At 39.9% G+C, this 60948-nt stretch overlaps 1 protein-coding gene and 1 long non-coding RNA gene across 7 annotated transcripts in view; both read left to right on the forward strand.

Annotated features, from left to right (window-relative positions):
* Positions 1–8274, forward strand: part of LOC148874359 (uncharacterized) — an 18524-nt gene extending 10250 nt beyond the window's left edge. The window contains exons 2-3 of the long non-coding RNA XR_016105828.1: positions 6020–6035; positions 7540–8274. This is a non-coding gene — a long non-coding RNA (uncharacterized LOC148874359). The remainder of the gene's footprint in view (positions 1–6019; positions 6036–7539) is intronic.
* Positions 8275–26741: 18467 nt separating this feature from the next.
* Positions 26742–60582, forward strand: LOC148874360 (myb family transcription factor PHL7-like). 6 transcript variants are annotated; one of them, XM_088952233.1, is made up of 8 exons: positions 26747–27263; positions 43941–44018; positions 44167–44349; positions 44836–44912; positions 45004–45046; positions 45228–45285; positions 45999–46068; positions 59752–60582. In XM_088952233.1, the coding sequence occupies exons 3-8, from the start codon at positions 44178–44180 to the stop codon at positions 60271–60273; spliced, it is 942 nt and encodes a 313-aa protein (XP_088808359.1). In that variant the 5' UTR covers positions 26747–27263; positions 43941–44018; positions 44167–44177; the 3' UTR covers positions 60274–60582. The 6 variants fall into 6 exon arrangements, with proteins under 6 accessions (XP_088808350.1, XP_088808374.1, XP_088808359.1 ...); XM_088952256.1 differs by having other exon boundaries at positions 45007–45046; XM_088952240.1 differs by having other exon boundaries at positions 26962–27263; positions 43950–44018.
* Positions 60583–60948: the final 366 nt, after the last annotated feature.

The raw sequence follows: 60948 nt of genomic DNA on the forward strand, positions 1-60948 counted from the left end.
TTGGTCCCCACCAAGGGGGATAATCAACAACAAGTCCCCATCGGCCAAGGGGACAAGGGAAAGAGGTTGGATGAGGGAGCCCAGAAGCTGGTCGAGGCGACCAAGAAGCACACCAAGGTGGCCGAGGCGGGTAAGAAGAGGCCTACCGAGGAGGCCCTAAGAGAGCAACTGCCAAGAAGGTGGCCTACGATTAGCGTCCTGCTGAGGGCACCATAATAAAGAAGCCTCCTACCAAGGGGCATCCGGAGGGGACTTCATCTGACCACGCTTCTATACAGGAGCCGGTCAAGGGGGTCGGGCAGCTTGCCAAGGTCTTTCACCCCTGATGGAAGATCCATGAAGGGGATTCCATCACCAAGGAGGGAGTCGGCAAGGCCCTAGTGAGTGGGGTGATCCTGCCGAGGGATCACTTTGAAATGATGCAAAGTGACCCCCATAGCATCCGCAACAAGGATCTTTATCACTTGGCTGAGGTAATCTTTTAGTCTTCATCTTTTCTTCTATACTTCCCTTTCTTCTTTGTTTTGGTTCTTACCGGTGGTGCTTGATGCAGGTCTGTTGCCACTTCGTCGGCTGAGGAGACCAGATGGGCCTCACCCTAGAGCGCTTGGACTGAATTAAGAAGATCAACAAGCTTCAGGAGGCAATTTCCACTACTAAGATTAAGCGGGACAGGTTTAGGGCTGCCCATAAAGACGAGCAGCAACTCTAGAAGACTCTAGAGGATGACCTGAAGACCGTGAAGGCCCCCCTCGACTAGGTGTAGGTGGCATTGAGGAAGTCTGAGGTGGACCGGGCTAGCCTTGACAGCATTGCCACGGAGGCTCAGTGGTGGGCAGCGCAGACCGAGCAGGTAGTCAAGGCCGAAAGGCGGGCGACTGAAGCAGAGAAGCGGGCGGTAGAGACGAGGGGCCCCTTCAACCAGTCGTTCGATTACTAGAACGCCCTGGCGGAGTATGTGTCTTCGTCGTATCTGGATGGCATTGAGGACACAAAGAAAGTCATCCTACAAGTGATGCCCGACTTCGAAGTTGAGGGGTTGATGGTGATTCTAGACTCCCCCGAAGGGTCTATCGTGGTTGTTGATGTTGCTGAAGGCGCCGAGGACTCTGCCCTCTCCCCGACTGGTGGCAAAGCTTAGTGGGGTTCTTCCTATTTTTTGTTACTTTTTTGCTTTTTGTTAGTCTGTTTTTCTTCTCTGATGTAAATGTTCTCTGCCACTAAGGCCATAGAATTTTTTTTTTTGTAAATGCTTTACAAGATAAATGAATTAATTCAGACTCATTTTTTGTACAATGTTCTCTTTTCTTCTTTCTCTTCTCTTTTCTCTCTCTTTTTTTTTACCAAAAGGTCCCTGCCCCTCCCAATGAAGAGATCACAGTTCAAAAAATGGCTCATAATGGCTCGCTTTAGTTACACACTCGCCTTAGATTGTTGAGGGGCTGAGACCGAGGCAAAGGTATGCAACCAAGATGCAACTTGCCTGGCTCATTTTTCTCAAGTGTTTACTTAGGCTAAGTTCAGGTGGTCTGCCAAAGTATGGGAGAGAATCCGAGGTTGAAATGTAGCTCACTTGGCTAGTCTCTTTCCCAAGTGGTTACTTCGACGAGGCTGAGTTGGCGCTCTAGGGAGGTCGGGGTCTCGGGCAGAGGTGAACCGCTGAGTTTGTCAGGGTTGTCGTCCATTTAATCATGCTAAGTATATACCAAGAAAGGCCATCTGCCGCTGAGACAGGTAACGAGGCGTGTGATGCCTCGGCCATCCTAATGTATTTTCATTTTGTGAGACATTAAGTTAGTCACGGCTAGTCATGAAGCCGAGGTGTCTTAGGGACTTGGTGAGAACACACGCTAAACATTGAGCCGAAGGGGAACTTTGCATTATTCATTCATCATTTGGCCATCAAAATATACAATCACTAGTAGTACATCTGGAGATTCTCCGAGTTCCATGTTCGAGGGATGTGTCTTCCGTTTAAGTGTTCCAAGCAGAAGGTGCCAAGGCCGAGGACTTGCTTGATGTTGTAGGGGCCTTCCCAGTTAGGGCCTAGCTTTCCTACTCTGGGCTCAGGGACCATGAATTTCTTGAGGATGAGGTCTCCCTCTCGGTAGTGTCTTTCTTTCACCTTCGAATTGTAGTAGTGGGACACTCGTTGCTAGTAGGCGGCCACCCTAACTTTTGCCTGATCCCAAGCTTCTTCCAGCAAATCGAGGTTTTTTGTAATTGTTTCGCTGTTCTCGGCCTCATCGTATGCTTCAATTTGGAGCATTGGTTGGCCGATTTCGGTGGGATAAATGCTTATGTACGGTAGATCAGGCCTAACAGGGTAGGGTTCGGTATGCCCAAAGGACACTACTAAGCTCATCAGCACATAACCTTTGGCTCAATCTAATCTAGTCTTTAGTCCATCTAAGATGGTTCTATTGGTGACCTCGGCTAGGCCATTTGTTTGGGGATAGCCTACCGAGGTGTACTGCTACTTGATGCCGAGGGAGGCACACCACTCCCAGAACTTGGCATTGTCAAATTGCTTTCTGTTATTAGTAACCAATATATAGGGGAGACCGAAGCAGCAAATGATGTTCTTCCAAAAGAAGCTTTGGATTTCTCAAGCTGTAATGGTAGCCAGGGGTTCGGCTTCTACCCACTTGGTGAAATAGTCCATGGTGACAATGAGATATTTCCTACCTCCCATTACCTGAGGAAAGGGGCCGAGGTGGTCCATTCCCCATTTGATGAAGGGCCGAGGGCCGGTGAGAGCTGAGAGGGTTGTGGTTGGCAAATGGCAAAGGTTGGCATGTCTCTGGCATTTGTCGCATCTGCGTGCTAGCTCGGTTGCATCCTTCTGAAGAGTTGGCTAAAAGTACCCCTGTCTCAGTGCCTTTTGGCATAGGATTCGGCCACCAACGTGATTACCGCAGATGCCTTCACAAATTTCCCGGAGCATGTAGTCGCCCTCCTCCTGACGGTGGCATCGGAGGCAAGGCAAGGTGAAGGACCTTTTGTACAACTTTCCTTCCAAAAAGGTGTAGTGAGTTGCCTGAGGTTGGAGTCGCCTTGCTTCGTTCTTGTCGTTGGGCAGTCTCTCTGTCAGTAAGAAGTTGATGATGGGGTCCATCCATGACGGTTTGGCCTCTATTGGAAGTACTTGGACTTCTTTTATAGAGGGTCAAGGTAGCTTCTCCACATGGACCGTGCAGCCGAGGGCTACATCCGAGGTGCTTGCCAACTTAGAAAGGGCATCGGCTCTTGTATTCTCAGCTCATGGGACTTGTTGTAGAGAGAAGCATTGGAAGTGACAGGCTAGGTCCTGAACTTTGGCAAGGTAATTGGGCATGCTTTGTTTTGTAGCCTCGTACTCATCATTGACTTGGTTCACCACCAGTTGTGAGTCGCTGAAGGCTTCGATGTGTAGGGAGCTGAGGTCCTTGGCCAGCTGCAAGCCAACAAAGAGGGCCTCGTACTCGGCTTCATTATTGGATGCCAAAAAGTCGAACCTTAGCGTATACTCTATGATAGCAGTATCTGGGGTGAGGAAGATGAGGCCCACTCCACTTCCTTTGGTGATGGATGAGCCATCAACAACAAGTTTCCATTTGGGGTGAGCCTCCTTAGCCAAGTGGTCCCCTTCAACATCTCCAGGGGCTTGGTGGAAGGCCTGGCTGAAGGTGCATTCTACTACAAAGTCTGTTAGGGCTTCTGCTTTGATGGCGAGCCTCAATTGGTACTGTATGTCAAATTCAGAGAGCTTGATGGCCCACTTTGGTGAGGACAGCCCTAAGGGGCTGGTTGGTCAGGACCTTTAGGTGTGAGCTTAAAAATACGGCCTGAGCTTTCTAGCCGAGACCACGAGGGTGAAGGCCAGTTTCTCCACCTCGGGATACCTAGTTTTGGCATCGCAGAGGACCTTGCTAATGTAATATATTGGTTTCTACATTCTGTCTTCTTTTATTAGAACTAAGCTGACTGCCTCATCCCCAGCCGATAGGTACAGATAAGGGTTTCTCCTGGAGTTGATCGAGCGAGGAGGGGAGGTGAGGCAAGGTAGACCTTTGGCTCGTCAAAGGCGCGCCAGCTCTGTCGACTGAAAATCCTTCAACTTTTTGATGGCATGGAAGAAGGGAAGGCAGCGGTCAGCCGACTTGGACATGAAGTGGTTGAGAGCAGCTATTCGGTAGGTGAGTCTCTGAGTCTCCTTCACCGATCAAGGGGGTGTCATGTCCAGTATGGCATGTATCTTGTTCGAGCCAAAGGGCATCACTTTGTAGCAGTAAGTGTCATGCTCGGTGATGAACGAGGTCTTCTCCTTGTCCTCTGGGTGCATCTTTATTTGATTGTATCCAGAGAAAGCATCCATAAAACTAAGTAGTCTGTACCCTGTAGTGGCATCAATGAGGTGGTCTATCCTTGGCAAAGGAAAATTGTCCTTAGGGCAGGTGATAACTTTGTATTTTGATGCCTTAAGGGCATCATTTTAGGGGTATTTTGGACCTTAGACTGACTAATATGTACCCTTTTTTTAGTTCAATTCAATATTGTAACCTCTGAGGGTCCCTGTGCAAATTCTAGTAACAACTGAGAAAATTACAGAGTTTCCTATAGATTTTGGGAGGTTTGTGCGAATTCCAGCTGAGAGAGGGGTGTTTTTGTAAAAAACTGAGTACAGGAGGACGCCTCCTATCTGCTAAACCCAGATAGGCACCTTTCCTATGAAATAACTCTCTCTTTGAATCCCTAGGCGCCTCCCCCTCATCTCTTTATCTCCTAACTACCCCCAAATTTTCAAATCCCCACCTTTCACTACAACCTCTCTCTAATCTTAACCATCTAAGCCTTAGCAGCCCCTCATACCCTTATATCTCTCCCTAGAGAGCATCCTAGCCTTACACCTCACTCCTTAAACCTCAACCAATTACTTTAGAGTGCCACATCACACCAACCAATCACATTTCTCCAGCTCTAGGCGCCCAAATCTACTCCCTCCATTATGGGCACCCAAATCTTATCCCTACATAATATTGGGCGCGCCATCTCCTTCTCTTCTCAGCCTTAGGATCATCTTAGAACAATCCTAACCCTCCATTATCAACCCTAGGGTGCCCATATTTCTGCAAAAGCCCAGTTGTCGCCCCTCTCTTTCTCTGTAATCCCAAACCTTTCCTTCCTTCTCTATAAAAAGGACCCAAGGGGTCTTCAAAAGGGGTTGGATTCTGCCCCCAAGTAAGACGAAAGGTTGTTCTTGAGAAGTTCAAGGGTAGAGGAAAAGGAGAACGCCCAGGCAAGAGGTGGGGTTACTGCTTGCACTTCGCCTAGCCACTACTGCCACCTTTCGATCCAGATCTCAACTAGTTTCCCATAGTTTTAGATTTATGTTTTACACATGTTTTTATTTTCTATGCTTTAATTTCCAGCTTTTATTTTATTTCTACAATTTATTGTTATCAAATTTAATTTTTGTCTTCCTTTCTACAAATCTAAAATTCAGAAAAGTAAGACGAAAGGCCCAACTCGAGGAGTTCGAGGGTCAAAGGATAGATTCGGAGACTGCTATCTCTGATTGAGTTGCAGATTTTTTATTTAGTTTTTTTTATTTCTGTTATTTATTTATTTTTATGCAATTTTTACTTTTAGCATTGTTAGAATTTTATTTTAAGGGATTCCAGTTCAATTAATTAAATTTTGTGTTTCTGCAATCCCAAATCTTGGTATTTTGTCTAGATTGAAGTACGTGACAATTTTTCCCTCGCTTCCCTATGCATACTACCCCTTTCTCACCACTAACCGTGTTTTGTAGTCATTTTGATAATCAAAAAATTTATAAATATTGAACTTGGTGTACCGAAGTGGTTAATGACACACTTTCGGACACACCAAGTTTTTGGCATCGTTGCCAGGGAAGCAATGGAGAAAAAAATTTTATTTGCTTTGTTCGGATCTGTTTCACTATTTTTTTTTTATTTTCGTTTGATTACTTGATCTGTAATCTCTTTTTAATTCTTGTTTCTCTTTGATTTTGCAGGACGTAATAGCAAAAGGTGGGGTACCAGAGCATTACCGAACTACTAAAGAAAAGAGAAGAGGAGAAATTAGGATTGTGATTCGGGTCTAGTCGTCCCAATTTAATTCTGTTTTTTTTTTCGAATTCTTTTTGGTAAAGTAGTGTTTTTGAATTCTTAATTAATTATTTTTATTTCTTAATAGATCCGATTTATTTTTTTATGATTATTTTCTGTTTCATTCTTAGATCTATTTCTTTTTTCTATTTATTTCTGGGTTCGAATTGGGTTTTTCATTTTTTGTTTCTAAAATCAATCACTCTTGTAACTTTTCCTCTCTTTGATATTTTTCTTTTGGTAATAGGTGTGTTATTTCCATAGTTGTCATTTTCTTAATTTCTTTTGTTTTTATTGATTTCTGTGTTCTTTTAAGTTCTGAATTAGTAGATGTGAGTTATTTTTTTCTTAGGTCTAGTTTTTATCTTTGTTTAAATTTCTTGAGCGAACTAGATTTCAGTTTAGGATTGTTAGGTTTTGTTTTTTTCTTTATTTTCATATTAGAAACTCATTTCATTTCAAGGATTTTTATTGCTACATACTCTTTTTTTTTCAGTTTAATCTTTAAAGTAGCAAAATCCCTTCTTCATCTTCATTTCTGTAGTATTAATTTTTTGCAAAAGTAGTTCCTTTATTTGTTTTCTATGATTAATTGTTGCTATAATTAATTGCTCCCTTAATTAGTGGTTTAATTGAATAATTGATTGTTAATTAGGAAATTATTCAAAATTTTGAATTTGAGTTTAAATTTCAAATTTTCAATTTTAATTTAAATCTAAATTTGAATTTGAATTTAAATTTCAAATTAAAAAAAAAAGATAAAAAAATAAAAATATTTTAAAATTATGCATTTGCATTCCAACATTTAGGGTTTGATATGTTCTAGAGCATGCATCACATAGGATTATTTAATTGCTGAAATCATCTTGTTATTTGTTAATGTATTAGGGTTTTTCATCCCTTTACTGAATTAGTTTATTTTATTATTTTATGTTAAATTGCTGAATTGCATATTAGAGATGTTGTTAATGCATTGTAATTAGTTACATTTATTTTGTTTACTATGTTTTATCGTTAATCCATTTAAGGGCAATCCAATTTAAATACGATAAGGTGGGCATTTCATCACCCTTCCTTGGCCCAAAAACCACCACCGTTTCACGTGTGGTTCACCCTAAACCTTAATTTAAAATTTGGATAGAAAGATCCTTTAGGGTGCCCCACACATATGGTTCAAAAGTGTGCTGAAATTTAGGGAAGCTTGTGATTGCTTTCCATAACCGGCGGTTGGTGTCTAAGGAAAGAGGTTAACTGGCTAAGCCTAAACAGGTTTTGTGGTTACTTAATTACGTCATTGTGAGTGCAAGGGGAGCCTCCCACATCCCCATGATGAGACGGAAAAGAACCCTATTTTGTCCCCTAATTTTCATCTTTTTTCATTATTTTAACACTTAAATGCACTCATTACTCTTGTATTTCGATTCAGGGCAATAAAGAAGGCAATTGGAAGGAAACATGCCAATTCGGGTGATTTTGCACAGTTTCGGCGATAGTCAGTGATCTGGGCCTAACTCACAATTCCGGACTCCGAATTGGGAAATTCAAGAAGTATTAGAAAGAAGAAATAAAGGCCCACAACTTTTATGTTTTGGGCATTGACTAGTTCAGTCCACATCGAGTACAAAACCGGGCCCAAAGTCGGAGCAAATTCGTAGCCAGGCCCATTTAACAGCTGAAGCCCAACTCGCAGAAGAACCTGGAAGCAGCCCAAGTAGTAGAGAAGCCCAACTCGGATACAAGAGTCTAGAGTCCTAATTCGAATGTAATCTCTCAAGAGGGAGAGAGTCTTATTAGATCTAAACTTTGAATGTAATCCTATAAGGATAAGAAGGTTGGGGATTAGATAAGAGATAGGATAGGATTAGTTCAAAGAAGATCAAGACTCCCTAAAGATAAGATGATCTCCTAGAAGGAGTTGGAAACCAGCCCTCTCCTTTGGCTATATAAAGAGGGGGGTGAACCAGTTCTAGCATCACTCATTCCAAGATCCAAGAGATCATCAAGAGGCCAAGCAGCTCAAGGAAGCAGTTCGGCTATGGAGAAGAAAGGCTTGGAGATTGCACAGATCATGAGTAGCTAAGCTTCTTTTTCTGGTTCAAGGGGAGAGGTTCGATTGTGTCAATGTGAGGTTCTGTAGTTACATTATTTTCTTGCTTTCTAATTCAAGTATTCATTGATTCTTGTGCATATTTTTATTGGATGTTGATGTTAATTAGTTTGACAAACTGAATTAATGTTGATTTTCCTATTGTTATCCATGATTTTGGTGATCCGTAATTGTCACGAATAATGGTACAAGTAGCAATTAGATTGATATCTTTTTGGGTCAATTGTTCATGACAGCCTTTGACCAACGTTTTATCATGGTTCAACCTAAAGGAATCGATGGAACAAAATTCAATAATTGCAGCTATCTCAATTATTGTTATTTTGGTTTAACTGTTTTCACAAATCTTAATGCTATCATTGTTTAACATGGAATGCTATCGTACCTAGTTGAGTGGTGATAAGTGTTGATCGAATGCTGGGTTTGGTCAACTGAATTAGGAAAACACAAGGTTTATTATGGCTATCCTAGTAAATCTAAGGTTAAATGCTTGAATTGCAAGAATGCTGAATTGTACCTAGGATCGATGGCCAATAGATTCAACCCAAACCCTTGAACCAGAATTCGGTAAGATTGATTTTTCTCTTGTTCGTTTAAGTGCTTTCTTATTCTTTTAATTCTAGTTATTAAATTTCCCCACTCAATTATAGTATCCATTCGGCTAAGAGGTTACTAATTTGCTCCTTGAGGGCTTCGACAAACCCTCCACCCCACCTCTTACCTGGCTAACCAAAGGAAATGGCATAATTCCAAGTGAACCTAAGAGGATTCACATTGGTTGAACCACTAGTTAGGAAACCTTTGGTTAGCCCCTAGGCCGTGTGTGAAATGCTTGCATTTTTTAAAATTTAAAAATTTCAAATTTGAATTTAAATTTTAGGAATTTAAATTTCAAAATCAAAATTTGAATTTAAATTTCAAATTTCAAATAAAAAAAGAAAATTTTCAAAATTCAAAAATTAAAATTTGATTTTAAATTTCAAAATCTAAATTTGAAATTAAAATTCAAAATTTCAATTTCAATTTTCAAATTTCAAAAAAAGAAGAAAAATGAACTTCTGAGTTGTATGTTGGGAAGGAAATCTCTGAGGAGAGAAATAGTAGAACCTATATTGAGATAGAGAGATACCTCCATCACCAGCAATGCAACCAAATGGCCGGGATCAATGATGAACAGCCTAGAAAGTTGAAGGAATATTTCACTCCAACCTAGTATAACCCTTCATCCTGCATATAGTTGCCAGATACCCAAGTCTTGTACTATGAGATTAAATCAAGCATAATCCAGATGCTCCCCTCTTTCTACGGGAACCCGATTGAGGACCCATACAAACAATAGATGAGTTTCTGGAAATCTATTCCACTGTAAGGATCCAAAACTTTAATGACGATGCCCTTAGATTAACTCTTTTCCCCTTCTCCTTGAAAGAGAAGGCCAAGCACTAGTTGGGAACTATAGGGAGACCTATTAGAACTTGAGCAGAAATGCAACAAGAATTCCTTAGAAAGTTTTACCCTATAGGACGAACCAACACCATGAGAAGAGCCATCACTGGATTCACCTAAACACCGGGTGAACAAATTCACGTCTTGGCAAAGAATGAAAGAGTTGTTGAGAAAAGTACCCACACCATGGCCTGTCCAAGTGGCAAATTGTCCAAGCCTTCTGTGAAGGTTTGACTGATCAATACAAGCAAAAGGTACTGCATCCTGTGGGGGGTATTTATGAGTAAAAGTGAGGATGAAGCATATGCTCTTTTCGAAACATTGAGTGAAAATTCCATCAATGATGCATCATTAAATTCCTATGAGAGGTCGGTGGGAACCTCAAAAAGGGCAGAGCTCTACAAAGTCAAGAACAGTATAGAGCCTGAGGCAACAATGAACCTGAATGCAATCTCTAGAAAATTGGACAAGGTAAATCTTCTAGCCCAAAAGCTTGATCAATTCTTCACCTATAACTAGCAATCGGGCCCATCTACACCTTATCCTGAAGTTTGTTCCATTTGTGCCAGCCCGGCTCACCAAGTTGATGATTGTCCAACGGCGGCCCAGTTTCCGCCGTTTATCCAAGAACATGTTTAGGCGGCCCAGAGTTTCTCGAGGCCTAATAATGACCCATTTTCAAATACTTATAACCCCAAGTGGAGAAATCACCCCAACTTTTCTTGGAGGACACATCAACCTAACACATAGTCCCAGTAGTACCATCCATTTAACTCTATGGCCCAGCAATTTCAGAGGCCACAATTGTAGAACTAATTCCAGCAAACTTATCCTAGGAACCAGTAGGTCCAACCTTATTAGGTTTGCCCACAACCTCCTCAGGCCAGTACAGTTGATGACAAATTCATGCAACTTCAGCAATTGATTCTAATTCATTAGTAGTCCATCGCTAGATTAGAGAGCCAAATAGGATAGCAAGTCAAAGCCAATGCAAGGAGAGAAGTAGGGCAACTACCAAGTCAACCGGTTGCAAATCCTAGAAATCAGCCACCGAGTTTTCCTCAATGGTATATTCAACCACCTCCTAAGAACCCTCAGTTTGAAAATGCCAAGGCTATTACGACCTTAAGGAGTGGAAGGATTTTAGAGGACCCGTATGAGAAAAAGAAATTTGAAAACATCAATGAAGAAGAAAATGAGCAAGAAGACCATAAGTTGGGAGGAAGAAAAAGGAAAAGAAAATTTAGAAGAAGAACCTATTGTGAACCAACCTGTAGTTCTCTTTCCAACTGCACTCACAGCCAGGCCGTTGCGAAAGACGAAAGAGAATCATAACGAGGAGATCAGGCCTACGCCAAGTTCTAGAAAGAGTTGCATACTCAAAAGGGGGAGCCACGATCGGCCCCACAAAAAGTGACGTTCTTGGCAGATGTTAGTGCGGTTCTCCTAAGCCAACTCCCTAGAAAATGAAAGACCCTGGTGCTCCTCTAATAAGGTGTGTCATCTCTATAATCACTTTTGATCAGGCCCTATTGGATCTTGGGGCTAGTGCAAATCTGCTCCCCTCTATTATTTCTAAAAGGTTCAAGATCGACAAGTTAAAACCTATCCCAGTAATTCTAAAACTCACAGATCGGTCAGTCAAGACTCCTCAAGGTGTTATTGAGGATGTCATTGTCAGAGTAGAGGATTGTTACTTCCCAATGGATTTTATCATCCTAGACATGACCCGAACCGAGGAACTGAACCATAACCCGATAATCTTAGGACATTTGTTTCTAACAACTGCCAATCCAAACATCAACTGTAAATCGGGAGAAATGGAAATTTCATTTGGGGAGCAGAAAGTCCGATGAAATGTATTTAGTTCCACTAAGTATCCAAACCTAGGGAAAGATGAGTTCAAGGTAAATGTAGTGGATGACCTGTCTACCCTTGGGTTATCCCAATCTGAGCCATGTCTGTGTAAAGAAGAAAGCAAGTCTGGAAGTGTTGATGTGAGAAGTGAGTGAATGTGTCTGGCTGAAGACGTTAAAACTTAGCACTGGTTGGGAGGCAACCCAATGAAGTTTATTTTAGTTGTCTTGTTAGAATTTGTCTTTTCTTTTGAATAAGTTTTAGAATTCAGTTGGCAAATCCTAAACCCCTGTTGAATCCTTACCTATTAATTATTCCCTTTGGCCCAAGTCCCTTTTGCATCATTCTAGTCATGCCATTGGGGACAATGGCATTTAAGTTGGGGGTGAGGAAAGAGAGAAAATTTTGAAAATTTGAGAGAAAAAATAAAAAAAAAATGAGAAGCTAAGCCTTTAAATATGTAGAATTAAAATTTTATTGAAAATTTTAAAATTTTTATCCATTAAAAGAGATTCCAAAACAGAAAAGGTTAAGGAAACTAATAAAAGAATATTGAATTTTGTAGAGATTAGTAGCAAGTAACAGGAGTTAAATTGATCTTGTTTGAATGTTGTCGAAACCGTTTAGAATTTGAAAATACTCTCAAGTTTGCCCCTGTAAAGAAAAGAAGAGAAAGATTGAGAAATCTGACGAAAAATTCTGCAAATTAATAGAGATAGTGGACTACCCCGAACAGTGCTGAATTTTACACACAACAAAAAAAAAGAGAATAAAAGGTCAATGGACACCCTAGACTTAGTAACCAGGTCTCTTCACCAAAGTTAAGTGTCGAGATTCGCGTCAAATGGGAAAGGGAATGCCAACGACACTTACCTAACACTTAGTAACTGGGTCTCTTCACCTAAGTCAAGTGTTGAGATTCGCGTCAAATGGTGGAAGGTAGCAATAAAAATGTGTGTGCATATCAAGTTCAGGGGTAGAAAGAAGAATACCTGCCTGATTTTAAAAATCAATCTCAGCTTATCGAGACAATCTACAAATGGAAGGGTATATAAGATTTTTTAGCCAAGTTTTTGTAATGTTCAAAGCAGGATAGTTTTACCCCTTAAACCCAATAGTGATCTATACAAAGTTTGAGAATTCTAGAATTAGGATACTTGGCTAATTTTGTTAGGGATGATCTTGCACTGGGAATGATCTCTTTACTCAATGTAATTTTAAGGTTGCATTGCTAAGGTACTAGCAATGGTTAAGTTGGGGGTGTGATAACTCTATATTTTGATGCCTCAAGGGCATCATCTTAGGGGTATTTTAGACCTTAGACTGACTAATCAGTACCATTTTTTCAGTTAAATTCAATATTGTGACCTCTGAGGGTCCCTGCACAAATTCTAGGTAAAAACTGGGAAAATTACAGAATTTCCTACAGATTTTGGGAAGCTTGTGCGAATTCCAACTGAGAGAGGGGGTGTTTCTGTAAAAAATTAAGCACAAGAGGGTGCTTCCCATATGCTAAACCCAGATAGGCACCTTTCCTGTCAAAATAACTCTCTTTTTGAAGCCCTAGGCGCCTCCCCCTCATCTCTTTACCTCCTAACCGCCCCTAGCTTTGCAAATCCCCACCTTTCACTACAACCTCTCTCTAATCCCAACCATCCAAACCTTATCAGCCCCTCATGCCCTTAGATCTCTCCATCCTATCCTTACACTTCACTCCTTAAACCTCAACTAATTACCTTAGGGTGCCACATCACACCAACCAATTACATTTCTCCAGCTCTAGGCACCCAAATCTACTCCTTCCATTCTGGGCGCCCAAATCTTAGCCCTACATAATATTGGGCACCCTCTCCTTCTCTTCTTAGCTTTAGGATTACCTTAGAACAATCCTAACCCTCCATTCTCAACCCTAGGGTGTCCATATTTCTGTAAAAACCCAGTTGTCGCCCCTCTCTTTCTCTCTAATCTCAAACCTATCCTTCCTTCTCTATAAAAATGACCCAAGGGGTCCTGAGAAGGGGTTGGATTCTGCCACTACTACCACCTCTGGATCCGGATCCCAACCATTTTCCCATAGTTTTATATTTACGTTTTATGCGTGTTTTTATTTTATGTTCTTTAATTTCCAGTTTTTATTTTATTTCAGCAATTTATTGTTATCAAATTTAATTTTTGTTTTCCTTTCTGCAAATATGAAATTCAGCCAGGTAAGACAGAAGGCCCAGCTCGAGGAGTTCGAGGGTCAAAGGATAGATCCGGAGACTGCTATCTCTGATTGAGTTGTAGATTTTTTATTTAGATTTTTTTTATTTCTATTATTTATTTATTTTTATGCAATTTTTAGTTTCAGCATTGTTAGAATTTTATTTTAACGGATTTCGGTTCAGTTAATTAAATTTTGTGTTTCTGCATTCTCAAATCTTGTTATTTTGTCCGGATTGAATTATGTAACAATTTTCCCTCGCTTCCCTATGGATACGACCACTTTCTCACCACTAACTGCATTTTGTAGTTATTTTGAGAATTGGAAAATTTATAAATATTGAAACTGGTGTTCCGAAGTGGTTAATGACATACTTTCGGACACACTAGCAGGCTCGGTTAAGGTCTGTGAAATCAATACAAATCCGCCATTTCCCATTAGCTTTCTTTACCAAAACCACATTTGACAACCAATTAGTGTAGTATACCTCTCGGATGAAATCGGCATCGAGTAGCTTGCCAACTTCCTCTCTTATGGCCTTCCAACGCTCTGGTGCAAAGTTCCTCTTCTTTTGCCGAACTAGCCTAGAGCATGGGTCCACGCTCAACCTGTGAGTGATGATCGAAGGGTCAATTCCGGGCATGTCAGCGGTAGACCAAACAAAGACGTCAGCATTAGTTTTAAGGAAACTTACCAGTTCGAATAAGCTCTCTAGGGGAAGGTTAGACCCGATGCAGACTGGCTTCTCGGGCTTGAACTCATCTAGGGGAACTGAGATAAGGTCCTCGGCTGGTTGGCCTCAGCTAGCTGGTTCCTCCTTGAGGTTAAAACCCTCTAGTGGCAATGCTTCCTTGTTCTTGCCCTTTAGTGCTAACACATAGCACTGGCGGGCCACTTGTTGGTCCCCCCGAATGACTATGATCCATGTTCAGTGGGGAACTTGAGGGCGAGGTGGTACGAGGAGATGGATGCCCTGAGTGTGTTAATGATCAACCTCCCCATGATTGCATTGTAAGGCAAGTTCATCTTTACGACCAAGAACTCGTTCATCCTTGTCACCTACCGAGGCTCGGTCCCTACTGTGATAGGTAGGGTAATTTTTCCCTCCAGTTTGACCATGTTACTGAAGAAGCCGACTAGTGGGATATCGGCTGGCTGGAGGCGCTCAGGCACTGTCTTCATCTTCTCGTAGGCTTCGTAGAAGAGGATGTCGGCCGAGGAGCCACAATCGACAAGAATTCTCTTAACTACGAAGTTTGTGATGATGACCAAGATCACCAGAGCGTCATCATGGAGGATTGTGACCCCCTTTAGGTCCTCGTCTGTGAAGGAGAGGGTCTTCTGCTACTTCGTCTTCTTGCGGGTAGGCCCTTGGATATTTAGTTGCCTGGCGTAGGCCTTGCTGGACGAGGCCCCACCCGAGCTGTGCCCCCAACGATGATGTTGATGACTCCGGCTATCTGCTGGAAGAACTGCTGCTGTTGGGAGGACGAGGCACCGGGGTCGCCACTAACGTACTGGTTGAGGTGCCCATGGTGTATGAGGGACTCTATCTCATTCCTTAAATCATAGCAGTCCTCCGTATCGTGGCTAGTGTCACTGTGGTACTTGCAATACTTCTTTGGGTTCCCCCTCTTGGGGTTCCTCTTCATCTTCTCAGGCCACTTCATGAACTTCTCCTCTGTGACCTGCATCAAGATCTGGGTCCTAGTGGAGTTGAGTGGCGTGTATTGATTGTAAGCCAGAGTTGAGGTCGGTGGCTTCTTGTTGTCCTTGCTGTTATTGTTGTTGTGGTGTTGGTCTCCGCCCTTTTCTTCTATAGGGGCCCATTGTGGTGCTCGACCTTCTTCTCTTGATTATCCCCAGTCGAAGCCTCTTCAGCCACAATGTACTTTTAGGCCTTCTTGAGGAACTTTAGCTTCGTCTTCGGCGAGGTCTTGGCGATCAAGCACTTCAAGGCTGAACTGGGGCAGAGCCCATTTATGGCAACATGCATAGAGACCATGGTTCGATCACTTCTCGTACACTCGGAATTACCCACATCCTTTTGGGGTTATGCATTAGAGACTGTGATATACGTGCTGAACTGGGTTCCAACCAAATCCATTCCGAAGACTCCCTATGAGCATTGGACCAATAAAAAACCAAGTGTGAGACACTTGAAGATTTGGGGTTGTCCGGCACATGTTAAAAGAACAAGTGCTGGCAAATTGGAATCTAAAACCAGTCGTTGCCTATTTATAGGTTACTCAAAAGGCTCTTTAGGGTATTTATTCTATGACCCAGGAGAATAGAAGGTGTTCTATAGTCGAAATGCCCATTTCTTGGAGGAAAATTACATCCTGAACAATCACCATCAAGAAGTTGTTCTTGATGAGGAGAGCTCAAGAGTAGTGGGAGATGTCCCACAAGCTCTAGTTAATAACCAACCTAGGAGATCTACCCAGGCATCTAGGCCTCCAGTTCATTACGGCTATGACTAAGAAAGTTATTTGGTGGAAACCACGACTAGTGAGGAGGATCTCGTGACTTATACGGAAGCTATGTTGGACATAGATTTGTTGAAGTGGGTAGATTTCATGAGAGTTGAGATGGACTCAATAGAGACCAGTGGAGTCTGGACTCTGGTAGATCCGCCCCTGGGGTAAAAGCAATTGGTTGCAAATGGATCTATGAGAGGAAGAAGGGCCCCGATTGTAAGGTTGAGACCTACAAGGCTCGTCTTATGGCAAAAGGGTACACTTAGAAAGAAGGAATCGATAAGGAAAACTTTTTGCCCGTGGCCATGCTTGAATCCATTAGGATCCTACTAGCTGTAGCTGAAGGGATAGGATATCCATCACATGGACGCCCAAAGATTGTGGAATAAGGGGGTGAATTTCAAAAATTTTTCTCTCCCTTCAATTGGGAATCGGATTCCCTATTTAGAAAATCATATTTTCAATGATCATTCTTGAACCATAAACTGAACCAGATCTGAACCAAAAGGAGTAGGAAGGGATTATACCTGATACAGAGATACAATATCTCCCAATGGAGGTGTTCACGCCCAAGGAATGATCCAAAATCTGCTCCCACTGAAATTGGCGCAGTGCAGGATGGAGCGGAATTAATAATGTTCTTCAAAAGAACTTGACCCTTCGCAAGAATATACTGGATGACTTATGAGTACAACTCCAATCAATCTTTTTTCCAAAAGATTGGTATCAAGATCAAATCTTGATTACTCCTATAGAGAGTAGAAGATCAAACTACTGGAGGCGGCGGCTGCAGGAAGGAGGTGGCAAGAGAGTATTCGCAGAGAGCAGAATTCTCTCTTCTTGTGATTTTAGCTCTAAAGACAGGAGTTGTGTATTTCATGTCTAAAGGTTGCCGCCCCCTCCTCCTTTTATAGACTTAAAGGGATTAACTCCTAATCCCATTAGGAGTTGCTGATCCAAATCTAATTTGGATTAGAAGTCCCTTTAAATGATAAGGGATAACCCCTATCTTATCTGTAGTTTAGATTAGCCATCTCCTAATCTAATTAGGAGGCTTTCAGATCTATATCTTATTTAGATCTTGGACTCTGTAAGTGGAGAGAGTCTGGGCCCAATCCTATTAGCTGATCCATTTCAGAATTCACCCCTTTTAATTGACTGGTCAAACCAGCCCAGTTCGAAATGGGCTTGAGGCACATTTAATGTTATGTACTCACTTAGCCCTCCAAATTGCTACCCAGTTGGGCTTTCTTGTATGGCGTTGAACCCAAACATTGATCTACACATTAGCCACATGGGTTAAGCCCAGCCTTTGTTACAAGGCCTGGCCGAATACATTGTTATGGACAGTGCACCCCCTGAAACCCATCTCATGGGCTCTATGGGCCCAACACTTACCCTAAGTGGTCCCTGGGCCAAGCACCTTGTAACACCCAGGGACTGTGGGCAGATGCAAGATTAGCCCATCAGGTATTATCCTCAATGGTCTTACACTTAACCTCTCAGCCCATAATGATCAGACACTGCCCGACAAGAGAGGACCTCTCCCTCGGCTACAAGGAACAATGTTGCACTCTCTGCTTATATGGATCCCGGGAATTAAAACCTTTTGCAAATCATTTTGAAACCATAATATATATAATTTTACATCTCATATAAAATATATTTTGCAAAACAAATCTCAACGATTGAAATCGACTGCCGGCAATCTTGGTTTCCATCAGTGAGAGTGCATCCCTGATCATTACCTTTGTCCGACAAAGGGGCTGATCCTGTCACTATGATCACCCACTCAGATGAATTCTCAGACTGCCCCAACATACCTAGGTTTTGACCCCCGCTAAGGATCTCACTAATTGGTATATCAAAAACAGACCAATCTGACACCTAGTGTAGTATCATAATCGAGTCTAGGGGTCGAGTGTAACTTTCCAGTTTTGCCCATCAATCTCCAAGGTCCAGGGCAATACTGGAAATCTGGTCCAGTTCATAGATTCAATTAATCTTACACTGTATGTGCCTAAGGTCTCACCCTGGTAGTTGAGACAGGCCACCCCAACCGACTTGGTGGCACCACAGTGTCAGCCTTGTCAGGATAGGTCTCCCAAGACCGACCCACTGGCTGTGAACATTCTAAACTAACACGAGTCTCATTACGTGTCCAATTTAAGGGTATTACACAGAAACATACCAAGGGAACATGAATCAAATATGCACTTGTATTCATTTACAATAAACTCATAAAGTACATCATTTTGATTGAAGCTAAGGGCATACAAAACTGTCTAACAGCTCCCACTTGCACTTAGGTCCAATCAGGTATAAGTTAGAGTCCCATGCTTTCCACATGTTTTTCAAACACTTTCTATGATAGTGGCTTCGTCAATGGGTCTGCTACATTTTCCGCTGACGCTACCATCTGAATCAAGACGTCCCCTCTACCAATAATCTCTCGCAGTACGTGGTACTTCCTCTCGATGTACTTCAACTTCGAGTGGGCTCATGGTTCCTTAGCCTGAGCAATAGCTCCATTGTTGTCACACAACAATGGGATGGGTGATGTGCTGGATGGAACTACTCCCAACTCGTGAAAGAACTTCTTCATCCACATGGCTTCTTTGGTAGCCTCACTTGCGGCAATGTACTCGGCCTCGGTTGTGGAGTTTATAGTGGACCCCTGTTTGCTGCTTTTCTAGCAAACAACACACAATCCTATCGTGAAAACATATCCAAATATAGACTTTCTATCACTTGGATATGTAGTGAGCTACCATCGAATACTAGACAAAACTCTTTTGTCCTCCGAAAGTACTTACATATGTTTTTCACAGCAGTCCAGTGCTCCTGCCCCAGGTTGGCCTGAAATTTGCTTACTACACTCACTGCCTAGGTAATGTCAGGACGAGTGCACAGCATGGCATACATGATGCTTCCTATTGTAGAGGCATAGGGAACGTCTTTCATGCCATCAATCTCCTCAAAAGTCTTGGGAGACATCTTCTTGGAGAGAGTGACTCCGTGCCTGAAAGAAATATTTCATTTCTTGGAGTTCTCCATGCTGTATCTTTTGACTATTTTGTCAATGTAAGCAGATTGGGATAATCCTATTATCCACTTTGATCTATCTCTATAGAGTCGAAGACCTAGTATATAGGAGGCTTTTCCAAGATCTTTCATGGAGAATTGCTGTGAAAGCCATACTTTCACCGTACTTAACGTTCCTACATCATTCCCAATGAGTAAATGTCATCTACATACAGAACCAAAAAGGTAACATTATCTCCACTGTACTTTCTATAGACATAGGGTTCATCCGGATTCTGCTCGAAGTCAAACGATTTGACAGCAAAGTTAAAACGAATGTTCCAACTTCTAGAAGCATGCTTAAGTCCATAAATGGATCTATTAAGTTTACATACCATGTTTTCCTAACCTGCAGCAATGAAGCCTTGCGGCTGCTACATATAGATATTTTTAGTAAGATCTTCATTCAGGAATGCAGTTTTGACATCCATTTACCAAGTCTCATAATCATGGTATGCTGCTACAGGTAGCAGGATCCTAATGGATTTAAGCATGGCCGCAGAAGAAAATGTTTCCTCATGATTGAAGCCCTCTTTCTGAGTGTACCCTTTCGCCACTAGATGAGCTTTGAAGGTCTCAACCCTACCATCGGGGCCCTTCTTCCTCTTGTAAATTCATTTGCAACCGATTGCTTTTACCCTGGAGGGTGGATCTACTAGAGTCCAGACTCCATTGGTCTCCATTGAGTCTATCTCTGCTCTCATGGCCTCCACCCACTTCTGGGAATCTATGTCCAACATACCTTCCGCGTAAGTCATGGGATCCTCCTCACTAGTCAAGGTTTCCACCAGGTAACTATCCTAGTCACAACCATAATGGACTGGTGGCTTGGATACCCGAGTGGATCTTCTAGGTTGGTCACTACCTGGAACTTGTGGGACATCTCCCACTGCTTCTGAGCTCTCCTCATCAAGAACAACTTCCTGACGATGAGTGTCCAGGATGTAATCGATTTCCAAAAATTGTGCATTTCAACTGCAAAACACTTTTTGCTCACTTGGGTCATAAAATAGGTAACCTACAAAGCCTTTTGGGTAGCCTATAAATAGACAACGGCTGGTCTTGGATTCCAACTTGTCTGCACTCGTTCTTTTAACGTGTGCTAGACAACCCCAAATCTTCAAGTGTTTGACACTTGGTTTCTTTTCGGTCCAAAGTTCATATGGAGTATTCGGAACCAATTTGGGGATATTAATCCTACCAAGGCTGACACTGATGTACCACCAAGTTGGTTGGAGTGGCTTGTCTCAGCTGCCAAGGTGAGACCTGAGGTACATGTATGGTGGGTTTTCTTGAAACCCTGAACCAGACCAAAATTCTAGTATTGCCCTAGACCTTGGAGATAGATGGGCAAAAATGGAATGTTACACTTGACCCCTAGACTCGATTATGATAATGCACTAGGTGTTAGATTGGGTTGCCTTTGATATGCCAATCATTGAGATCCTTAGAGAGGGTTAAAACTTGGGTATGTTGGGACAGTCTAAGAATTCATCTGAGTGGGTGATCATAGTGCCCCTTTGTTGGACAAAGTGAATGATCGGGGATGCACTCTCTTTGATGGAAACCTAAACTGTCGGAGTTGATTTCAACCATTGAAATTTCTTTTTGCAAAATATATTTATATAGAGATATACATATATATATTGGTTTCAAAATGTTTACAAAAAGGTTTTAATTCCCAGGATCCATGTGAGTAGAGAGTGCAGCACTACACCTTGCAGTCGAGGGAGAGGTCCTCTCTTGTCGAGTAGTGTTTGATCATTATGGGCTGAGAGGTTAAGTGTAAAACCATTGAGGGTTATACCTGATGGGCTAATCTTGCATCTGCCCACAGTCCTTGGGCCTTCATAAGATGGCTGGACCCAAGGACCATTTAGTGTAAATGTTGGGCCCATTAAGAGCCCATAGTGATGGACTCAGGGGTTCACTATATTTAGTAATGAATTCGACCAGGCCTTGTAACAGAGGCTAGGCTGAACCCATGTGGCTGATGTATAGATCAATGATAGGGTCCTACGTCATACAAAGAGAGCCAAGCTAGCCAGCATTAAAGTGTCAATGAGCTTGAAAGCTTAATGGGCCTAAAAGCCCATTTTGAACTGGGTTAATTAGATTAATTAAATAGGGGTGGATCTGGGATTTGGATCAGTAGATAAGATAAGGGATTATCCTTATCTACTTAAAGAGTCTAGATCCAAATAAAGATTTGGATAGAGGAACTCCTAATTTGATTAGGAAGGTTGATTTTTATCTGTAGATAAGATAAGTAATTATCCTTATCACTTAAAGAGTCCATATCCAAATAAAAGAGTTGGATCAGGAAACTCCTAATGAGATTAGGAAATTGTTTCTTTAATGCTATGAATAAGAGAGTAGGGTGAACCTTGAATACACACTCACTCAATACAGAGAGAAGACAACTCAATTACACTATTCTTGCCTTCTACTCTTCTTATTCCTGCTCTTGCCGCCTTGCCCTGTTCGATCTCCAGTTCTTGAATTTGATTAGGATTAGATCTTGATATTGTTTCAAGCTAGAAGAAAAAATTTAGAAGTTGTGCCCACTGTTCCATTCGATTCTTGTTGAAGAATCACAAGTTCTTGGTGAAGAACTACTTGTTGATCCTACCTCATCCTAAGTTGTGTCATCTTCTGTGGAGGGAGGAGTTGGTACACTCTTTAGGCGTGAACACCTACGTTGTGAGGAGCATTCTTACATGATTCTGTATTAGGTATATTCCTTCCTTAATTTGGTTTCAGATTTGGTCTAGTTTGGTTACAAGAAACGAACCTTGAAAATGCAATTTTCTAAATTGGTAATAGGATTCCCAGATGGGAGTAAAGAAATTTTTGAAATTTTGCCTAACCTTCCTGCAGGGTTTGACCATCCATATGATGGATCTCCCATTCCTTCACGGGAACTCGAGGCGAAGACTCCAACGATCAAGTTAGTACGTGCGCAAGGTAAGCAGTGAATTTGGAGCCGAGGGGTCCAGACGAGGTCTCAGATAGCTCTAAGTCCTTAGAGGAGAGAGCACTAGAGATCACAAAGGTTTTGAATCCCTTGCCTTGTGGGGGGTGCCTTGTATTTATAGTTAAAGTTGCCAGGGGGTAGTTGGGCTCGGATGGTCCAGATGCAAGTCGTACGAGGGCCTAGAAAGATCCTCTGTCAGAGCCATGTGGCACATCGGGTAACTTAGAGCGTCCTCATGGCGAGCCTATGCTGGCGCCCTCTATTTGACACGCATCAACCCTGTACAAGCCAGCCAAATGCGCCTACATCAGTTACCATGTCTTCATACTCTTGAAATCAATCTCTCAAAGCTATGTTGATAAGTTATTATTAAGTTGGTAATTAGGGCATTTAAGGCCAACATAGGAAGGATGAACATCGACACCATTATGTTGTTGTTAAGGAGACCATCACCATGAACCATATAGGCAAAATGAAAGTGTAATTTCTATAGCAATCAATGCAACTAATAATCTAAACCTATTTTGATAATTTTGCACAAGGTTAGCAGTCATGGCAAATAATGCTAAAATATAAAGGTTGAGACTATAATAACTAGAATTAACATATAATTGTTTATGGGATCATCACCATGCAATATGAAGGGAAATAGAGGGTGTCATGTCCTTACTAATCAATTTTATCAATAATTCACATCCATCTTGGTAAATATTTACCAAGATAAGTAAATTAAAGTGGTGATTGCAATTTAATAACCCTCCTAAATTGAAAACCAATGTCTTAAATGCTAATATAGTCAAAATTTATTAAGATGAGTGTATGTGGTTGATTTAAAAAGTGAATACATGTATACCCATTATTCATTTTTATGTTATGCATAAAGTATAAGAAAATATCATACATTAAGTGTCAATTATACTTTACTCACCCTCTAAAATTTAACTTCAATGCCCTAACTGCTAACCTAGTAAACATTCACCAATATGGTCTAAGGGAAGGATTTTAAGAATAAAGACATATGGCAACTATCATTCATGTTATAAATTGTCACAAATAATCAAAGAAATAGTAGAAGTAAACCATAGCTGATTTTTTTAAGAGGAAGACTATAAGTCTCCAAATAAGAAATTTTGAAAAGCACAATATAAATGACATTAATTAAATAGGAGCGAAAAGGTTACAACATAGAAATATATAATTGCCAGGGGTAAGTCATACATGTCATACATCTATTGAAGAATGGGTATATCTTTGCTTAGGTTTGTTAGAGGAATTTTGTCTTGTGAGTATACAATAACCATTACTATATATGATAAAAAAACAAATCTTTATCTTACAAAAAAAGAAATTAAAATGAGAGTGAAAGTTACTAATACCAACGGACTTGGCCAATATCTCATACCCATTATTGTAAATATTTACCTGATTGGCAATTTGAACATTCAAACCTTCAAGACCAATGTTAGGATGTGATTAATATGTAACTGATACTATTATGTGTAATCTTGGTATTTGACTTAGACTAAAGTTGATAGTTCCCTCTATGACTATTTTTTTTTTGAAAACATATTTGTATCTCCCAATGGGATTGTGGTTTGATTATGTTTTGTAACCTCATTGTACAACCTATGGTTGTACTTTATCCTGTTATTGAATATAATTGATATATATTCTAAAAAAAAGGTGTTGTGCAATTTTTTTCCAATTACATTATTTGACTTATGTAATTGACAACTTGATTCATCAGTAGATGAATGTATATGCATGGGAAGACTTCCATATGTTATATAAATCAATCCCTTAATCCCGTCTTAGTAAAATTTTACCAATTTGGCAGTTAAAGCATTCTAGGCCAATATGGGAAGGAGATCAAAGTGTAACTAATAGTTTTTTCTGATATTATCTAATTCATTATGGAATAGTGTTAAGCATCTATGATGGCGATCAAAATGCAACTGACCCTTCATCCCATCTTAGTAAATTTTATCAATTTAGTAGCTAGGTAAATGTTCATAAAGATAGTTCATGAGCTAAAGTTGCAGGAACACAAAGGAAGGGAAAGAATGCAATGATTGGACACACTACAGGTAATAAGGGCATTTTAGTCTTTGTAAGTTTTATGAAAAGTGATGCAGAATCTATGTTGTCTTGCCACCTAATCAGTCAAGACAATAATCTATAACATGGCATGGGGATCTGTCCAAACTTCCCAAAAGTTATGCTTACAAGTCTTCTTAAGACACAATACAGGTAAGTTGGAATTCTGAATTCTGAATTGGGACCATCTTATCTCGCTGTTAAGGAGATCATCACTTTGCAACATCAAGGAAATTGAGGGTGTAATGTCCTTGCTAATCAATTTACCTAACAACTTAAATCCATCTCAGTAAATGTCTATTAAGACGGCAGTTAAAGCATATAAGCCTAATATAAGGAGTGTAAGAACACAATAGCTGCAACTATTACGCCATGTCCATCTTTATGGTGTTACAGTAACAAAATATGATCTCCCTTCCCCCTATTCCCACCCCCAAAGGAAAAGATAAAAACAAAATAATAAAAAGAAAAAAAAATCCATTTTCTCCAACAATCATTTTTGTTAATTGAGCTTAAGGGTGTCAATGGGCCGGTTTTGGGTTGGACCCTATCCAGTCCAAAATCAATTTGGACAGATTGGATGGACCAACAAGACATATTGGATTGGACAAATCCGGTCCAAAATATTTATTAGATTGGATTGGACCTGGTCCGTCTATAACAAATTTATATTGGATTGGGTTGGATTAAGCCAGTATCTGGTCCATTGATATAAGATAAGAATATGTGTCAATGGACTAGGTTTAGGTTGAAACCAATCTAAATCAAAATGATTTTGAACAAATTGGATAGTCCAGACATTGAATTGAACCAATCCAAATTGGTCCAAAATATTCATTGGATTGAATTGAACCTTGTCCATTTATAATGGACTCACATTGGACTGGATCTGATTGGCCCAAATCCAGTCCAATTGACACCCCTAGTTGAGCTAGGACAGACAACACAACTTAATAACAAAACAAGGCAAGGAGGCAAACAGGTGCAGAGCAATCCAACTATATCCACTCATAGTCGTCCTATCTACCCAGTAAGGGGTTCATCCAAGGTTCAACAACTTATATCAGGAAGCACTCATTATACAATTAGGCTAGTGATGCCTTTGATCAATGAAGTAAGGTAACAATCTTACCACTTGGTTATAAAATTAATCCAGTGATGTCTCTGATCAATGAAGGCGACATCCTTAGCAGTTGGTTATACAATTAGGCTGGTGATGCCTTTAATCAATAAAGGTAACAACCTTGGTTAGTTAGCTCATCATCATCAAAGCCTTGAAAACAACATTATATGGGGTTGATTAAGAAATTAAAATCTCGATTTTGAAGCCGCAAGAGATCATTGGGTAATGATGATTATTTGAAAACATAAAGCTTTTCCACATATCAAATTTTCATCTACAATTTCTACTAAATTCCAAATATCAAAGTCAAATGAACCAGTAGTTCTATATTAGGTGAAATAACCATAAACTAAAACCCCAACTTCCATACAAGCTAAAATAAGCCCATTAGTTGAAACTCCAAGTCAAATACATAAGCCTTAGAAATAGGTTTCTAAACATAAAAAACAGGATAACCATCTTAGTAAAGCTATATACTGATAGAGTACCGATATGTTACCAAGAACTAATCTAGATGATCTTATCTGCAAAAAAATGACTAAGTTTCAATAACTACCTGACTTTGCAAAGCATAATAAGGTATTTTGGAAAATAAAAACAATAACGATAACTTACATGAAACTTTGATGGTTTATCAGAGATTGGATTGAGGAGAACAACTTTATTGTGAAACAAGAATGCTACGTGTAAGTCAATTGACGTTCAACCAACAAGTTGTAATGCCTTGGGGATGACTTTAAAAACAAAAATGCTTAGAGCACGATGTCAGAGTTATAATAGGAGAGGGTGAGCAGGAGAGAGAGAGAGAGAGAGTTTCTGGAAAGGGTTTTTAATAATAGGGAAAATGCTAGAGTTTCAGGAGAGGAAGAGCTAGATAGAGGGTGAGATATCAATGGACCATTCTTTTCTTAAGGTCATTTTATTCATTACATAACAAGGATAATTTCGAAATTAAAAGAAAAATAAAGGAAGAATGTGACATGAAATCCACGTTAAATTGCCACCTCATATGTATAGCAAAAATGCTTAGTTGGCGTGGAAATCTATCCTAAGTTTTCAAAAATTGTATTTACATGTCTTTTTGAATTCTGCATTCTGAATTCTTAATTGGGCCTGTCCTACCTTACCCTTTGCTTGAAAAAAGATTGCCCAATTGGAAGATTGGATTGCTAGGGGTAATTTGGTCAACGAGACTCCCGAGTCCCGCCTTCAATTCTCACATTAATTAAAATCCTAATTGTTTACACTTTACACAAGATATGACAATAGAAAAAGACTCGATTAAGATAAGATAAACAAATATTGTTATCTTGGCTAACGGACGAACCCAGTGATCAACGGCATATTCGTGGTAGATTCCATCTTGCCGGTCGGCATAGTTGGTTCCGATTGCACTAAACGGGCAGTTAGGGCAGCCCAAAGTCCTGAAAGCGGGCAACTTTCTTCCATTATATTTTCGTGGTCTTCGACCAGATGTTATGATTGGTTAGCTGTTGAATTTGATGCGGGTTTCAGACAAATTTCAAACCAAATACACCCAAGTGAGAAAATTTACGTTTTGAAACAGGCTAATAATAAGTTTATTCTTTCTTCTTGTTCTTGGGACGGGTGGGGTTCTCCCTCTATTCAGTCCTCTACGCGACTCTGCGCCAGTTCTTTTTTCACTGTGCCTCATCGATTTTTTTCCTCCCGCAAAGCTGTACCTTCTGAAATTCGCGTTTTCTTCTTCTTCGAGCAGCTCTAAATTCGTTGAACTGTGTGCAATTTTCGATCTGGGTACGTTTTCCGCTATATAATCTATTTTCGTGTTTTTCTATTTTTGTTGTTTTCTTCTCTTTCTCTTTCTTTTCATTTGTTTGATTTAACTGGTTGGTGCTAACTTTTCTGATCCTTCGACAGCTGGGCATATAAATTGTTTAAATTTTGGATATATAACTAACTTAAAAGAAAAGGAAATAATAGAAGAAATCATTTGTTTGAGTTTCTGTGTCGTGGCTAGCTACGGCAAGTGTATGAAATTGGGACTTTTCCCTTCGCTAAATAATCGATTTGTGAATTGTGATATAAACTTGGTAGGCTTCTACTATTTGTAATTGTAGTATGGGTCTATCTTGTTGCTCTCCTCTCTTTATGGAAAGATACGGAGAGCTAAATTTTCTTAGTGGCTCTGGTCTTCTTCTCTCCAATTCTCTAGAAGTTTAGATTTCTGCGGGAAACGGAAACTTCCTTTTTTCCCTCGTCTTTGTGTGATGGAAGTGATTTAGTTCCCAAATGATTTAAAAAAAAGAAAAGAAGAAAATTCCTTGCATCAGGAAGAGGGAAACCAACTCCCTGCATGGCTGCATCTTATCGTGTATTTTTTCTTATATAGTAGAGTGGAAAACCTGCTGACTTTAAGTAAGGAAACCAAACCTAATAGAATCAATTAAGTAAGGAAACCAAACTGAACTGGATATGTAGAAACACCTTGTTTAATGGGCCGTTTTCTTCTATTTTTCTCTTCTGTTAGAAATGATTGAAACTCGAAACAACTTTCAAGAACTGGAAGTCACCCCCAACTAAACTCGTCCTTTATTCTTTTGAAGTAAATGTACACTATGTTAACAGCTGAGCTCTTAGCTGAAAGACAAAACCATTACAGTCTCTTTTCTGATTACTACCATTTCTATGTACTGAGAGACCAGTGTTATCAAAGCATCTACTAGTCAGTATTCATTGTCTGGTTAGTTGAGGGTCAGACCAACTGCATCACTAACTAGTCTACTATGCTCATGATGTGGTTGCCTGGGGTGACTAAGCATAATCTAAGTTGACTACAAAGTTGCTTTGAAGCTTCAATTATTTGTGGCAGAACATGTTTTGTTGATGGTATGTAAAGTAGAAAAAGGCATAAAATAAGAGATGGTAGTGAAGGTTTTCTTCCAATCAGTGATATGCCAACAAGGCTGCATTGAACAAACCACACATCAAATAGTCAAAGTTGCACTCTTTTTTGGGAAGACAAGGGCTATAATTTTCTAACCTAGCCTATCCAGTCTAACTTTTTATGTTTACAAAGAAAAGACTATACTAAATGTTCAATATCACTCTTTTATTATATAGTTGTAATCTATATTTTCTTATTTATTGAATTACATCAATATCTTAAATTAAGAATATATTCTTTTCTCATTGACTAGTCAGGGTCTAAACACTAACTAATAATTACATCAGCTAGATGTCAAAACGACTAATCATCACCTCACTGCTTGATAACACTGTGGGAGACTTATGTTACTTTAAGCTCTTCCATTCCTTGAAGAGCTTGGTTTGTATTGAGTTGTGGATTCATGCTTCGTCATTTCAGCCTGCTTTTGGTCGCACCTAAAATGAATGATTTCCTTTGAAAATGATGTTCACTGGGAAAACAAAGTTTTTTTCCTAGTTTTTCCTGGCACTTTGCTTAAATTAAACACATTTAAATAGTTGAAAAATGTATGAGGGCTGCAAGATAGATACATAGCAAAACACTGACCTTGTTTTGGGGAATGACTTGCAGAAAGTTAAAGGAATGTCATTTTTGTATCATATCCTGCAATTTGTACTCACTTTTTTTTTTGGAAAAAAATGCATTTTCCATTTTACATGCAACTAAACACTTTAAGATAGTGATTTTCAGAAAATGGTCCCCCCCCCCCTCCTTCATGTAACCAAATAGAATCTTAGTGCTTCATTGTCATGGAAGTTAGCTGCCAATTGCGTTTACCTTTGGATTGGATGGGTTTAATGGTAATTTTTTCTTTGTCATGTCTTATTTAACTTTTTCAGGAGGGGGTATTATTAGCACCTGGATCTGGATGCTAATGTGGATATAGAATCTTTGATCATTTTAAGTATATTGTTGGTTTCTTGTTTGATGTTTATTTTTGTATTAGTTTGAGAGTGATCTCTAATTTGGATACTAGAAATTCATGAAAATGGAATTGGGGAAAAAAAGAAAAGGAAAAGATCTTGAAGATAGACTGATCAAACAAGAACCCCTAGGGAGTTACTTGATCTTACATGGTATAAAACTTTGGAGGGTGGCATTATTGTATTGGAATTTAATGAGAATCAATGCCTAGTTCCAACTTAGAAGCCCAGATCTCCAATCACTCAAACTTGCCGGAGGCAGAACTGAAGGAAGCTAGTTCAGCCCCATGCATCATCAGACAACATGTCAGCTGGTCCCTCTGCCTGAATCCGTTATGACTGATTCAGAGTGAAACAGATCAGATCAGTGTGAGACTACTAGGTTGAATTGGAACGGCTAGCTACCAGAGTATACGGCTGGCCGGAGAAGGCATTGGTCGGCTGCTTCATCGGAGGCTTACGAGCGATTTGGGCTAGGACAGGTGCGAAACCCAAAAGATGTTTTTGCTACAATGAGAGGGTGGCGAAGAAAATGGTCTGGAACTAGTTGAGGAAGAAAAGGAGCATGATATCACCTCGTATGATAATCCGGAAATATCCCTTCATGCTCTTATTAGATTGATGTCGCCCAAGTCCATGAGGGTGACCAGTAAGCTCATGGGTCGCATGGTGTCTATTCTTATTGATAGTGGGAGCACATTGAATTTCACCACCAGAGTTTTGGCTCGCCAATTAGGTATGACGGTCCTCTACACTACTCCATTTGTTGTTCGAGTTGCTAATGGTAATCACGTTGGATGTGAAAGTGTCTATAAGAATGAAAAACTGATGATCCAGGGCTATACATTCATTGTGGATCTGCATTCCCTAGATTCTAGTGGGACATATGTTGTATTGGGTATACGGTGGTTGGGCTAGCTAGGCCTGGTCCTCTGTGACTGGGGACACATGACCATGGATTTCTATTGTGATGGGCATCTATGTCATCTGCAAGGCCAGGGGACACCTGTCCCTTCAATGGAGGGTTTGCACTCCATTCTTAAGGGGGGATTTGGGGGTGAATAACTACTGTTAATGCAAATGGGCCTAGTACCTATTGGGCCACTATTGAGGCTTGAAAATGAGGCTCATCCCCCCTGAAAGGGACTTATTTGAACTATAGAAAGTAATAAACCAGTTCCTTGAAGTTTTCAAAGAACCAGACCAACTCCCTCCATCTTGGTTTCAGGACCATCGAATTCCCCTGGTCCCCGGGGCTATCCCTACTAATGTGGGGCCTATACCCACACTTCCAAAACGTTGAGATTGAGGTACTGGTTAGGGAACTCTTAGAGAAGGGATGGATACAACTCAACATAAGCCCATTCTCTTCATCGATGCTCCTTGTTAAAAAGAAAGATGGGTCATGGTGTTTCTATGTAGACTACCGGCTATCAGCAAGTCAGGGTTCACTCTAAGGATGTATACAATATTGCTTTTTGGACCCATGATGGCCACTTTGAATTTCTGGTTATGCCTTTTGGGCTGTCCAACATCCCTTCTACCTTCTAGGCGTTTTTTTCTGGTTTTCTTTTATGACATTTTGGTATACAATTGGGATTAGGTTCTCACCTACAACACTTGAGATAGACCTTGGGTTTGCTTAAACAACATCAACTTATTTTCTATGCTCTCAAAGTGTGTTTTTTGACATACCAGGGTCCTTTATTTGGGCCATGTGGTTATAGATGGCCGGGTCATGGCTGACCCAAACAAGATATCCTGCATTCAGGCCTGGCCCACCCCGAAATCGGTTAAGGTCTTACGTGGGTTCTTGGGCCTAACCAGCTACTATAGAAGATTCATCTGCAACTATGGAACTGTCGCAGCCCCATTAACCACTCTCTCTTGAAGGACTTATTTACCTAGACCGAGCAAGTCTAACAAGCCTTTGACTCACTAAAGAAAGCCATGGTCAGTCCACTAGTCCTCACCCTCCCGAATTTTGAGGATACCTTTGTAGTTGAATGTGATGCATCAGGGATAGGGGTTGGAGCTATGCTTATGCAGATGGAAAACCCATTTCTTACTTTAGCAAGGCCCTCTTTGCACGGGCTCAAAACTAGTCCACCTACATTAAAGAGTTGATGGCCACTGTATTGGCAGTCCAAAAATGGCAGCCATACTTGTTGGGCCGAAAGTTCATCATTGGGTCAGACTAGAAGAGCTTGTGGTTTCTATTGGATCAGAAGGCCCTCACCTTGGACCAACAAAAATGGGTTATAAAGCTGATGGGTTTTGGCTTTCTAATAGAACACAAGCCCAACCCAACTAATTGGGCTGCAAATGCATTATCTAGATGGACTGAGTTGTCTATGTTAGTGGGCTCCCAACCCCATTACCCCTTGTTTGAAGCATTGCGGGAAGAGGCTAGAAGGAACCCCAACCTTGAAAAAATATGACAGAACTATTTACAGGATCCAACCTCTATACTGGGGTACAACATGAAGGGGTCGGATTTGTTCTTTAAAGGGAGATTTGTCATCTCTCCTAATTTGGCACACTACTGGAACCCTACCATGATGGGAGGACACTTAGGGATCTTATGGACCTATAAGAGGCTTGCCTCTCACTTCTACTAGCCCAACGTGAGGAAAACAGTTGAACAACATGTGGCACATTATGTAACTTGTCAACAACAGAAGTATTTTGCCCAATCCCCTCCAGGGCTCCTGCAATCTCTCCCAATTCCATCACAGATTTGGGAAGGTATCTCTCTTGACTTCACATTACAGGGCTCCTACCCTCTGGGGGCAAGACAGTGATCATGGTGGTTGTTGACCAACTTTCTAAGTACGGGCACTTCGCTGCCCTGTCACACCCATACACAACAACTTCAATGGCCGAAACTTTCATTAGAAAGGTGGCAAAACTTCATGGGTCTTGGATCGGGATCTAACCTTCCTTAGCCAGTTCTGGAGGGAATATTTCCACCTACAGGGAGCTGTGCTTCACCAACCCACTAGTTACCATCCTCAATCCGACGGACATACCGAGGTGCTAAACAGATGCCTGGAAACTTACCTTCATTGTTTTGCAAGATCTAGACCCAAGCAATGGATGAAGTGGCTCCCATGGGCTGAATACTGGTAAAATACCTCATTCCAAGCAGCTGCAGGAATGACACCTTTAAAGGCAGTGTATGGAAGGGAACCACTGTCTATTCTTCCCTTATGAACCAGGGTTGATAGCAATAGCCGAAGTCGAGGCACAGTTGATGGCATGTGATGAGGTGCTTTGCACGTGCCTAGGCGCATAGGTGAGGCACATTTTAGGGTATGTGCCTCACCTAGGTCCTAGGTGCATCCCTTTCAAAAGGCACACACCTGGTGCACCTAGGCATGCGCCTTGTGCCTCAGCCCAAGCATGTGCCATTTGAAAATTTCATGGTTTTTTTTGCTTTTTTTGAACTTGGCGGTTGGGTTGGGGGCTCCGCCCATGGACCCCCGTACCACTTCCCTTGAGGCAAGCCCAAACAAGCCCATGTTAGGGTCCTAAATTCTTAGTTCTCACACAAAAAATAATCATTTTATAATTTTAATTGCTTTTAAGAAGATATTTTATTAGGATGAATGAATGAACAATATTAGCTTGTTTGGGATGCCTTAAGGGTCGTGGCACAGGCGACTCGTAGAATCAGGAATGTAATATGTTTAACATCATATTAGCTACTTGAAGTAATGCAATTGAGTAAAGAAAGAGATTGTGGATTTTATATGATTGAAAATGTTTTATATGTTTGATTTTATTTTTAAATTTTCATTCAAATATGCTTTACATGTTATGTTTATGCATTTTAATTTTACATAATAGGTTTTTTAAAACATTTATGTTAAAATTTAAGTTTATATTTTATTAATATTATGATTTTATTTTGATCTTTTGGCATTCTTTTTTGAATGTTTTGAATTTTCTGACAATTGTTTTTGATTTTTTAGCTTTTTTTTTTTGTATTTTTGCGCCTTGCTTCAAAAAGGTGCACCCCTGCCTTGCACCTTGGGTGCAAATTGGTTCCTGTGCCTTTTTTGCGCGTTGTGCTTTTAAAACACTGCCGCATTCTCAAGGAGAACTTACATCGTGCTCAACAACTCATGAAGAGACAATATGATAAGAACCACAGACCGTCTAACTTCCAGAGAAGTGATTATGTTTACCTCAAACTACAATCATACTTGCAGTCTTCAGTAGCCTAGAGGACATGGCATAAGCATTCCCCCATTACTTTGGCCCATTCAAGATAGTTGAAAGGGTAGGCAATGCTGCCTATCACTTGGACCTGCCCAAAATAGCCCGTCTCCATCCAGTTTTTCACATTTCTTTACTGAAGAAGTCTGTTGGAGATCAGACTAAAATCAGCAAGAATATCCCAACATTTACTAATGATAGCTGTTGAGTTATTGGGCCGATGTTAAGTTATTAGGCCCAGATTTGTTTTATTTTTATTTACTTTATTTATTTAGGAAGTTATTGGGCTTTAGGCCCAGATTTGTACATTTTTTTTTATAAAGTATATAAATCAAAGGAAGGGGACAGCCAGATCTAATTCTTTTTGGCTACCTCTCATTCTCTCCTACTTCTCTTTCTTTCTAGCTGAAACCTTTCAGCATCTTCTTCTTTTCTTCACAAAGTTTATATTAAAAACAACTATCAGCTTTTCTACTTAGTATCAGAGCAAACCGAAGACTACTTGAGCTGCTCCATCATGCAGCCCTAGATCGGCCGACTGCATGGTGAGGTGAGGCTGATTGACGACCTCAGGTAAGCCCAATTTTTGGATTTTTTGGTGGATTTGCAATTCCTTGTAGATGGTCTAGGGTTTTTCACCAAAATCAGGAAGAACTAGAGAAAGGGAAATAGTCTTGTTTTTGTAGGACTTTTCATTTTTTACCTAGGAAGTGGTGCCCTAGTTTTTTAGGGTTCCTCGAAGTTTTTTGAAGGGGGCGGTTCAAGTTCCACCTATTTTGGAGGCCTTTGGAGGGAGTGATTGCTTCTTTTCTCTCTTATCCTACTTCCACGAAAAAGGAATCTTTGGAGGGAGGAGCTTCTAGGGTTCTAGAAGGGTGTTTGTGGTGCCTGAAGGAGATAATTACCTGTTTTTTTCATCTCAAAGTGATATTCTAACCCTTTTTTGAGAATAATGGAGGGCCATGGAGTTGAAAACAAACTAGGGAGTGAGATGGGACAAGGGGGAGGAGGTGCTGGAGACCTTTTCGGGGCTGGGACCATCACTACAGTTAAGTTAGATGGTAGAATGGTCACAATCTGCAAAGATGGCCATTGGTGCTCGTGGGAAGTTGGGGTATGCCACTGGTGAGGAAGTGAAACCCGAGACTAACTATTCCTAATGGGTATAGGAGAACTATATGGTAATGACCTGGCTGTGCAATTCTATACTGCCCCATATAAGTAAATTCTTTTTATGGGCTAACACAACTAAGGACATTTGGGATGGGGTTGTAGAAACCTATTCACAGAGTGGGAATGTTGCTAGAGCCTACCAGTTGAGAAACTAGGTAATTGCTACCAGACAGGGAGATAAGTCTATTGCTATTTATTTTTCGGCCCTTAAAACCCTATGGCAGGAGATAGACCATTTGGAGACTGCGGTTTGGTAAAGTAGCAAGGATGCAACAACCTACTAGAAACTTTTAGAGAAGAATAGGGTTTTTAAGTTTCTTGCTGGACTTAACCCCGAGTATGACATTGCACGGCAACATATTCTATCCAGAGATAGTGTTATTCTCTCTTAAGCATATGCCTTTGTATCAGGAGAGGAGAGTAGGAGGAATGTGATGGTGAGGAATCTAGGTCTTGAGTAGTCTACTATGGTTAGCATAGTGAAACCTAAGCAGAGCAGGGATAGGGGTGGAAATGAACTCAGGAAGGAAGATAAGAAGGATCTGATCTGTGACTATTGTAAGAAGCCCAAGTATACCAGAGATACCTGCTAGAAGCTTCACCCTCACCTTGTGCCAAACAGAGTTAGAAACAAGAAGGGAAATGTGAACATGGCAGTAATTGGTGACCAAGGTTTAAAATTTCGATACGATACGCCCGATACAGGGTGTATCGTATTGTATCTTTGAAAAGCATATACGAGATACGCATGGAAATTGGATGTCTCGTCTGTTTTCATGCGTATCGGACTGTATTGGGGCGTATCGGAGGCGTACCGGGGCATATCGGGGGTGTATCGGGGCGTATCGGTAGCGTATTGACGAAAAAGATACGACCAAAATATGAAAAAGATAAAGGGGAAAAGCAAGTTTTTTTCCCTGAAATAAGCCTTCTTTCACCCCCAAATGACTCTAAAACTCCAAACCTCATTCCTAGAGTGCTAGATTTGCAAAAAATTACAAGAAACAAGTGTGAATCATTAACTTTTTTGAAAATTTTGCAAATTTTGAAAAAATATAGCATAAATTGGTAAAGTTTTTCAATTTTTTATATTATCTTGTGATTTCTTTTTTTCTTGAATGTTTAAATTTATGTTGATCTTCATTTTTTACATTCAAAATCATAATTTTTTTGTGTTATTAATAAATTTATGGAAATTTCATGAAGATATTTGGGGAAAATATAAATTAATAAAAAATTTGAAAATGTAATTTTTCTCTGCCTATAAAGACTAAATGTGTTTTAAATCTATGGATTTATCCATCATATCCATAGAGAAATTGAAATTTCTTCTTTAGTATTTTTTTTAATTTTTTATATTTTTAGAATAAAAAAGAAATAATAATTAATTATATTTTATCATTTGATCACAACAATTGAATATATTATAATTCTATGGATGATCTTTCATATCCACAAACCAATTGAAATTCCTTATTTAATAATTATTTTTTTTATTTTTATATTCTTAGAGTTAAAAAATAAATAATTAATTAATTATATTTTATCGTTTGATCACAATGATTGAACATATTATAATTTTATGGATGATCCATCATATCCACAAAGCAATTGAAAATTCTTCTTTAATAACTATTTTTTGAATATATTATATAATGTTTATTTATTTTTTATAATTTTCGAAAATAAATAATAAATAATTATTGATTATATTTTCACTTAGAAGTTGTACCAATGCATGTTTTATGGTTAGATGGGAGAATTGAGTTTTTCCCATCCCATAAAACATTAAAACTTAAGAATTATAATTTATAAATATAGTCGAGGATAGGATTTTTAACGAAATTATAATTACCTACAATATATTTCTTTGTAAAACCATTAAAATATATTAATTTAATGTATGTACACCTCATTGAGGTCTTATATTTAGTGTATTTTTATGATTTATTAAATTATTTATAGTGTTTCCAAGCGTATCTATGTGTATCTTAGTTTTTCTCCGATATGCATGCGTATCCAAGGCGTATCCCAATACGTCTCTTAAAATTGCCTTTCTGATACACTTAATGTTTCCAATACTTTGAACCTTGCTGGTGACTTGTCTGGACCTCCTACTATAGCTTCTTTGGAGTCTGTTGCAGTAGCTGTAGTGAGGGCCGAGCTGGAGAGGTATGCGTAGTTACTTAATCAACGAGATACAATCAGCCCTAATCCATTGTCGGGTGGACAACTAGGTACAGGTGGACATTCTACTTTTGCACATACAGGTAGTTCACATGCCACTACAAACTATGTTTCTACTATAGGTAAGGAGGGACTTTCTTGGATTATAGATTTTGGAGCCTCAGAGCATATGGCCAACATTTCCACCATTTTCTCCTCTTACCACCTCTGTTCTAGCAGAGATAGAGTTTCCACAAGCCGATGGATCTCATGTTCCCATTACTGGGAAGGGGTCTGTCAAGATAACCGATACCATTTCCCTACCCTCTATCCTCCATGTTCCTAGACTAAGTACTAACCTATTATCTGTTAGTAGTTTGACAAAGAATTTGAATTGCTTACTGTCTTTCTCTCATGGCCATTGTGTTTTGCAGGATCTAGGTTCAAAGAAGACGATTGGGAGTGGTCGTGAGGTGAATGGAATCTATCTTTTGGATGCGTTTCTTAGTCATTAGAGTCATCATGTCAGTAGGGACTTTGAGTTAGAGTCTGTGGGTCAGATTATGCTTTGGCATAATTGGTTGGGGCATTTGTCTTTTTCTTCTTTGCGTTTCTAATTTTCAAAGCTATTTGAGTCTGTTAATTTGTCCAGTTTAGAGTGTGAAGGTTGTCAACTTTGAAAACATTGTAGACATTTCTTCAAAGATAGTAATAAAAGATGTTCTTCTGCTTTTGATGTTATTCATACTGATGTGTGGGGACTATACCATGTTTATTCTATGGGTGGCTATCGGTACTTTCTTTTATTTGCGGATGATTTTTCTGAAGGGATGAGAGATCCATCATATGGATAGTGGAATGCTACAGGGAGGTAGGGCGAAATTTCAAAAATTTATCTTTCCCATGTGAGAATCACATTCCCTGTTTTAGAAAATCTGCATTTTCAATGATCAATCTTGAACATAATCCGAACCAAATCTGAAACTAAAAGGTAGGAGAGGGATATACCTGATACGGAGTAGTAGTAACTCCCAACTAAGGTGTTCAGACCCAAGGAAAACTCCAACGACTGCTCCCACTGAAGATAACACAGCGTAGGGTGGAGCAGAATCAACAGGTGGTTCTTCACAAGAACTGAATCCTTCAGCAAAAATTCGATGGAGGGTATGTGAGCACGACTTCAGATAAGTTTTTCTCCAAAAACTGATATCAAGAACCCTTCTTGGTCGCTCATACAGTGGAGAACGAACTGGCAATGGTGGCAGCAGGAGGAGGGTGCAAGAGCAGAAGATGGCACAGTCTTACTGTTGCTGTCTTTTCTCTTGGATCCGAGATCTTGTTGTGTCTTGAATGGTCCGCCCCATCCTCCTTTTATAGCCTTAAAGAGATCAGCTCCTAATCCCATTAGGAGTTTCCTAATTCAAATCCTTATTTGAATTTAGACTCTCTTTAAGAGATAAGGATAAGCCCTTATCTTATCTACAGATTAGATCAACCCTCCTAATCTTATTAGGAGTTTCCAAATCCAAATCCGTATTTGGATCTGGACTCTCTGAGTGGATAAGGATAATCCCTTATCCTATCTGCTGATTCAAATCCCAGATCCGCCCCTCTTTAATTAATCTAATTAAACCAGTTCAAATTGGGTTTTAGGCCCATTAAGTCCATGTGCTCACTATCCTTCCAAACTACTGCCCAGTTGGGTTTCCTTGTATGGCGTTGGACCCAAACATTGATCTACACATCAGCCACATGGGTTCAGCCTAGCCTTTGTTATAAGGCCTGGCCGAATTCACTGTTATGGATAGTGAACCCCTGAGCCCATCACCATGGGCTCTTAATGGGCCCAACACTTACACTAAGTGGTCCTTGGGCCAAGCCACCTTATAAAAACCCAAGGACTGTGGGCAGATGCAAGATTAGCCCATCAGGTATTACCCTCAATGGTCTTACACTTAATCTCTCAGCCCATAATGATCAAACACTGCTCGACAAGAGAGGACCTCTCCCTCGGCTGCAAGGAACAGTGCTGCACTCTCTATTCATATGGATCCCGGGAATTAAAACCTTTTGCAAATATTTTGAAACCATAATAAATATATATATATATATATATATATATATATATATGTATATCTCTATATAAATATATTTTGTAAAAACAAATTTCAACGATTGAAATCGGTTGCGACAACTTTGGTTTCCATAAGAGAGAGTGCATCCCCATCATTCACTTTGCCCGACAAAGGGGCTGATCCTGTCACTATGATCACCCACTCAGATGAATTCTCCAACTGTCCCAACATACCTAGGTTTTGACCCCCTCTAAGGATCTCACCGATTGGCATATCAAAGATAGCCCAATCTGACACATAGTGCAGTATCATAATCAAGTCTAGGGGTTAGGTGTAACATTCCAATTTTTCCCATCAATCTCCAAGGTCCAGGGCAATACTGGAATTCTGGTCCAGTTCAGGGTTTCAAGAAAACCCACACTACATGTACCTCAGATCTCACCCTGACAGTTGAGACAAGGTACCCCAACCAATTTGGCGGCACATCAGTGTTAGCCTTGGCAAGATAAATCTCCCCAGATCTATCCAACGGCTGTGAAGATTCTAAACTAACACGAGTCTCATACGTGTTCAGTTTAAAGGTATTATACAGAAACACACCATAATAACATGAACCAAATATGTATTTTATTCGTTTACATTAAATGTCATAAGGTACATCATTCTGATTGGAGCTAAGGGCATACACCGTCTAACATTTTCTCAGTACTCTTTGATATACTTGATGAGATCCCGTGATGAGGTGCCATCCTTGGTTTGACAGTTTCATCAAATGGTGCTAACGCAGTTTGGGGTACGAGTGAAAGTGTTCGGGTCGGACAATGCCAAGGAATATTTTGAAAAGAATCTAACATAATATCTTTCAGAGCATGGAGTAATCCATTAGATTAGTTGTTCTTACACTCCACAACAAAATGATGTAGTAGAAAGAAAGAACAGACACATTGTAGAGATTGGAAGGAGCATAGTGATAACCTCTATTGTCCCAGTTTGGTTTTGAGGTGATGTAGTTCTCGCAACAGTTTTTCTGATTAATCGGGTGCCTTCTTGTATTCTTGGACATAGCAACCCGTTCAACCTTCTTTTTCTTGAGGGGGAGATGTTCCACATTCCTCTCAGGGTATTTGGTTGTGTTTGTTTTGTCTATGTTCTTGGTCCTCATCGCTCGAAGCTTGACCCGAAGGCAAAGAAGTGTCTTTCTTGGGTATGCAGAAAACCAGAAGGGATGTTGCTACTATGGCCCAACCTTTGGGAGTCAGTATGTTACTATGGATGTCACTTTTTTTGAGTCCACACCTTTCTTCAGGGGGGGGGGGTGTTGTTTCTTCTCAAGGGGAGTGTTTTGGGGGAGAAAGTGAGCAATCTATTCCACCTTCGGTTCTAGTCCCCTTGTCCACTCCAGTGTCCGACCCTCCTATGTCACCTACTTTACCACCTTCTTTGTTTCCTGTTTCTCAGTGCTTTACATGACAACGCCTACGACTTCACATGGAGGTTGATTCCACAGCAGAAGAACCCACATGACTTTCCATTGACTCCTCGGAGACTCCAGATTCGACTGACATTGACCCAGGTATGCGTTACGCTTCCCCTGATGTTTTAATTTCTATTGATTCCACTAACCCCATTGCAGATAACCTTGACCTTCCTATTGCACTCATAAAAGGGAAGATAAAGTGTATTGCTCATTGTATCTCAACTATCTCTCCTACAGTGGACTTTCTCCTTCTTACTGGGCCTTCCTTTCTTCCCTCGACTTCGTGTCTATACCCAAGGGTGTTACTGAGGCTTTTTCCAAACCTGAGTGGAAGACAACTATGTAGGAAGAAATGGAAGCTTTGATTAAGAATCAGGCGTGGAAGATTATAGATCTATCAGAGGGCAATGAGACAGTTGGATGCCAACGGGTTTATGCAGTGAAATACAAGGTGGATGGAAGTATAGAAAGGTATAAGGCAAGGCTGGTTGCAAAAGGGTACACTCAAACCTATGGCATAGATTATTTAGAGACCTTTGCACCAGTTGCAAAAATGAACTCAGTTCGGGTCCTTCTCTCTCTTGTTGTTATATACACTTGGCCCCTCTTCCAACTTTATGTAAAAAATGCTTTTCTCAATGGGGACTTGCAAGAAGAGGTGTATATGGATATTCTTGCTGGTTTCTACGGTGATGTAGAAAAGGAAAAGGTATGCAAATTGAAGAAGTCCCTATATGGTTTGAAACAATCACCTAGAGTGTGGTTTGACAGGTTTAGAAAAGCCTTGGTTGCATTTGGCTATACTCAGACTCAATCAGATCATACTCTGTTTGTGAAGCGGAGGGGGTCCCTGGTGTCAGTTCTGATAGTATATGTGGATGATATTGTAGTTACAAGAAATGATCTGAGTGAGATTGATAGCTTGAAGAAGAATCTGCACAGAGAGTTTGAAGGTAAGGATCTTGGGGAGCTGAGGTATTTCTTGGGCATTGAGGTGGCAAGATCAAAGCATGGAATCTTCATCTCACAGAGGAAGTATGTTATGGATCTTTTACAAGAGACAGGGAAACTTGGGACAAAGGCAACTAACTAATACACCTATTGATCTGAATCATAGGATAAATGCTTTAGTAGGTGAACTGATGAAGGATGTTAGGAGATATCAAAGACTGGTGGGGCGGTTGTTATATTTATGTATGACAATACCAAACATCTCTTACGTAGTGAGTGTGGTGAGTCAATACATGCATGCCTCACGAGTTCAACATTGGGAGGTCGTTGACAATATACTTGCTTATCTGAAGGGACACCCAGGTAGAGGCATACTATTTGCTGACCATGGATAGTTGAAGCTAGAGGCTTACACTGATGCCGATTGGGCTGGATGCCTAGATGACAGGAGATCTACATCAGGATTTTGCACTCTTGTTGGAGGTAATCTAGTTTCTTGGAAAAGTAAGAAACAAACAATTGTGGCAAGGTCAAGTGCAAAAGCTGAATGCAGAGCCATGGCACATGGAGTTTCAAAGCTCCTCTGGATCCATTCCTTGTTAGGAGAAATTGGGATTGAGGAAGAAGAACCTATGGTGCTATACTGTGATAATCAAGCAGCAATTAACATTGCACACAACTCGGTTCAGCATGATAGGACGAAGCACATTGAAGTGGACAGACATTTTATAAGAGAAATGGTGACTTCATGGAAAGTTTGCTTACCATATGTTGCATCTGATTTGCAGCTTGCTGATGTTCTTACAAAAGGTGTTGCAAGAAACAAGCTGGAGCATGACTTATGCAAGTTGGGAATGTGTGACATTTATTCCCAACTTGAGGGGGAGTGTTGAGTTATTGGGATGATGTTAAGTTATTAGGCCCGGCTTTTTTTATTTTTATTTACTTTATTTAGTTAGGAAGTTATTGGGCTTTAGGCCCGTTAGTTTATGTTAAGTTATGTCTTTTCAGCTACTTTCTAGTAGCCGACCTACAAAGGGTATTCTTGTATTTGTACATTCTTTTTTATAAAGTATATAAATCAAAGGAAGGGGACGGCCAGATCTAATTCTTTTTGGCTACCTCTCATTGTCTTCTACTTCTTCTCTTTCTTTCTAGCTGAAACCTTTCAGCACCTTCTTCTTTTCTTCACCAAGTTTATATTAAAAACAACTATCAGCTTTTCTACTATAGTGACATTGTCCTAAGACCTGAGAAGATCCTCAACTATCGCTGGGTTCTTCATGGAAAGCATGTGGTTCAAGAGGTTTTAGTAGCTTGGGCAGGGCTCCCACGCCATGACTCCACATGGGAACCTTACTGGCAGCTCAAGAATCAATTTCCAGACCTGGACCTTGTCCTTGAGGACAAGGTCCATCTTCACGGTGGGGGAACTGATGAGAATCAAAGCCCAGTTCCGACTCAGAAGCCCGGGCCCCCAATCACTTGCATTTACCCGAGGCAGAACTGAAGGAAGCTAGCTCAGCCCCATGCATCACCAGACAATACGTCAGCTGGTCCCTCTGTCTGAATCTGTTATGACTGACAGAGTTTGTTAAGATATTCTGATTATAAGACAAGCCACTATATATAGGCTGGCCGAATGAATGAATGCATGAGAATCCCTCTCTCTCTCTCTCCTTCCCTACCCAATTTCTCTTTAAGGAGGTCGGGTCTCTCTCGATGAGACTCCTGGTGGTGAGCAGTATCTCATCAGAATTTCTTCCTGCATCTTGTAGTGACGACATTTGCTTTCTTGGATGAGGTTATACTGCACTAAAGTTTGTAGGTGTTGGTTTTTGTTCTTCCATGTAATGCAAATATGGTATCAAACTACTGATCCATAAAAAAAATCTGGTGCCAAACTCTTTGCAATGGCCTTTTATCATTAAGAGGGTTTGGGTGAAATATTATAGCACCTAAAAGGCCATCACCCAATGCCGGTCTCCATTATTGGGGATCTTGTGAGGGGTTGACTGGATAAGTGGATATGAACCTAACCTCTGGAATTTGAACACAAAAATGGCCATTCTCAGACTTGAACCTATATTCTCATGCTTGTCATTCCAAGATTTTACCACATACCAGGATTCAGTTACATCTTCGCTGTTATTCAGTTATTCTAGAGGATAATTGGGATGATTCAGCAAGTACTTCACATGCTTATAAACTAGAAATTGGGAACTGTTTCTCATGTTTGCACTTCAAAATTGAGTGGGTTACTGCATTAGTAGTATCTATTTGTTTGTCTCCAATTTATCTAGTAATTGAATAACTTAGCCTTGGGATATACAGCTGTACTGAGACATGGTTGTAGTGTTTTCCAAATATATGATTTGCATATCTAAATTCACATTGTTGGTAAAGATTTGATAGTTCATTGGATGGATAGAAGATGAACTTAGGTCTGGATGAAAGGTTAAAGTCATTTTTATGGATTCATTTGCTTCATTGTAGGAGCTGTAGGTAAAGGCAACTGTTACTCTGACTCCTTAATACTAGAGGATGCAATGGTCATGTGTTCTCTATCAGCTCGTAATATTTCACATTCATCTTTTGACCAAATTTCTCTACATTTTCAATGTTTCTGCCATTCTTTCTTTTTCCCAAATGCATGTAACCAACAGATTTCTAGATACATTCTCCTCTCTATTCTTGATGATCTTCTGTTTTTTGTTCATAGATAAATGATACATGTTTCAATCAAAGGCTATTCCTAGCTCAATGGGCCCCAGCAATGTAGGGAGTAGTGTCAACAATAACAATAACAACAGCCCGAATTTGGCCTCTAGGCAACGTCTACGTTGGACACATGATCTCCATGAACGCTTTGTTGATGCTGTAGCCCAACTTGGTGGCCCAGATAGTATGTTACTCAACTTTACTTTTGCTGATTTGAATCTATTTTCTATTTGAAAAATGGAAAACTCAGTCTATCTATGCTCAGTCTTGTGTAAAATCAAATCATGAATTGAACGTGTTAGTTCAGGTTACAAATAACCCAGAACTTCGATGAAAATTTGATTGTTGGACACCCCAATGCTAACAAATATTTTTTCATAAGCAATGAGAAGTATATAGAAGGTACTAAAAGAAAAGAGGAATTGGTTGACCTTGTCCAACAAATGGAAGAAAAAGTGTCCAGTAAATGGAAAGGAGAAAAGTAAAAAGCCTTGGGTGCTTCACCAGTGGTTCCTAACTCAGAGAGCTAGGGGGCATTTGCTATCCATTTTTAGTTTTATGCAGCCTAACCATGTGATTTTAAGAACTCAGTTGGATAACTTAGATCCACCCTTGAAGGTTTTTATATAATCATGGCCATGTTGTCAATGTTCCATTTTTGGTTTTTCAGGGGCTACTCCAAAAGGTGTTCTCAGAGTCATGGGTGTTCAAGGCTTAACTATATATCATGTCAAGAGCCATCTTCAGGTAGCTAAGCCTTATAATGGATCTTTCTGATGGGAAGTCCTTTTCTTCATATTCATGCTTTTCTTTTGATTTGTTAAACCCTCTTCTTCAGAAGTATCGGCTTGCAAAATACCTTCCAGAGTCTACAGCTGATGGTATGTATATTGGGCTCTCACCACAGAAACTTTCTAGATGATTAGCCAATTGGTAGTATTAATTCTTTTTGTTAAGTGAATAATGGGAGCTTTTCCTTAATTGGCAAGGGTATTCCGAAAATATAGTTAAATAATTTCTATTCAGAGGAGAATTTTAGTAACATTTGCTTTGTTAATGTAGGTAAAAAGTCTGACAAGAAGGAACCAAGCGAACTGTTTTCCAGCTCGGATGGTTCTTCGTAAGTTCCATATTTTTCCATCTAGATAATTCTGATATACGTGGAGTAAGAGTTTAAGCTGAACTGTAAGGGTGGGGAATTTTTGAGTCTTGCAAGGGGGGTTAGGAGTGTGTAAGTTGAGGTTGTCTATTGTTTCAGAATCTTGATTTAAGGCTGTGATTCAGGCAGTGCCATTTTGGGGGTTTTCTTTTTTCTCTTGGGGGTTCAGGTGGTGTTGTTTTGGGTGAATTTTACTTTACTTTTCAAAAAAAAATTCTGTATTTATGGAAGTTTAAAGAGTGGCAAATTAAGCCAAGCCTTAGTAATACCCATAAGTATATGACATTTGCTCAGAACTAGGTTGTGATCCTTGCCCGATCAGTAATTGTGTTGGACATTTGCTCAGTGACCTGACAATACATTTGCACACCTAGTGCTAAACAAATTGGCCCATTGTCACCCACTCACCCCCAGCAAAGAGTGTGTGCTTGCAGATGTGAGTTTATCATCACATTGCTTATCACAAGATCACATCAAGAACCAGAATACTAGATTGGATGGTAATAATCATCCAAACTATTATATTTCTATGTGGTCCTTTAAAAATATGGCAAACAGTTGCAGAAAAAAGTTGTCCATTGGTTGGAAGCATGTTTTGGAATACTCATTAGTTTTTAATTTTTTATATTTATCTGGTTTGTTTCTGAGACTATGTGGGATCTTTCCTTTTGTAGTGGTATGCAAATAACAGATGCACTGAAGTTGCAGATGGAAGTGCAAAAGCGGCTGCAGGAGCAACTGGAGGCAAGGCTTTTTCCCTAGAATTTTTATCTATACTATTTTTGTATAGGAAGTTATAAATTTGTGATTTGTCCTTTTCAGTATTAATGTATAAGAACCAGATCAGGTTCATGAAGCTGAAGCACAGAAGAATGCCTTTGAAATGGAGCAAATTCTGGATATGGAAAAAGGCAAAAATGTTATAATTGGTAATTTAGGCAGAAGATCTGTACAAGTTGGCTGAGATGTCAGACATGGACTACTGACATTCTGAGATATTCTTAAAGCAATAGATGGATACACTAAAACTCCAGATAACAATAATGTATTCACTGTTTAGCTTGGCTAACAAGAAAATGCATGTTTGGAATTATTAAAAATTATATATATATGATTTGGAAAGGGGCCATGGCTTGGTGCAATGGTAAAATCTTGGACTGCCAAGCATGAAAACATGAGTTTGAGTCTGAAAACAGCCACTTCGTGCAAAAAAAAAAAAAAAAGAAAAGAAAAAGAATGGCCATTATTACACTAATGGCCAATGCTAGGTAGTCGCCTTTCTTTAGATATGATGAGAAATAAAGGGCCATTACTCTGCATGATGGTAAAATTTCAGGCCGACAAACATTGAAAAGTGGGTTTGATTCTAAGACAGTTGTCAAGGTGACACCTAGGTGACACGGCACCTATTGAGGGTTACCTTGCTCAAAGCACTATATAATATTTTTATTTTTTGATATTATAATAATAAATGGCCATTATTACACTAAATTATTTATTTTGTGGATTTATATACAGGTTTCTGTTTATTTCCTTATTTGTTAAGGTTCAATCAACATAGATATAGGCATGTGTTCTCTTTAACCCTTGTAAACTTCATTCTTCTTGTTCTACATAGGGGTTCAGCACCTATGTTTTCTGAAATTTCTTTTTTCTTTGTTTTCCTGTCATGAATATGTTGGTTTTTATATTTTGATATGAAGATTAAACTTATTTGATGAAGATTATTGATAGTTACCAGTGAAAGATTATTGCTGATTGCTATGGAACCTAGGGGATTATTTTTAATTTAAAAAAAACCCATTGCCCAGGTGCCTAGGTGAGAAGGCACCCCTTTATTGCTTAAGCCTCACCTTGATGCCTTGAAAACTATGTTCTGATTTCTGAGAGTGATCACTTTGTCAAAAAATTAAAAAAAAAAAAAAAAAAAAAAAAAGCCTGAGGTTAGGTCTGTATCCGCTCCACCCATTCCAAGATCCTTGATTGCTAGGAAACAAAACCTTCAGTAGATTTATTGAAAAACAAAACCTTCAGTAGTTGTATCAGTCTTTCAGGATATCTTTATAGTTGCATACTTTGTCCATTTTTAATATTCTAAATTAAAAGGATGAATCTCATTTTTGTTTTGGAAATCAAATCCAAGACAAACATTTGCTAGGCTAGGTGGACTACCTATGGTTAATGTTGTAAATCTGGTAGTATCTGCTGCAGTGGCATTTTTGTTCTTTTACACCTTTCTTTTTTATAAGTAAGAAAATTTTATTAATTCAGAAATTGAAACTGATACAAACACCCATGAAGAAGCATGAGCTGCAGCCTTTCCCAACAGGTTACATAGTGACTAAAAACAAATTACAGCTGAGCCTAATACAAAAATTCCCTATTTGCCCCTTGCTTGGCTAAACAATCAGCCAAAGCATTTGCTGATCTCCCCACCCACTGTATTGTTACATACATTTCTTGTCAGCCACTTAAATTTCTTGATTTCATTCTTATAGTACCACACAACAGCCTCAGGGTTCTTCAACCACTCTACCACCACCTTGGAGTTCCTCTCAATTAATAGTTGCTCCACACCCATTTGATTTGCAAACTGCACTCCTTCAGGCAGCTAGTAGTTTGCCCTAACAGAATCCCCAAATCCCAAAGGACCTGAGTAAAGAAGTACAACTTCTCCAAACTTCTTTACTCAGCTTCAGTGAACCTTGAAGAGGGGGAGCCCAACTTGAAATTACCCTATTCTTAATGGAGGAACACCTTGCCACCGCTGACCAATTTCTTTTACACCTTTTATTTAAATTTATGTTGTTGCCCTAATATAAATAGAAGATTGGGTGCCACCAGTCTGACTTTTTGGTGCGTTTCAAATCTTTTTTCTTCTCTTCTTCTCCCTTCTCTTGTCCTCTTTTTCCTTTGTTTCTACTTGGATAATATGGTATCAGAGCACTATTCTGGGTTCTAGAAACATTCCGATCGTATTTTACTTACCTGGAACTAACCTGTTTTGACTGGAAAGGGAAGAATCTTCAATCAGCCTGGTCTGAGCATCCTTTTTCTTTTTTTACCTTTCACTCTTGGTTGTAGTATACCAAGAAAAGGTAACTGTGGTACTCGTGGTGACAGCTGAATGCTGTGAAGAATTTCTTTGGGAGGTGTGCACCTTCCTGTATTGGAACTGTGGAGCATGGGATCCTTTATCCTTCAAGTATGTACTGTTCCATTCATGCTAAGAGTGTACAGTAAGCAATGGTCTTTATATTTTAGAGAATAAAGCTGGTTTTGCAGCATTGGCGTCTATAGGTCTTTTGTGTTAGTCTGTGGGTCAGTCAAATGTGAGTCAAATCTTCTTATGGCATAACCGCCTTGGTCATTTATCGTTTCAGTCCTTGAAAGTCTTGTTTCTTGAGTTATTTAAGTCCATCTCTATTTCAAATTAGTAGTGTTATGCATGTTAGTGAGTAAGCATTGTAGGACAAATTTTCCTTCAATTAATAAAAGATCAAAATTTCCTAGAAATAACATCAGAGAGGTGATAAGGCATCACCAGAAGAAGAACAACCTCAAGACCCCCAAATAGACCCGCAAACCTCACACATTACAAACATGAGGAAGCCCCACCCATTCCAAGCGAAGATCAAAACAACCCCCCCACCCCCCCACCCAACATGAGAAACCCAAAAATAAAAAGGCCATTAGCCCAACATCTTACCCTAATCTAAACCCCTCCTTGCCGCCCAACCAAGCTTCAATCTTCATCTGTGAATGGATCTTCCTAGTCAAAAAAAAATCCTCATCCCACGACTTAGCTCCTTTCCGATAGGATTTCTTCATCTTCTCTTCCTTTTTTTCTTTTAAATTCCTCAAAAGCCCTTCCGGCGAACTCCTTACCACTCCAAAAGCACAGACCTAGGCTTTTATCAATAACCTCTCTTTCCACTACTTTCTGGATATACACTTCACCTAAATCCCCATTAATTTCAACATTATTTTGTTACAAACAGTTCATATCAGACTCAGGACCCACCCCACTTAACTTGTTTTCCTGTTGTTCCTTCTCCGAAAGGGAGATTGAAGACTACACTTGCATCGAAGTCCTCCTATGATTAGAGATAGATGTCCTGTTTCCTCTCCATCTTTTCCTCCTATAGACCCATTTGTAATTTTTTGTAGGTCCTGCCCCTGCCAAGTCGAGTTTAAGTTTAGAGAATATCTTTGTGACATGCACAATATTTTGATTTCTAGAGCTACACGGTTTCCTACTACTTGTCTTGATGATTTGTTCCCCTTCTTTCTCTTCCGGGTTGTTTCTATGACCTAAATCTACACGCAACCTTTCAATCCTCGCCTCTTCGAAGTGCGACACATTTCAAACGTGGTCAGCTTGTCCACTAGTGCCTTTCCTGGCACCTGAAGCTTCCTTGCCTATAGCCTTAGCTTTACTTGCAACCTAAGCCTCGTCACTGCCACTCCTAGCTTCCTCCTCCTGCCCTTCTGTCCTCATTGGACCAATTGAAACAACCTTGCCCAAAGCCAGAAGCCCTGTGTTTTCACTACCACAACTGCTTGTAGCCGAGTCCCCGGACTCGGGGAGGTGGAAGTCCCATTTGTGTTATTTCTTTCTCGCCCTTCATCTCCGACGCCTCTAATCTCCAAGGCAGGAGAGCAAATATCGAAGCTCACCTTTGAACCACCAATGATCCTATTTTTTCCACTTTTATCAAACTTTGCGATCACTCATATCCATTTGTTTTGCTTTCTATCCCTTATCTCCATCCAGGCGCACCTACTACTATGTTTTCTAGTTTTTCTTTCCTGTCTTCCACTATGACCATTGGTGCTGGGACTTGAACTCCGAACAAAGGTTTTTTTGGACGAGCCCACCACTTCAATCGAACACTTTGAACAGAGGTAGAAGATAACCTCTCTTCACGAGTCACGTGATGATTTAGAAAGTCACCTAACCTACTTTCAATAACCCGACCCAAACTTAATACCGGTTCTACCTCTGTAACTCGAATTGGTTCGGGCCAACTCTGGCTCAATTTCAAACTACCAATGGGCCCAAACTTCTTAGATGACGTGTCCCCGGCTCCCCGCATTTATCAGACTCCATAAAACAATTTACACCTGGCCTTATTTCGCTACTTTCAAGAAAATTTGACTCCCCAAATACCACACGTGAAACCTCTTCATTAATTTCCAACGTTTGGTTCAACATTTCCTTACCACGTGTCACCCAATCCTCATGGTTACCTTTGTTTTCTTTCTTGGTGAGTTTCATCCACCGTGATGCTTCAGCTTCTAGCAAGGCCCAAACTTGGAGCTAAAGATTGCTAGCAAGTAGATTCAGACATCTAGGGATTTATTCAGGTTTCAACCTGTTAAGTCCTTAAGTTTGCTGGATTGGGACGGGTTATTAAGATACTCCTAAACACAGCTTAAAAAATAATAATAATAATAAAGAAGAAAAAGGATTTTCTTATAAGCCCAGTCAATCCTATTGGTGGGCTGAAACATTTTAATAAAAAAAGGGGCCTGCAGTCTAGTTTAGTGAACAATAGGCCCCAAGTTAATTGGGCTTGTTTGTAATGCAATAAGCATTTAATGGGCCTGCAGTAGAGCCCATTCGATGGAACAACAGGCCCTAAAAGAATAAATCTATATTAATTAATTTCTTTTGAGGTGTCTCACTTATTTATAAGGGGATGCCACTTATCCTATTCTAACAAGAGGGCTATTTTCCCTCCTTTAACCACTTGAAGTGAGGGGACACATATCACCCTAGGGGAGAGAGGTACTTTCCCTCCTCTAACCACTTTAAGTGGGGGGGACACATGTCAGCCTAGGAAGGAGGATTATTTTCCCTTCTTTAACCACTTGAAGTGGGGGGCCACATGTCACCCTAGGAAGGAGGATTTATTTTCCCTCCTTTAACCACTTGAAGTGGGGGGACACATGTCACCCTAGGGGAGAGAGCTACTTTCCCTCTAACCACTTTAAGTGGGGGGACACATGTCACCCTGGGAAGAAGGATTTACTTTTCCTCCTTTAACCACTTGAAGTGGGGGGGACACATGTCATCCTAGGGAAGAGAGTTTCTTCTCCCTCCTTAACCCACTTTAAGTGGGGGGACACTTGTCACCTTAGGAAGGAAAAGTTTCTTTTCCCTCAACCCATTTTAAGTGGGGTGACACTTGGCACTTTAAGAAGAGAGGAGTGGAGAGTTACTTAACCACCTCCCTCCTCTATATAAATCCCTCTCCTGCAAGGAGAAGGGGCTAATGCCATTTTGTTGGCTAATTTCATTCAGTTGATAGAATTTACAGTAACAAAAGACAAACCAAAGGAGAAAGAAGAGAAGATTGTGGTGTGGAAGAAAAGGGAGAAGAGGAGAAAGAAGAAGGTAGGCATTGCAGTATTCCTCCTCCACCTTTTCATTATGATACTCCTACAACTCCCTCTATTAGACTTATGCCTTTCCTTATACTCCTTTCACACACTTTCCTCCATTGTTATTATTTCCTTTTTTTTTTTCTTCTTCTCGTCTCATTTTAATCATATATGAGGGAGACAACCATCTATAGTCTTGATGCTTAGTTTAGTCTATTCATTTGTACTTCTGAATTAGAATCAAAAGGTTTTATCTGCCCCTAGTAGATATGTAATTAAGGGAATATCTATATATATGAGGGAGACAACCATCTACAGCCTTGATGCTTAGTTTAGTCTATTCATTTGTACTTCTGAATTAGAATCAAAAGGTTTTCTCTGCCCCTAGTAGATATGTAATTAAGGGAATATCTACGTGGTTTCCTGAATGAGGCTTGCCCAAATGACAAAAGAACCCAGTTATTAGTCTAATTGGGTGAATTATGTTATGTGAAATTATAAAATAAAAAAGCTTTTCCACTAACACAACCCCATGATTTTAATTTTCACAGTATAAAGGTCTTGTAAATTATAAGCTAGCAGCCTCCCCCCCATAACCGGTCAACATTTCCAGAGATTAAAAGGATGTCCCACAAGCTGAAGCTGAAGAATTCCTTCAGGGATTGGAATATGATTGCAAGACAAATGCCAACGTTCTGCCCTAATCCTGCCAACTGAAGGCTCCAGCAATTCCGGAAAGAGGAGCATGGCTTCATCATCAACTCCAAATAGGACGGCCTTCGAATCCTCAAAAGGCTTAATCTCCACAGCAGCTTTTAAGTTGTATCTCTTCATGATTGCCTCCAGAATCCTTCCCCAATCTGAAACTTTTCGTCTGTTGTTAAGATTACTTTCTTTTCCCCCATCAAAAAGCACCTTTTGATTTACAAATTCGCTGGACACTAAAGCCTCTGGCTTTCCTTTCTTTGAATTTTCTTCCTTCGAATTTGTGTTGCCATTCTGCTTGTTGCAGACCTCTGACCCATTGAGACGTTTTGGAGTTTTACTCTCTACTACTTCAATCAGAAACTCCTGTAATAAATCTGCAAACAATCTCCACCCTGTTCTCCTTCTACCCTCTGGAATGCAAAGCATCTGTTTTCTGTTATCCCCGAATATTTCAATAATCACCACAAACCAACCCTTCTCATTTTTCCTTATCTCAACCTCAAATCTCTCCCCATCTACTCCCACTGCACTCTTCCACCCTTGGTTCTTTTGTTGAGAATGTCGCCCCATCCATGAAACCCTTCAGCCATCCAATTACTTCCTCAGATATGAAAATGGCGGCTCTTTTCTCTTCTCTGATTTTCAATGTCCGCCTGCCTTTGTTTCTTCCTTCTTCGAACTGAAACTTCTTGGCTTCAATTCCCACTTCCCTGTTGATGAGAAAAGTTCTTCGTCCTCACCCATCTTCGTCATTATGTCCTAATGGTAACAAATGCATACCATTTTGTGGAGATCATGTTTTCTTTTCCATCCTCTCTAAAATTAACAAACATCCTTCACTCAAGAATAGAAGAGGAAGTGACCTTGAACTTTGATGGAAGTGCCTTGGGAGATGCAAATACTTTATTAGCTTCTTTGATGACTATTCAAGGTATATATGGATATATCCATGCACTTTAGAGGTGGTATCCAAAATTGTGAAAGACTTTTAGTGCATGGTTTTCACTTAGTTTCATGTTGAGATTTAGACTTTTCAATAAGGCAGTATTAAAGAATACTTCTATCATGATCTAACTGAATTCTTTGCGTTTTGCGGATCTTTCAACCATAGCTCTATGCTAGAACACCACAACAAAATGGTGTTGAAGAATGGAAGAACTGCCACTTGCTTGAAGTTTCTCATGGTATGATGTTGCATCTGAATGTCCCTAAGAATTATTAGGTTGATACAGTGTTGGCTGCTTCTTATGTCATTAACCATATGCTATCTCGAATGTTGTAGTACAAAGCTCCACGTAAAATCTCGTTTCTTCAGTCTCCCTTGTTTTCTATTCCCTTGCATATTTTTGATTGTTGTTGTTTCGTCCATGACTTATCTATAACTTGTGGTAGATTAGTCCCCAAAGTTATTCCTTGTCCCATTCTTGGTTATCCTTCCTCCTAGAAGGACTATAAATGCTTTGGTCTCGTTTCCCTCGAATACTTTGTGTCCACAGACGTGTCGTTTGAATTTGAGTCCTTTTTTGCCTCTCTCCATGGGGAGAATAGTGTGGAGGAGAGAGGCAGGTCCAGTAGGTCCAACATCCTTCTATTTGGGATCTTGCTTCTTTTCATGTGTTCTTGAGGCCCAGTAAGGTAGATGGCACAATGGCAAGATACAAGGTGAGGTTGGGATCAGTTATTTTGGGCAGCTTTGTAATCTTTATTTCTGATCACTTGTGTTAGAGTTAGCCGAATAAGGGTAAATTAGTCAACTCACCTTGGTTAAGTTACGAGCTTATGTGGCAGTCTTATTAGAGGTTCTCTGTCCCATACTTAAGTACGGGCAGTTTAGCCCTTGTACATTTAATTAGAAGCCTAATCACTATTAAGAGGTCGACTGATAGGGTTTAGCTATCAGGTTCGACAGTTCTTTCATCTTCTTCTTCTCTTCTTCTTCTTCTTCTTCTCCTTCTCTTTCTTCTTCTCCTTACTGGTTCGGACTACTGTAGCAACAGTAGAAACAATTAGCTGCCAATTTAAATAATGAGCTCCACCAATTAGCATAAAAATGCTTTTCTAAATGGAGATTTGGAAGAGGAAGTGTATATGATCCAGCCCTTGGATTCCTAGGAAAAGGGAATGAAGTAAAGGTATGCAGATTAAAGAAATTTTTATATGGGTTAAAGTAGTCACCTACAACTTGGTTAGTAGGTTTCATCTAACTATTCAACAGATTGGGTTCCAAAAATGTTTGTCAAATCAAACCCTTTTTGTCAAGAGAGATCAATAGATGATTGTAGTCTTAATAGTGTGTATGTGGATGATATTGTTATTATAGTGAACTAGAACTCTAAGACTTAGAAGGTAAAAAGGTTCCTTGCCACACAATTTAAGGTTAAGGACTTGGGACCTCTATGTTATTTTCTTGGGTTGAAGTTGCCTGTTCACAAATGAGTATCTTTAGTTTTCAAAGGAAATACATCCTGTATCTCCTACAAGATGTAGGTAAAGTTGGGGGAAAATCTAGTAGATACTCTTGTTGATGCTAATCATAAGCTTGGTGGTTGTAATGGAGAACCTATGAAGGATGTTAAGAAGTTTCAAATATTGGTTGGAAGGCTACTCATCAATGACTTGGCTAGATATTGCCTATGTTGGGCATGCCCCTAAGACTTAACACCTTGAAGTTGCAGAAAGCATTCTCAAGTACTTGAAATATCTAGGGATTGGCATACTGTTCAAAAGGCGTGGTCATCTGAAGGTTGGGGTTTTATATTGATGCTGATTAGGCTGGCTCAGTAGACGACAGGAAGTCCATGGAGGTATTATACCTTTGTTAATGGAAACTTAGTTACTCGAAGAAGCAAGAAATAGAGTGTGGTGGCTATTTCAAGTGTTGAAGCCAAATATAGAGTCATGGAACATGGAGTTGCTGAAGTTCTTTGGGTGAAGAACTTGATAGGTGAACTAGGCTTTATTGTTGACAGCCTGATGTTACCTTACTATGACAACAAGGCAGTCATCAATATTTCTGCCAACACAGTCCTCCATGATAGAACATGAAAGCTGAAATGCTGTAGCCGAAGCAGTAGAAGAGAGGAGAAGACCAAGAGATGCTGAGAATGTCGAACTGAATGACCCAAGTCGACAGTACTATTATTTATATTAGAGTACAATACAATGTTACAGGAAATGACTGGAATGCCCCTGATTAGTGATGGGACACCCAAACAATTTAAAACACTAAACAAACTAAGGCCCACTAACAACTTAAACTCAAATACAGGCTAAGAAGAACTCTTATCAGCCGAGCCATCAATACATGAAAACCTTCAACCTAACACTCCCCCTCAAGCTAAGCATGGATGTCAATCATGTTTAGCTTGCCAAGAAGGTCCATGAACTTTGTTGCAGCCAACCCTTTAGTCAATACATCTGCAATTTGCATCTCAGATGGAGTATGTAGAGTTCTCCCGAGACTATTATCTCTCTAACAAAATGTCGATCAATCTCAATATGTTTTGTCCTGTCATGTTGCACAGGGTTATTTGCAATGTTGATGGCGGCCTTGTTGTCACAATACAATCTGAGAGGACCCTCAGCTTTAATGCCAAGCTCCTTAAGAAGGAGGGTCCTGAGCCATAGGAGTTCAGCAACCCCGTGAGCCATAGCTCGATATTCTGCTTCCACACTTGATCTAGCAATTACATTCTGCTTCTTACTGCGCCATGTGACCAGGTTCCCTCCCACAAACATTTAATGAGGGAGAAACTTGAAAATGGTGAAGTTTGTACCCCTTGTGTTAGGAAGAAAGACTCTTCTCAAAATATTCTTTACCATTGTTAGAGTGGAATATTTTGATTCGAGTATTAAACTGGATAAAGTAAAGTTCATGAAAACGTTGCACAATGGTTGGGACCTCATGAATAAATCCAAGTAAAGCGTAAAAAGTCATCAACAAAAAGGATAAAATATCTATAATCCACCATGGAAGATAAATGATATGGCCCCCACACATCAGAATGCACAATATGAAAAGGAGAATTTGATCTTTTATTACTTAATGAATAGGAATGTCTACAATGTTTAGCAAGTTCACAAGACTCACAATGAAGGCTAGACAAAGATACTCCTTTAAACAGTTCTGAGAACAAATGACTCAAAGTAGAAAAAGATAGATGACCAAAATGTAAATGACATAACATGACTCAATTAATAGACTCTAATGAAATGGATACAAAGTTACTCCATGAGATGGTGCAAGACTTCTATTAGGTGTATCCAACAAGTAGATTCCATATGCCTCATGGTCACTCCCAATCATCCTCTAGGACTTCAGGTCCTGAAAAACACAATGGGTAGGAAAGAATGTTATGCTACAATTCATGGATTTGGTCAAACTACTAATAGATAAAAGACTGGTGTTAAGTTTAGGAACATGAAGGACCGAGGACAAAAACAAGGGAATCAGAGGCTTTGATGTCCCCTTTCCTTGAGATGGGAGCAAGAGACCCATCAACAAGGGATATTTTTTCATGGCCAGAAAGAAGTTGATATGAACAAAAGAGGTTAGATATACTGGTCATGTGGTTTGAAGCACCAAAATCTATAATCCAAGAGATTTCATTATTACTTGATATAGTAGCATGATTTGCAGAAGCATGAATACCTGAGTGAGCAAAGGTATGAGTCTCCCATACTTTTCAAATTCTTCCTTTACTGCTACCAGCTGCTCCATGGAGGACTTTTCACTTTCTTTTTTTCCCCCTAGTACTGTAGCTACATTTGCATTCTTAGGCTTCTCGACCTGACCATTCTTCTTACTATTGTTGTTGTTTCGAAACCTTTCTGGGAGATGATCTAGATGTAACTTCCAACAAGTATCCTTGGTGTGTTTCAGCTTCTTGTAGTATTCACATATCACCTCCTTTTCAGTAGGTACCTTTGGCTTCAACCCTACATGTGCAAAATGTTCTAGGGGTGGAGGTCCCTGTAGTTGTACTTGTCTCTTGCTCTCTTCACTGCTAACAATGGAATATGCCTGGGCAAGTGTGACTTCATCCTTACTGGAATATTTTGTCTAGTTATATCGAACTCAGGGTTGAGTCTAGTGAGAAACTCAAACACCCTGTTCCTCTCTACCAACTTTCTGTAAGTTTCTTTATCCTTGGTGCTCTCCCACACAACTGTTTCCATCACGTCAATTTCCTGCCAAAGGGACTTCAACATAGAGTAATACACAACTACACATCTCTCCCCTTGTCTCAAATTGTTCACATCATTCTTCAACTTATAGGCTTTGGCAACATTCAACTTCTGTGAATATGTTTTTGTGATACTACCCCAAATCTCCTTGGCAGTATTCATCTAGAGATAATGTTGGCTTATGTGAGGCTGCATTGAGTTGACTAACCACTTGATCACAATGTAGTTCTCCTACATCCATCTCTCATACATGGGACCCATCTCTGCTGATTTCTCCTTACCACCTGTAAGATATCCCAATTTCCCTCTACTACAGGCATAAATCTGTATGGGTTGTGCCTAGGCCAAATAATTTGTTCAATTCAACTTAATTGTGGTCACAACACTCAGTATGGTATCTGTTGGACCAACCCCAAATTCTGGGTTCTGCTTACTTCCAAATTGCTCCATTAATCAAACGAAAATAAAAAACAATATTTCTAATCCAGAAATACCTAACTGTAGTCAATCCCAAGCTGGAAGACCCAACAACTAAGGTTTCATTGCACCGACATCGTGGGAGAAATGGGAGAATTGTAGCTGCTCCTACCAGAGCTTCCCAAATCACCTCCAACTTCAATCGACCTCTTCTAGGGATCAAAAGAGGTCCTCCAAGCCTTGAGCGCCATCCTCACACAGTCTCCTTGACCCATAACTAGAAAACTCTCTAGTTGGCTAGGGTTTTGGGCAAAAAACTGCAGCCTCAATTTCTTGGCAATCCACAACCAGCTTCTATCTCTCCAAACCATCTTCCAACTAGGCAAAAATGATTGTAAGATCAGTCCTGTAAAATCAGAATAGAAATCTGGAAAAAATAAACAGAAATAGGGAAGAGAAGAGAAACAGTGGAAGAGGAAGAAATAAAGAAGAAAAGAATGAAGAAGGGAGAAGAAGAGAAGAGTTTGATCAGATCCCTCTCTATTCTCCTAATCTGTTTTATTACACTAATAATCATGGATCAATTATAATCTTGCCCTTAATGGGGCGGCCAGCTATTAAACATCACTTAAAAGGATCTAAAGAATGGTTAACAGGCCCATGTGGACAAGGGCCATTAACACTAACATAACATATAAGAGAAAAAGAAACAAACTAAAGCACTAGGACCCATCCACCCAGTTTCTCTACAATGTGATGTCACAGGTCACTAGGTCAAGTGGTTGAACTGCTTGACCTGTGACCTGTTGGCCTTTCTGGTTTGATGAACAGTCTGAGTCTAAATGGATGACAAGTTGTCAGACATGCGTCCAAGTCTGATCCTCCACAGATTCTTGAGGGCACCTCTACATAAAATTTCCTTTGGATCTGCTAGCTTATTTGACATAAATGAACAGCTAATCTACAAGAAGAAAGTTGTTACTGATCCAAAAAATATCTACAAGATGAACCCACTTTTTTATATCAAATATCACTTGGTAACAAAGGCAACATTTTTTTTGTAGTTATCTAATATTAGAATTCATAAAAATGTCTTTTTATATTAAGCATATACTTTTCTATAGACATGTCTGTGAGTCTATTTCATCTTGCTGAGTCAGCCTCTTCGACATGTATTGGATTCCAATTCCCATGTATGTGTCCATGTCCATGTGACACCATATATAGTTACTAGAAGTCTTGAATTTATGGTTTACTTTCAAAGGGTCAAAGTCAGTATGACATGGAGGATGCATATACAGTGTGAAGCCTGCCAGGCAGTTTTATTTGGTTGAAAACAAGAATGATCTCCCTTTGCTAAATATTTAGGTTGCCTTTACTCATGTGATGTGACACATTCATCTACTTCAAGAGATGTTTACTGCTGTGGTCATACCTACATGGAATATGAAACACATTCAGGAGGAAGAAATGTGAGAAGAATATTAAAATTGACCAGCTGTTGCAAAATTCAGGCCCGTCCGTGTGCTTTGGACCTTTAATCAAGTGGATCACCAATGCATGTTTTAAGAGAATAAAATGCATGTTACCTTCTTGTTTTTCAATTTTACTGATGTTCAAATGTTTGATATAATGCGAGTACCCAACGAAAAATGTTTGATATAATGTAGTGTAAGAGAGTAGTCACTAACCTCTGAATTTTCTGTTTTATTCAAAACAAAACAGGTACAGAGGCAGCTACAATTACGGATAGAAGCCCAAGGAAAGTACCTGAAGAAGATAATTGAAGAGCAACAACAACTCAGTGGTTTTCTTGGGGAAGTCCCTAGTTCAATAATCCCTGTCCCTGGCTCAGGTGATAACTGCTCTGATTCTAAGAGTGACCCATCAACTCCTGCTCCAACCTCTGAGGGCCCCATCCAAGACAAGTCTGCCAAGGAATGCCCACCAGACAAGAGTCTCTCCCGCAATGAGTCCTCTTCACGCCATGAACCATTGACACCAGATTCTGGTCATGTAAGTTCCCCAGTAGAGAGCCCAAAAGGTGATGGACCATTAAAGAAAAAGCGGATGAGCATTGACACCATATGTTCAAAAAAAATAGAAGTAGTCCTCACTCATCAGATATTGGAGTCAAGCATGGGCTCTAGATTCCAGCAGCCATGCTCGGTTTTTCCAATCAGAGAGTTTGAACCTTCATCTGGGACACTCCACAGCAAAGAGGATCGCCTTGAGAATGTTTCGTGAAATGCCAAGCGATACAATAATATGCATGGTGTTTCAAGTGCAGGGCTCTCTTTCCTCTTTTTTCTTTTTGTCGCTTTACCCAATATTTATTTACTTCCCGTTTATTAGGTTAAATAACTAGGTTTCGACTTTGGATGTCAGGAGATTAGTTCAAGTAGAATTTATTTTTAACCTCATTTACCTTTCAGGAATTTCTTATATACTTAAGCTGTCTATCACAATTCAGACGGAACACTATGTAGCCATGCATGGTTTGTGCATGTACTGTAAAACATAGCTTGAAATAAGAAATTGTCCATTTGCTTGCAATTGCTTTGCAAATAATGTACATCAGTTCCTAGTACTGTAAAACAGGTCATCTGGGGTTGCAAACCTGAGCAATTCAAAACATTGGGCTCCGCATAAGGACTATAGTAGAACCTGTTACAAGCTCCCTAGTGAGTCATCTATTTGCGCGATGCAATGTTAATTTTTGGCAATGCCCATTTTCTAAGGAATTTTTACTGATCATTAACAAGGTGCCACTAGTTGTTTGCAAGCCACTGGTTTTACTTGGTGTATTATTTACTATACCACTTCTATGGCCTTGCCTGCCTAAATTGTTTGGAACATTTTTTGGAAAGTGATTCCTTAAGACTTGGATTTGTGAGATCAATAGATTAATTGCGAAGCACA

This window comes from Nelumbo lutea, chromosome 1 (assembly GCF_056320005.1).
Source record: "Nelumbo lutea isolate HS-2025 chromosome 1, American lotus-T2T, whole genome shotgun sequence".
NCBI lineage: Eukaryota > Viridiplantae > Streptophyta > Magnoliopsida > Proteales > Nelumbonaceae > Nelumbo > Nelumbo lutea.

Bases quoted from the DNA above. Each gene is read 5' to 3' on its own strand.
- LOC148874360 (XM_088952224.1), top strand. From the start codon at position 44,178: ATGTTTCAATCAAAGGCTATTCCTAGCTCAATGGGCCCCAGCAATGTA. The intron at 45,286-45,998 runs GTAAGTTCCATA...TTCCTTTTGTAG, and splicing joins TCCAGCTCGGATGGTTCTTC to TGGTATGCAAATAACAGATG. The intron at 46,069-59,751 runs GCAAGGCTTTTT...AAAACAAAACAG, and splicing joins GGCTGCAGGAGCAACTGGAG to GTACAGAGGCAGCTACAATT.